This window comes from Papaver somniferum, chromosome 1 (genome assembly GCF_003573695.1).
Source record: "Papaver somniferum cultivar HN1 chromosome 1, ASM357369v1, whole genome shotgun sequence".
NCBI lineage: Eukaryota > Viridiplantae > Streptophyta > Magnoliopsida > Ranunculales > Papaveraceae > Papaver > Papaver somniferum.
The window spans coordinates 242,177,447-242,249,535 of record NC_039358.1 but is presented as its reverse complement, the minus strand read 5'-3'; the positions used below and the strand labels follow the sequence as shown (position 1 = coordinate 242,249,535).

The following is a 72,089-nucleotide window of genomic DNA, read 5'->3' as shown; positions in this document are numbered from 1 at the left end:
GTTGGCTGACGACCTTGGACAATTAGGATTTGCTCCCAAGATTGAAAGATGGTCGTTGATTGTTGCAGGCCTTTGATTGGCGCAAGGTAGTTTGCGCGGCATGCCTTGACGTGGTTTGGGCGTGACCAAACTAGGGTTTGGGCCAAAGGTTGCCATGCGTTGGTTGGGGACCTTGGACGACTAGGATTTGCTCCCAAGATTGAAAGATGGTCGTTGATTGTTGCAGGCCTTTGTTTTAGCAGCCGTGAAGGGAAGGCCAGCATGGCATGGGTCCAAGTGTTTGGTCATGCCATTGGCACATGTGCGGCTAGCGTGGTTGGTATGCCTTGGCGCGGATTCCTATGGCTGGCATGGTATGCCATTGGCACAGTGGTGCGGCTGGCATGGTTGGCATGCCTTGGCGCGGTAGATGTGGCTGGCATGGTTTTCCATTGGCACAGTGGAGCGGGTGGCATGGTTGGCATGCCTTAGCGCGGTAGATGTGGCTGACATGGTTTTCCATTGGCATAGTGGTGCGGCTGGCATGCCTTGGCGCGGTAGATGTGGATGGCATGGTTGGCATGCCTTGGCGCGGTAGATGTGGCTGTCATGGTTTGCCATTGGCATAGTTGTGCGGCTGGCATGGTGGGTATGCCTTGGCGCAGTAGCATGAGAATTAGGGTTTAGGTGATGTTAGTCAATGTTAAGGGTTCTGCCGTGGAACATGACCTGTGTAGAAAAAAGGTACCCCGGTAATTCTTACATAAGCGTGCTGATTGATTCAATAAATGTACTAATGGTCATAATGACGTCATGTCGGATGTACAGTTTTATGATTTTAACCCTAAGCTAAAAACCACCATCAACAAGTTCGTAATTGAGTTAAAATCAACTGTAACTCACATAAACCCAGAAATTCCAATTTCAATTTTCATCTAAAACCCTAATTTTGATAGAAATTAAACTTAAATCGAAAAAAATAAACCAAATCGTAACTGATTTTTCAAAACATACCTCATATAAATTATTACACTACCCTTGATTAATTTTCGAATCGTCGATTAATCGAAGACGATGAAATTTTGAGTTTTAATGGAGGTTACGGTTGATGGGAGGAGGATAAGAGAAGAAGAAAGAACCAAATTTTCAATTTAGCTTTGATTTAGGTTAAAAAATTGGAAGGATAACTTAGTAAATTTACACCCCCTATAGGACATCACCTAACCAACTAGAGGGACATTACTACCACAGTGCCGTCCCTCTAATAAACCATGTCGTCCCTCTAACATGCTTGATATTAAAATAGCCTACATCAATAATGGCTTGAGATGCGTTAGTACGCTGTCCTTAAAGCGTTATTTACTCCCACTCTTCAGAGTAAAGTTGGCAATTCAATCTTGAAATCTTATTTATATATAGAAAGTAATTAACTGAGGGTAACAGAGAAAGATTTGAGAAGATTGAGAGAAAAGATGGAAGATTTCTTCTATCTTCAAGGCTTTTTGGTTGGCTTATATTGATAATGAACACGCATGTATAGTGTCTGTTTAGTATCGCAGGGAATGATGCTTGTTCAACCAGTCCTTGTATGCAAAGCCTTGTAGGATTTGAATTTCAAATCTTCAATCTATCTTTGTTTAACCGACTGTTTACGGTTTTTTCTCCAACAACCTTATATTTAATCCAACCCATAAATATTGAGTCCAAATTTGTGCACCCCTCAAAAACCGGGATGTACACTCCGGCCAATCCTACTGGAGGATATATCGGTGAAAACCCAGACAAGATTCTCTCCCCCACTCTCTCTCTTTTGGTTCTCGTAATCCATTAAAGACTTAAGATGAAGAACACAGTGTTCTTAGAATTTCTGAGATGAAGATTCTCTCCCCACCGTCTCATCCATATACCATCCCATTACTTGGTACATGCTTTACAATAATAGAGATTACATATGAAATCTGCAAATATATAATAGTAAAATTGAACTTCCACAAGAACATTACAAATTGGTTTAAGTCGAGACCAAGATGAAGAACGGTGTTTTTAGAATTTCTGTCCCTAAAATTAATGAAGAAGAAAAGAATTAATTTCTAATTTTTCTTAAGGGAGTTTTATCACGGTGGATATAGAAAGGGGTGATCAGTTTCTTCAGTCTCTAAATTTTGTGTTACTAAACAATCTCGTTACACTTTTATTTCTTCCCATTCCTTTTTATTGTGATTTTGAATCCGTAATCTTAAGAAAAAAATTGACCTGCCCAATTAGTTACAATGAAATCAGAAGAATACATTCTTCTTTGTTGTTTTTTTTTTTTTGAAAAAAGCAAAGTTCAAATAAATAAGAAAGGGTGCCAAGATAGCACCTCAAAGATACAAGAAGAGTTGAGCAAGGTGCTTCAAGAGCTTATAACAAACTACTCTCTAAACAACCTGTTGAGATTATTAGTCCACATGGTTGGGTTATTTAAGATCCTGCGGTTTATAATCCTTAGGGCCTCTCCACTGATTGCCAATTGGTTTTGAGTTGGATGTCCGCAGACTTTAATATGGTATCAGAGCAGGATATTTGTGTCGAGTCAGTTGACTGCATCTTTACTCTGCGTCACCCGATTTAATTGTCCACGTGTTTGTAAGACCCGCCGAGGCTACACGTGAGGGGGCGTGTTGAGATTATTAGTCCCACATGGTTGGGTTATTTAAGATCCTGCGGCTTATAATCTATTAGGGCCTCTCCACTGATTGCCAATTGGTTTTGAGTTGGATGCCCGTATTCTAACATGGTATCAGAGCTAGGCCCGTAGACGGGTGCAGACCCGATGTTGGTCGTGACCGAATTTGTCACATGTGCACCCGTGACCGAATGACTGGTCACTCGTATGACCTGCACGTGGGGTGGACCGTGACCTAATATCACCTGTACACCCATGACTCACACGTGCGCAGGTCCACTGTTAGGCCGAATGACTGGCCTTACACGTGAGGGAGGGTGTGAAAGGAAAATAGTCCCACATCACTAGTTTCCGCATAATGAACTTGAAATATAATATGGAAGGGCCGCTCCACTCATTACCAATTGGTTTTGAGTTGGATGCTCGCAGACTTTAATATGGTATCAGAGCAGGATATTTGTGTCGAGTCAGTTGACCGCACCTTTACTCCGCGTCACCCGATTTAATTGTCCACGTGTTTGTAAGACCCGCCGAGGCTACACGTGAGGGGGCGTGTGGAGATTATTAGTCCCACATGGTTGGATTATTTAAGATCCTGCGGTATATAATCTATTAGGACCTCTCCACTCATTGCCAATTGGTTTTGAGTTGGATGCTCGTATTCTAATATGGTATCAGAGCAGGATATTTGTGTCGAGTCAGTTGACCGCACCTTTACTCCGCGTCACCCAATTTAATTGTCCAAGTGTTTGTAAGACCCGCCGAGGCTACACGTGAGGGGGCGTGTTGAGATTATTAGTCCCACATGGTTGGGTTATTTAAGATCCTGCGGCTTATAATCTATTAGGGCCTCTCCACTGATTGCCAATTGGTTTTGAGTTGGATGCCCGTATTCTAACATGGTATCAGAGCTAGGCCCATAGACGAGTGCAGACCCGATGTTGGTCGTGACCGAATTTGTCACATGTGTACCCGTGACCGAATGACTGGTCACTCGTATGACCTGCACGTGGGGTGGACCGTGACCTAATATCACCTTCACACCCATGACTCACACGTGCGTAGGTCCACTGTTAAGCCGAATGACTGGCCTTACACGTGAGGGAGGGTGTGAAAGGACAATAGTCCCACATCACTAGTTTCCGCATAATGAACTTGAAATATAATATGGAAGGGCCGCTCCACTCATTACCAATTGGTTTTGGGTTGGATGCTCGCAGACTTTAATATGGTATCAGAGCAGGATATTTGTGTCGAGTCAGTTGACCGCACCTTTACTCCGCGTCACCCAATTTAATTGTCCACGTGTTTGTAAGACCCGCCGAGGCTACACGTGAGGGGGCGTGTTGAGATTATTAGTCCCACATGATTGGGTTATTTAAGATCCTGTGGTTTATAATCTATTAGGGCCTCTCCACTGATTTCCAATTGGTTTTGAGTTGGATGTCCGCAGACTTTAATACAAAATCATCTAGTGATGTGGGACTATTGTCCTTTCACACAACCTTTCCCAATCAAATACAAAATTATCCAACTTGATATTTTTAAAAGAATCGATATTAATCGACCAACTAAGAAGCAACACTTTGATTTCTACAATAAGAGAGTTTAAAGGTTTTCTAACTTGTTTCTTAGCAATCACAATATCATTCCTTTCCAACCACACAACCCACCATATAGCAAACGGCAAACAATATCTCAAAAAGACAAGAGGTTTGATAGATACCTTCAATTTCCACTTCCATAAGAACTTGAGAACGGACGTCGGATGAACCCAAGCGATGCCTAACTGATGAAGAAAGTGTTCCCAAATCTGCCATATGAAAGGACAATGGAGGAAAAGGTGTTCCACTGACTCCTCATTGTTATTGCAAAATTCACACTATTCACCACTGTCATTCCTCTTCTTGATAACATGGAAAGAGTTGGTACAACTCTATGAGCTGCTGCCCAAACCAGAAAACTAATTTTTGGAGGAATTGTTTTATTCCATATGTAGTCAGATGGAAACTTAGTTGGTGCGGTTCGTCCCTGATCATGCATAAGCCAAGTATAACAAGAACTAACCGTCCCTGATCATGCATAAGCCAAGTATAACAAGAACTAACCGAGAACGTACCTTGCGAGTTGGAAGTCCATTTGCATTTATCGCTTACAGCAAGAATCCCTTTGTTCTCCAGTAATATATGGTGAAAATTTAAATTATAGATCAACTCAACTAAATATGATGTAGATGATATCAGCAACATATTATTCTCCTGAGTCCTGACTCCTGAGAACCATAAAGAGAGAAAAGAAAGAATATTGTAACTTGTGTTTTAAATTCCGATAAAAAGTCAAATACTAAAACTGGTTTCATAAGAAAGTCTAAATTCCAATAGGAACGGCCGTAACGTGCACCCCGGTTTTGGAGGGGTGCACAAATTTGGACTCCATAAATATTCGATTTTGAGATCAAATATTTAACATAATAGTCCAGGATCTGTTGTTGTCGTTCTCTGTTTCCATTGCAAGACCGTAAGATCTTCATATCTGGCAGCAAACTGTTAAGGCTTTCAAATGGGAAGTTTGCATCATTCAAAATTTCTGTAAACGCATCAAAATTGCTTGCTACTTGAGATGCTGATGCCAAAGAATGGTTCATATTGAAAAAGATGGTAATTAAGCATACAACAAAAAGAAGCCGAAGCAAAAATACACATTCTTATATTTAAAGCAGAACTTTGGCTTTAGTAACGTCATTCAAAAATGCATGAACGCAAACTCGGTATCAATGCAAATTAATTGTCTATAGACTTGACTATACACATAGACTGTACAGCTTTAAAATTTTGACAGGAAAAAAAACTTCCAAAGTTTCAAGTTATTCTTCCAATTGTCAACACTCTGGTCTGTGACCAAAATATCAGAGGATTATTGGTTGGTGTATTGACATTTTACAAGTGGAATTATCTTTGTCGTTTCACTTCCATTTTTGTTTTACATACTCCCAACGAATCATGTAAGTCATATTCTTCCACCCGTGGGAAAATGTAAGGCTCATTGCCATGCCACACAGGACCCATATTTGATATCTGCAGTCCAAATGCAGAGCCTTAATTTGTCCATGGAAGGTGCAGGTGATCTGGTGATGGAGCAATGCCTTCTTGGGGGTAATAACATTTATAAGTGAGAATCAAGGACTCAAGGGCAGAGAGTGGAAAGTGAGAATCAAGGACAACTGTGGAATCCATACATTCCCCATTAACTAGTAATCAGAAGACACATCTAATTGGGATTTTCGAGTTCCGTTCACACCTAGTAACATGCTCTTTAAGGGAGCTGGTTTGTCTTTGTGTTTGGGGACTTAGCTAGCGCGTCTGTCGAAGATGACGCGCCACCACTTGAAAATGGTGTTTGAAAACTTAAAACAAACCGCAGCAACCAAAGAGAATTGAGTTCAAACAACTCTAACATATTCTGAATCTTAAATTACAAGGAAAATAATAAAAGAAAAGAATAATATAAATAACTGTTATTTTATTCTGAAAGGAAAAACCATAATGCCATTTATGAATGCAGAAAGGATTTCACATTTTTCGTTCTTCCTGCACCGCGGGACAATCTCTTCCAAGAGATGCAACATTACTCTGGACCTAGTAACTCAGTGGTGACAACTCAATCCTGCACTTCCTTTATGGAGGATTCATGCCACAATGTAAATGATGATTCTGGGTTTGTTTTATGACCAGAAATATTGTGGGATCTGGATTCGGTCCCCAAAACTATATAATCACGACACTGAAAATGAATACTCCAATGGTGAAAAATCTCCCGAATCCACTCCTTTTACTTCAGATGCAATTACAACCATGGTGTCGAATAACTCCGACGGATCCATTTTCTCGTCTACGTGGCCATGTCAACTATTCTGGATCCTTATGTTACAGTGGACGGATATATACTACTTCTTTCCGTTGCTAGATCATCCACCCCTTACTTTAACCATGTTGTGTTTCAAACTATCTGTAAGTTTTGCCATTAAAATTCATTACTAAACCAAGATTGTGAAAACAACAATTAATGCTGGTAATGGGAACTGGAATCCAAATAAACATCAATAACGGAAGAAAAAAATAATCATGGATCTCAAATTAAACAGATAAAATCAGATGATCATAAAATAAATAAATACAATAAAGATTGCTTTCCTTACTTTTGAGAGGAAATACAATCATGCTTCTTAGTATCACCGAGTTTCCCTCCAGGCTATATGCAGAGGTTCCATCACACGATCAGAACAAAACACTCCAAAAGTTGAATCAAATAGTTGTGTGTCTTTGAAACTGGAAAAAGATAAAACCTAATATGATCTTAAGAAGCAAACTTTTCAAGACTATTTATGAAGGCAGTAGAAGACGGCCAAATAAAAAAAAGGTTTCAGGACAATAAATATAAGGTCTTAGGGTTAAAGAGTAAGTAAACCCTAACGGTAATGGGCATCCATGGCAAGAGCACAAGAGGACAACAAGTCCAACTTATCCAGCCCAAAGGGAGACTCTCGGTAGGTTCTAAAACACCAAGGCTTACTAAAAGATTCCATTTTAATCGGATGTTCGGCATTTTTCGATTTAGGAAACATCATAAAATCTTCAATTAAAAAAATAACGAATTATAAATAAGTAAATTTGGATAGAAAATAACAAACTGAATTAATGTAGCATATCAAAATGGTACAACAATTTTTTTTTTGAAGGAAAATGGTATAACAATTTTATGCGGATTGGGCAGCCCGAAAGTTCAATGGAAAATTTGTTGATGCTTCATAAGACGAGCAAAAAGGGACAGCAAGAGTGAGCCAAAGACAGCAACATTTGAAAGTCCAAGTCCAAAAGCAGAACCATTGTCCATTTGAAGGTGCAGGTGACGGAGCAAATACGAATTTCCTTCAACTTCATGAATTTTTGGTCCAAATTTATGAATTTTCTTCTACTTCGTGTCCTTGGCGTATGCAAGAAATACGAAATAACTTATATGCTTCACGGTCTTTCCAAATCAAAAGAAACTTTGTAATGAGGTGATTTTAATGGATAAAAAGCTAAGAAAACAGATATAGTACATGGATTAAAAGAGTATTGATTGCTTGGTGCACATGGATTGTGATACAACTTTCAGTTAAGGCATTACTAAGATAGGTACTTGCAATACATGACAGGTAAGCGGCGGAGAAAACAACAGAAAGAAACCAACAGGAACTACTCAATTCAGTAACAAATAAAACACAGATGAGCAACTGAAATTGATCCTAGTAGAAAATGATTCCAAGTTTCCAACAGAATTCAATACTTTATATACCTACTACTATACTTGAGATATCGGATCAGTAAGAAGGATTGCTGCTTCTTTCGTCTTCCCTGTTTTCCAAACCCTGAAATCTGTTTCAAACCAACCTTTCCTCTTCCACATTTTAAAAACACTCATTGAGAACGGTTCTTGATATTTACCAGAAGGATCTAAATAATGCCATATCGAACTGTCAGCAGGGTTCTCAAGAACATAGCCATCCTCGTCGTTGGCTAAATAATGTTGTATCGACAGTGTAAACGGAAAAATGTCCTTCAAAGATGAGTAGGAGAAGTGACATGGTTAATTGGATTGTTATAGTGACTATTGTTGGCGGATTAAATTGGGATTTTCTGGGAAAATCACAATTAAGATACAGTTGAAACAATAATTAGTTCTACAAGCTTGATTCCATTTTGGTAAGAATATTGAATCGAAAAAAGGTTTCTGATTTTGTCTGTCTACCAAAAAAAAAATCTTCCGATCAAAAAAAAAAAAAAAGTTTTGAAAAATAACGAATCAATGATGAATTCACAAAGGAAATGAAATCTTTATCTATTTGATAATAGTTCCATTTTATGATACTTAGCAAAGATACGTTCATGTAGTGTGAGCTTCATCTTATAACAACATAAAATAAAATTTTGAATGATACATTTTGAATGCTACATAGAAGATTAGGATGACATGGGGAAAAGGTCTGAAAAAGAAATTGATTTCTTCTTTGTGTGTTAGTTCTGTAATCTATCATTATCAATGTGCTACGTCTGAGTTCTGGTATTGCCCTCCCAACTTTTTATGGCTTGCAATGTAAAAGATATCTGGGTTTTAATATGAGTTTCAAAGGTATGGTTTTCTATTTCTTTACCCTGCATATGCATCCTCAAAACCTTTGATTGATACGGCTGACAAAACTTTTAAAAAATAAAATAAATATATACGTAGGGTTTGCAAACCTTCTTTATTATGTGAAGATGATAAAAAAGATCCACCAGTCCTTTTAGCTAACCAAATTTAAAACAGATGCACAGATATTAAACAGCATCACCGAGAAAATAGAAAAACATATTTTAGATCTTAATTAACTTACTCTGAATATTTATGATGTTTGACTAACCTTCAAAGATGCATGCATAGGTTCATAGGTTTCATCAGAAAATCAAAGTTCCTTCCAAATCTTGAATCATAAATCTTAATGATTTCGTCCTTCAAAAACAGGCAAAAGTTTAAATACAACCAATCAAAAAAAATGAAAAGACAGCAAAAAAAGAAAGAGAAAAAGTTTCGAGATTATATAAGGTCTTGTGTCTGTCTAAAGAGTAAGTAATTCCTAAAGGGCGTACAATCCAATTGGGCTACCCATTACCAAAATGAACGGTGCTAGAACTACCAAAAAACCAACTTGGGCAACATAGACGTATGCCGTATGTAATACAGTAAGCCAGAGGCGATATACGTGCTGTTACGAACATGTGTAATCAGTAAAGCCGGTTTCAAGGAAAAATAACAAGATAATTGGATTTCTCTGAGTAGGATAAACCATTTTTGTATTAAATTTAACAAGTACATACACTTCTATCATCAAGCTAGAATATTGAAAGTATATACAAGGTCATGACCGCTATTACTTAAAAACATTTGTTTAGAACTGATGATTGTCGAGGGCTTCTTCTAAGCACCTACCAAACCAAGATTTCCGTATGGGTTCATGGTTCACCAGCAGCAGACCAATCTAATATCTTGTGACTTAACCAACTTCTTTTCAAACAAATAAGAAAAATAAATCCATAACTGGATATTTAAGACTGGAGGACTTGGTTATGATTACGGTTGAGAGACTGCCACATGATCAATTGATAAAGATGATTAATTCTTACATACCATACCCAAATTGATACTATTACTAGTTCAACCTCTCGCACACCAACATTGAGTTTTCCGATCAGGTGGTTTCGCATTGGTTAACGGTGAATGCCTCGTATACTACAGTTTCCATTTGAATGGTGATATCAAGGTGGTAAAGACTCCTCTCCTCCAGCTCCTCCAGTGTGGATATTAAATTCTGGAAATCTGAGGAGAGAGAGTTTTTATACCACCTTGAGATCATAATTCGTATAGAAACTATAGGGTATTAGGCACTCGTCAAACAATTACAAAACCACCTGATTAACGAAACTTAGCATACATATAGGAGGAATAGTACTACTTATAGTTTCAAACTATCAAAGAAATTAATGACAAAAAAGAGTTGGTGGATAAATAAGAACAATGTCCCTATAATTACGTACATATAAGCATCAAAACTCTAGCGACGAAAACCGTGGTCGCGATGATGACCTCTCTTGACTGTCATTCTCTACTCAAATCAAGGATATCCTTTAAACCCCCGAAGATGGTGATCTACTACTAAAACTAGTTGAATCTTCTAGCTGTGGATGTCAAAGGAAAGCAACATTTACTCCTATTTATTACTATCAATGATTATTATCTCGTTTTCCTCGTCCTAATAAAATAAATAGCTATCCGCCAACGAAGATCACTCCTCCATCTGCTCTCTCCAGTTATCATGGTGGTAATATCTCCGAAGTTCTACTTAGTTACTCACGATGTATAAACCATAGGAAAACAAACTCCTCTTGTTCTTGTTCTTCTATCGTTGTTGTATAGATGGTTGCAACCTTTGATTGATGTTATTAATAATTATTCGAAACCAAAATTGTAATTAATCACGAACATTGGTCCGATTCAGTTGCGTAAGTAAGTGCTGCTACAAGTTCGTTTATTTGCACTGGTACACACAGCTGAATCGGAATAGCCTCCGTGATGGAAATCTTAGAAAAAATATTCCTGGTAGTGACAACGTAAATATTAAATCTAACTGTAATTTAATCCGGGGCGGAATGAATCACTTGCCATCTTTTATTTGAAACCTATTACGACTCTTGGTAGTGCCGCTGCTGTCACTCATTGCTCCAACACAAACTAAACCACTACAATACCCCACTAGTTCATTTGGGGTCTGGAAACACGGTACACGGTATAATAAGCCATTGATAATCGGCAAATATATTTTTATTATCATGTTGTTTCTGTTGTAAATTGAATATGTAAGACAGTTCCCCGATCAATTTTGTTGGAATACATTAGGGAGACTGAAAATGAAATTGTTTGTACTAGTATGACGGTTTTGATAGGATACGTGCATGATTGAAAATTAACTTGCATCCCTCTGTGTTTGTGGTGATTATGAAGTGAAGAAGTAGAAGGGGACTGCTAGCATAATCGATGATTCATGTAAAGTTCTTCGAGAGGGATAAAAATATTCTTTCTAAGATTACCATCATGGACACTCGTCCGATTAACCTGTGTAAGTAAGTATCGGTAAAAATAAGCGAAATTCTACCGGCACTTATTTACGCAACTGAATCGGACCAATGTCCGTGATCATCTTGTCAAAACATTTTTAATAAGTAATTCCTCGGGAATAACTTCTTTACATAAATCTTAGTTAGGCTTGCAACTTCTTGTTCAACTCTGCATAATCACCAACACAAATATATGTGTTCAAGCCAAGCCAAATTGAATCGAAATGAGGAATAAGCTCGGAATGAAATCAAGAAAAAAACTTAGCCCTAGCTAATTCCCTAAGAAACATACATCTGTCGGTTTATAGAACAAATAAATGAAGTACTTGTGAGATTCAGGCTCTAGTTAAGGCGGACATCTGTCGGTGTAGAGATAAGAAACAATATAGTAGCTAGCATGCACGAGGATAATACGCAGAAATCGGGAACAGATCTGAAAAAGAAATTGATTTCCTTTCTCTGTATTAGTTTTCTAATCTATTAATGTGCTACGCGCCTAAGTTCTGGTATGGCCAATTGGGAACTTCTCTCCCAACTAGTTATGGCTTAAAATATATTTTAGGCATGTATAGTGTTTCAAAGGTATGGTTTCTAGTTCTTTACCATGTATACGCGTCCAAAAAAAGCTTTGATACAGAAGATCCATTTTAGACACAGATCTGTCAGTTTTCTATTATTTCTTTACCCTCTATATGCATCTTCAAAAGCTTTGATACAGAACAAAATATCGCCGAAAAAACTTTAAAAAAAAATAAACGTAGGGTTTACAAACCTTTTTATTATGTGAAGATGACGAAGAAGATCCTCGAGTCCTCTTAACAAACATCATCACCCAGAAAAAAGAAAAAACATATTTTAGATCTTAATTAACTCAAAGAGGTAATAAAATAAGAAAAGTATATTAGCCATAACTTACTTTGAGAGGAATCAAAGTTCTTTGCAATTCCTAGATGTATGCATATGTTCCATCACAAAATCAGTGTTCATTCCAATTCTTGAATCATAAACCAGAGTTTTGTTCCTTTCAAACCAATAAAAAGATAAAGTACGAAACATTAAAAGAAACTGGATGATTGCTAATGAATACGGCAAAATCAATGAGAAAAGGTTGTGAGATTATATATAAGGTCTTGCTTACGTAAACCCTAAAGGGAATAAAATCCAATTGCGATACCCATTACCAAAATGAACGGTGCCAGCCTAGAACTACCGTTTTCTCCGCAGACTTGTATGCCGTATGTGGTTTAGTAGCCAGATCAGTAGTGATAAAAATGAACAACAAGGGTCCATAGCTCAGTGGTAGAGCATTTGACTGCAGATCAAGAGGTCACCGGTTCGAACCCGGTTGGGCCCTTCTTTTTTTTTCCAGCTGGATCAGTGAAATACGTCCTCAATCCATCCATAGAGAGTCTTTGGCAGCAGAGAAGATTCAGAAGAATATTGGTTTCATGGATGCATAACGAAGAGTGAAGGGTGATAGAAGGTGGGGTGGTCTTCTTAGTCAAGGACTCATGGGTAGAGTGTGGAATCCAGAAAAATCTATGACGGATATATATTCGTGTCTCCGTGGCCAAGTCAACTATTTACTTTAGTCCACTGGTTGGGCAGTCGAGAAGAAGCAGATTCGGTGAGAGTCTGCTTATACCATGGTGCGTTTCAAGCTATCTGTGGGATTTGCCATTAAAATTTGTTACCAAACCAAGTTTGTGAAAAACTACAATAGGTGCTAGAGATGGGAACTGGAATACAAATAAATAGCGAACAACAAGAAAAAAAAAGTACTCATGGATCTCAACTTAAAGAGATATAATTATACAATAGGTGCTACACACAGGGCATCTTTTTATTTTAACCATATTTTTTATTTTTATTAGGTTTCGCTTGGATTCACCTCGCTCCGTCGTTTTGATTTGTTGTGCCTCGGCTTCCCCTCGTCCTGTGAAGATACATTTTCGATTAGGTGTCACACGGCTTTTCCATCTCCTGTCGCGATGCATTTTTTATTTGGTGTGGGTGTGGTTCGGTTTAGCCTCGTCGCGGTGCATTTTTGATTTGATGTGGCTCGGCTTCGCCTCGCCCAGTCATTTTGGATTTTTGATTTGGCATGGCGCGGCTTCGCCTCGCCTGTTGGTGTCGCGATGCTTCATCCTGCCCCATCCATTAGGGGTTTTAATTTTTCATTTGGTGTCGCGAGGTTTCACCCTGCCCCATCCCTTAGAGTTTTTAATTCGGTGTTGCCTGGCACCTCACCGTATATCCTAATGTGTATGTCATAACTTATAACCTTATTTTAGCAGACCCGTAACATCTACATGAAATAAAGATATATATATATATATTTTTGGAATAAAGGTAACAAAAATGTTATATGAATCACATGCAGTTATATAAATACATACAAACACCCGTGCTACGCATCAGGCACTTTTTTTCTATTTTAATTTGGCGTGGGCGGGTTTGCATGGCAATGTATTTCTAACTTGGTGTGCACTGGGCTTCACCACGTCCCGTGGCAATGCATTTTTAATTTGGTGTGCGCGTGGCTTTGCTCCGTCCCATGGAGATGCATTTACTTGGTGTAGCACGGGCATTTTTTTTCTATTTTAACTTGGTGTGCATGGGCTTCGCCACGTCCCGTGGCAATGCATTTTTAACTTGTGTGAGTCAGTCCAGAGTTCCAACTGATTTACACAGTAAGCAAGTTAGGGTTTCCATGTGGCGATGCATTTACTTGGTGTGCGCGGGGCTTTACCCCGCCCCGTGGCGATGCATTTACTTAATTGGTGTGGTATGGGCTTCGCCTCGTCCCGTGACGATGCATCTTTTATTTAGTTTGGCGGGGACAACACATTAAATAGGTGGAGAAAAAATATAGAAAATATGTACAAATTTTATTTATTTTTATCTTTTATTTTCGTAGAAAATATGGATGAAAAATGTGGAATTTTTTATTGATTATTTATTAGCATCTTAATTTTGTTATTGATTATTTATTAGCATCTTGATTTTTTATTGATTATTTATTAGCATCTTAATTTTAAAATCATCTAAATTTTATGTGTACAGTTTAAATTTATTTATTTTGGTATTGTACCTCTATATTAGTTTTCCAGATTATTTTATTATTAATTTTTGAATCTCTCTCAAAATTTATTCTCCGTTTGTTAATATGGATCACCGTATTTATTTTTCACTGTTCTTTATTTTATTGGACGTGCGATCTGCTTACTCCCATTAATTATAATCCATCGAATTATTAAAAGTCAGATATGAGTGGATGTCAATATATCAACTGTAGCTAAATAAATAAAGACTAAAATTTTAAATTAACTAATTAACTAAAATTTGTCTACCCCATTTATAGATTGCTGTAGCTTCGTTGGTCGTTTTACTCTCAAGCTTTTAACACGAAACCAAATGCCATGGGGACCTTAACACATGGGTGCGTGTGGTACATATATAATATACTTCCAAACCGAATAAATTATGGTGGAATCTTTTCACTACATGTTTGTTGGACCTTATACCCCATATCTTGTTTAGAAGGTCACTTAGTTTGGCCGTATGTTTTATTGTGCTGCTTACTCTGAAATATTGAACTTGCGAATCCGCTTCTGTTCTTTATTTCGTTCCCAACTTCCCGTCCAAAATCATTTAAATCATGTGGAAAAAGAAAATAAACAAATAATCAGTTGATTTTTATAAGAAGTTGATCTACCCAATCCGAACACATAAGGCCTTCCGCTGTTATTCCGCAGGATGTAGTTAAGCATTATTCACATATTCGCCAAGTGCGATTGCACAATCCATCCTAATTTAGAAATCGGTCCCTGCCATCATCATGAGTTGTTACGTCAAACAAACTTGGACGCGTTGAAGGCATGTGGTCTGGTGCCGGCTAAGTGAGTTATACACGATAATGCAGAATCTCTGTTACGATCCATAGGAGCACAAATATATATACCCGAATGAGACAATAGCTACCTTACTCGTTTTTGACGCAGCCTAGGCAATAGAAGGAAAAGGAAAGTTGATAATCATCATGCTGCGGATGGCTACTTTCTTGCGTGAAACATAATCTCAGAACTATTCTTTAAAGGTTAAATTTATTTTATTAATAAATAAAATAATACATAGTAAATCGTTTTTCATAGTAACACAGTTTCCTTTTCTGCCAAAAAAAAAACACGGTTTCTTTAGTTAAGCCGGAAACAAATAATTTCACGACATGAATGATACGTGATTTTTTTTTAAGGTTTAATGGAAGTATTGTCTACCTGTAACGGTGTTACTAACGTACAGTTAAGTATTTGGTGTAAAGACGGTGTAAAGAAAGTATTTAGGCTAAAAACTATGATGTAAACAAAGTGTTGTCCACCAACTCTTTGGTTGACGCCGTTACTAACTAACCGTTAAGTATTTGATGTAAACAAAGTGTAACCCAATTTTAAATATTTCAACCAATAGAGTTATGCCAAGTGTATTAGAAAAGGTCTTTCTCGGCCAATAGGAAAAAAGGGTTTCATCATCGTTCAATGTGAGAGCTTATTTTGTCAAGGCCTTTAAGGATAATAAAGATGATTACTTACTTTTATGAAAACAGACGATCATGCTTTTTAGTATCATTGAGTTTCCTTCCACGCTATATGTAAAGGTTCCATCGCACACTCCGAAAGTTGAATCAAATGGTTATGTTTATTTGAAACAGCAAAAAGATAAAACCTAATATGATCTTGGAAAACAAACTTTTCAGAAGGTAGAGGACGGAAAAATAAAGAAAGTTTTCGAGAATATAAATATCAGGCTATGGTTAAAGAGTAAGTAAACCCTAACGGTAACGGGCATCCATGGAAAGAGCACAAGAGGACGACAAGCCCAAATTATTCATCCCAAGGGGAGACTCTCGGTTGGTTCTAAAAAACTAAGGTTTACTCAAGGTAGTTAATATCGTGTATCGATATCGTATCGGTCGGGTCCTATACTCCTATACAAATGATAATATCTGTTTTTATAGGCGATACATCATTAAAAAAAATTAATACTTATTCTTTATCAAACAAAAAAATATATTGATATAATCATAATGGAGTATAATAATTGTAGTAAACATACTTCAACCTTACAAAATAAGAGGTGGTTGACTAGAGCCTTATACTATCAACAACGAAACCAAGCATTGAACGTTTATTAGCCCATCGACATCACATTTACGGTAATTACATCCATCATAATCATATATAAAGCTAGCAAAATTAGTGGAGTTACTTTCTTGAACTAAAAGTTCAAGAAATCATAAGCAAAAGACAAAATACATTAGTGATATATCAGTGTACAAGTGAAACCTGTATTATCAGTGTACAAGTGAAATCGATATATCGGTCCGTACAGGACGATACACGCGTTTTTATCGTTTTTCCTTCGTATCGCCGATATTTTCAGTATCGTAAAGGTTTTTTCCGATATCCTATAAAAACCTTTAATATCGGTATGTACAACCGATATTGACTACCTTAAATATTTGCTTGTACAACATTTTAATCTGATATTCGACATTTTTTGATTTCGGAAACAACATAGAAAAGTAAATATATTCAATTAGAAAATCGGCTTGTAGCTCAGCTGGTTTCTTGCGCTTCACAGGAGTTTCATGCATTCCAGGAGGTTCCAGGTTCGAGTCCCGGATGGCGCAATATTATTACAGAGTTTGACATGGACGGTAGAGTTAGCTTGCCTCCCTTGCGACGACATTAGTCACACTATCCGCTTCGGATCCCTCGACTTTGTTCCTCATGAGACTCGCTGGTATGCTGGCACGGCAACCTGTTCAACTTATGCAGTAGTATGCTCCTTGGAGCTTAGCTTGTTAGGATTCCAATTAGATAATTATGTAATAATATTAATAAAAGAAATTAGAAAAAAATAACGAACATCGGTTCTCATTCGAGATTTTGACACCGAATTTTTCTCAAGGTATTTATGGATTTTATCAAAAAGTAATTGAGAAAACAATAATAATAATGCATAATGCATGATTGTATCTCATAAATTGGGTCTAGTCAATTTATGAAAAAACATTCCATTGGCAGGTCACTTGCAGGATCTACATTTGGTAGATGCAAAAGGAACCAAAACATAGATACAATGGACACGACTAATATGGATACATAATAGATTTTTTATTGAATAAACTCTGTTACTAAACAGAGAAAATTTACAAAACAAACATAGACCGTCAAAATGAACAAATCGATGTATGCAAAAAGAAAAGAATCTCACTCTACATATAAAACATTGTTTGTGATCAATTTATAATATATCTTAGTCCTTCAAAAAATAGCAATAAGAGATAGTAGCAGAGAGCCAAACACAGAAACATTTGAAAGTTGAAGTCTAAATGCCCAACCTTTATCCATTGACGGTGCAGGTAGGGATGCACAAAATTGAACCATAACCATGAAACCGAACCGAAACCGAAGAATTTAAACCGAACCGAAACCATATCCCAATATTTCATTGATGATTGTCAGTAGGGATGCACATGGTTCGGTTTTCATCGTTTTTTGGCAAAACCAAAACCGAAAACGAAGTACTCGGTTTTCCATTATTGAAAACCAATGAAGCCGTATTGCCTATTCTGTTTCACTCGTTTCGGTTTCTACTCAGTTTGGTTAAAAAACATACGGTTTTTGGTTAAATGAATAATTTATAAACAATCTTTTACAGCATGCGGCGTGCAACGCGCTCATTACGAGAAAGTGTCAGGAAAGGACGGATGATTAACAATAATGAGAATAGTGGGTGAAAGTGTGACTAGTCTTCCCTCATAACGGAAACACGATGATCACCACCACTTCTCCACTACTTAACTTCCTATGAGATCAGGGTGCGCTCAATGACTTGTATAAATAGGTTTTCAACTTATTTCAAAAGAACAAGTGTTATCAACACAACTATCCAGAAAACACCAAGAACTGATAGCTTACATTCTGCAAGCAAGTTCCACATTCTGATACAAGTCATAAAACAACCACACCTTCATAATTCAACATTCTGATCTAAAACACCTTCTTCGCTTCCTTCCCTAAGATCAACCCTTCTCCTTCACTTTGTGACCGAATTGAATCTGGAACGACCATTTCTTGGTTTATGCCAGAGTCTTACAGATTGATCTCTCGAATCTAAGAGTACTCCTGTGCAGTACATTTGTTTAGGGTTTGAACTCGTTTCTCATCAACACACCCAAATTTACCAAAAACAGCAGAATCCGTTTTTACCCCAAAACAACTATAAAAGTAAAATCAATAGAAATCAAGTTGCATCGAATAGATTTGATACAATAGTTAGCAAAATAAGGAACACAGAAAATGGAACAAACACCAGTTGTTTATTTTTTTCCTTGTTGCAAAAGAGGAAAAACGTACGGATAACAGAAACAATTAATATTTCCCTTCCGAAGAGAAAAACCACATAATAATAATTAAGAACTTTAACATCCAACAAAAACAACATGCTGATATGTTTTCGAAGAAAAGAACATCATCGATCGAGTACACTATCTTAAAAATAGGTCTAAAGAGGTTTTGGTAACAGATTTTCTAAGCAAGGAAGCAACAACACGAGATGAACGAATGAAGCCTCGAAAATCATCATTACAGAAGAATACATAAATCATTCAATATGTGGGTATACTCAAGTCATGTATGTAGTTTTGGAAATATATCTTCTAAGAAGGGAAGCAACAACAAAAGATGAATCATCATATGATTCTCAACACTTCATAGAGCTAACAGATCAAACAGTTGATCTACATGAATAAACTGATTTTTCCTACAGATTTATGACATTATCTAACACAAATTCAATAGGTAACAAGACCAACATCAAAAGTTAAACAACAACACTGAAATACTTGCAAACCAGAACCCATGTCATGGATACTCACTATCAGCAGACAAACCATGAACCGTAGAAGGATAAGAGCTAAACCTGATTTAAAATACCCCCACATAACCAAAACATCGAATCAAACCCTAGAACCTCTAAAACATTGAAAAGAAACAAGATTCAGAAAGACGGTTTTTGTATTTTTACCATCAATTTAACCTATACAAAAACCCCTAAAAAATATCTAAACCCTGAAAATAATTCCACAACAATCGATGAAACTGGAAATAGAAAATTAAAAAGAAAAAGAGAGGAGTATACCTTAAGCACAAACTTGAAACGACCAGCCTTCGATCTTCGGATCTACGGATTTTTCAAACTTTTGTTTGTCAGGGATACTCGTCTGCTTTCGCCTTTCAGGGAAGAACCGAAGGAGAGAAGCAGTTTTAAGAAACTTCGATCTGTTCTGGACTCGACTGAAGTAAGTTACTACTAAGGTTAAAATATCTACTAACTTCTAGGGCCAATATTATTTCAATCCTACGGTCAGTAATGATCGGTTAACCAATAGGTTTTCGGTTCGGTTTTTAGATGGAACCTAAACCGAAACCGATAGCATCGGTTATTTGGAACTGACACTAATATTACACATGTGTTAATGAAAAATGCTATCCCAGGAGCAGATGCGGTAGTCTGAAGTCAAAATTTCTTTTGAAAGACAAACTCCACGCAAGAATAGACGCTTTGACATCGACACTTACTTGAAAATATGACTGGAAGAAAAGGCGAGGGTACCCAAATATACCTCAATCTAAAACTTTTCATACCTATAAGTCCTTTCTCCGAAAGTGATTGTCTATGGACTGAGTCGAGACAATGCAACTAATTGGTTCACACTTCCTGTGATCGCCTATGCATACGAGATCGAGACAATACAACAACGAAGTATGTTTACTTGATAAAAAGGTTCGTACTTAACCAAACACAATAGAATTGCTTATCAAGTAAATAGGGATTAACGTTTGTGTAATTTACTTTAATTATAATAAAACAATTATAATGCGGAAATATAAAGTAAATGACACATCAAGATTTTGTTAACGAGGAAACCGCAAATGCAAAAAAACCCCGGGACCTTGTCCAGAATTGAATACTCTCAGGACTAAACCGCTACACAAAATTAAACCAACTTCGTATAGTTGAGACCAAACAACTAAACCTATAGTTCAACTAGTTCCGTCTGTATTCCCATGACTCCGACCTATGAATAAGTCACGTGCTTGGAACAATTCCTTTGGTTCGTATTCCAAACAGTAAAGGAACAACAAATTTGTTTGGTATCAACTCTCTTCAACCAAGTGATGTGAGTTCGATAAAGGCTCTTCTGTTTATCTAAAATAAACTCCTTCGTCAGGTTCTTAGATCTATCTTATGTTCAACTACCAAAGGTAATTGTTAAGGTTTTGCAATCAATACTTTTAATCACAAAGAATTGTATTGATGCCGATTTACACAACTAATCAATCCAATCTATCACAAGGATAAAACGATTATAGTTGGATCCTCTTATACCGAAACAAGTATTGTGCACACCAAAGATTATGAACTCCAAATCAGAAATCTTCAATATCTTCTCTGTCTTCAAATATTCTTAGATCTTCAATAAACACCTGCACACAACAACTTGAATCTCTTGTGATCAATCACGCACAAAACAGAGTCTGTTAACAATAGATTATCACAAGATCGTCTTTTGTACTAACAACAGTCTAAAGATCCCTGTCGAAACTTCGATCTAGTTTGAGTGAATCTAATATCAGAAGAGAAGATTCTCAAGCATAAACAAACTAGGTGCAATCAAAGTTCAACCACCGTTAGTCAATAAAATCAATCCAAAACACAAGATAAACCGCAATTATCTAGTTTCCCACCAACGGTACGTACTAATAGAGCTTCTCAATCCCAAAGAAGACTTTAAACTGAGCGGCTGTAAGATATTTCGCGTAATTAGGTTACTCTCCTCTCTGAATAGGCGGCTTCACCAGTAACAACACAACCGAGGAAGTTTGTTGTCACGAAGGATTAGTTTGATAGAAATACAAACTTCAAGTATTTATAGACAAGGAAGTTTGGACACCAAGGAATTTCCAAAACCGAAAATGTTCTCAAGATATTCATTAAAGCACAAATTCGGTTTCCATAATTCCTGGAAATGCTCTGTCTAAAATAATGACCGAAAATCATCTTTGGAAAATATTTAACTAGTAAATGCACATTACTAATTCTTATTTTCTTAAAATAAAATTAAGACCTTAATTAAAAGATTCTTAACTTATTTATGTTTCGATCCTGGGATTTTCTTCCTTTAGTTATTAAGGAATAACTTTGAACAATTAAAGATAAACATTACTGCATGTGTTCAAAAAGTGTCGACATCCTTACTTTGTAAGTCCTCTTTCATACTTGCAACCTTGAAACCGATTTTCCACACTTCCAAACAAGTTTAGAATTGATACATCTGACTTTCAAGAACTATGTGATTGATCAAGAACACTCAATCACAAATCATGGGTTTAACGGTTCTACCAACACAAGAACTGCATGTGTTCTACCAACAAAAGTTTCGGTTCCACCAACACAAGTTTCGGTTCCACCTCCATATGAATACTGTGCATAGTGACACTAGCTTTCCAAAATTCGGTTGACTAGGTACTAGGATTGGTTCCTAACATATATATGGTATGTAACTTATATGTTGCACATTTCCATAGGATCGGTTCCCCTTTGCCTAAAAACGTGTTGCACATGTCCATAGGATTGGTTCCCCTTTCTGGTACAAACTTGATGCACCTCATACAAGGATCGATTCCCCTTTGTGATGTGTTGCACCTCTTACTAGGATCGGTTCCCCTTTATCCATATTTAGTCATACACAAATCACAAACTCGATCATACCATCTCAGGTGATTACTTAAGATCGGTTTCACTAATAAAAGTCATACCAATACATAAGTCAGGCCTTTGTGAATAGTTTTACCAAGAACACAAACAAGTCATGAGCGGTTATACTAAATCACACATATTGGTTGTTCACAAGATATGCAATGAATAACAATACTAATAACGCCTAGCGATTTCCGTTTCGATTCATAAACAAGTTTATGAACTTACTTCCTTAAAACACATGTAAAACATTTTTTCCTAGGATGAAATACTCACCTCATACCCATACATAATCACAGTAGCATTTAAACGATTATGTCGATGTTTTATCTACAAAGTTTAATGGTTAAGCAATAAACCTCAAATTGTGTTCCTTAATATTATGTCTATCTAGAGTGTTCATGCTTCGCAGTTTTGTTTTCAATATGCACGACTTGAAAGATACGTTAGGGAATGAAAAAGTTTAAGTCAAATATCACTAACCTCATGTGGACGGATGATGTTGTCGTTGTAGCTTCTTACTTCTTCACTTCTTCAACTTTTCGCAATACTTGTAATGTCTCATATCCTAATACTTTCAAGCTAAACTATACTTGTAATGACTCTAGTACATAATCAAGTGGCTCATAAAATGAGTTTAGGTTCACTAAAATATGACAACCAAACTTGACATACCAACGCTTGGTGGGTTCAATCGAGCTATTCTCTAACACTGGGTTTTTTATTGAAATATTCTTGCATTACGCTCATTACAAATTGCCCAGAGAGCAGCTGCGGGAACCAAGTCCCAAATCAGTTTAGCAGGCCCTATGATGCCATTACCTGACCAAGTTTGCGCCAACTTCAAAACTGATACTAGAGAAGTCCAATGCAAATGTCTAGGAAGAATAAGGGACCACACCTTGCGAGCAAATTGGCAGGTCAAGAGCAAGTGTTCAGTGGATTCACAATGAGAGAGACAAAGTGGGCATCGACTGGCTAGTTTGAAGTTCCTTCGCCGAAGAGAGTCTTGAGTGGCAATTTTATTAAGGGAAGTCGTCCAAAAGAATAAGTTAATTTTTGGAGGGACATGAGGGTTCCAAATTGTCTTGTAAGGGAAATTAGGAATGAATGGGGATTGAATAGGTTCCATTAGGGTGTTGTAGGTGGATTTGACGAAAAAAATACTTGTAGGTGTAAGCTTCCAGGTTCTAGTGTCGGGTAGATCCGAGAGCAGAGGTGGAGAATGACCAATGTCTACCAACATGGATGCTAGTTGATTTACTTCAACATATTTAAGGAGTCTCTTAAAGTTAAAAGACCAGCTGGAACCATCTAATGATACATTGAGGTATGCCATACTTGTCTCGAACCATAGATGCGACTTTTCACCAAATCTCCATACCCATTTTGCTAGTAGAGATTTGTTCATCATTCCCAAAATTTTTATTCCTAGTCCTCCTAGCTTAATGGTCTTGCACAATTCTTCCCAGTTAACCAAGTGTATCCTCTTAGCTCCACCACTGCCCCATATAAAGTTCCGCACGATCTTCTCCAATGGGTCTAGTCAATTACATAAGGGATGAACTTCCCATTGGCAAGTCAGTTAAGGGACGCAATTCTCCTCCTCTTCTTGGTCAGCTCTCCATAATCACCAAAACAAATGTTTTCCCTTTTCCACGCTATATGTATTTCAGCCAAGCCAAACTGAATCGATTCCCTAAAAAGCATACATCTGTCGGTTTATAGTTAAGGCGGACATCTGTGAGTGTAGAGATAAGGAACAATACAAAGAAGAATAGGTAGCATGCACAAGAGAGAATACGCACAACTCCGGAACAGATCTGAAAAACAAATTGCTTTCAAAGCTATGGTTTCTATGTCTTTACCCTGTATATGCATCCTCAAAAGCTTTAATACAGAAGAAAATATCGCCTAATAAACTTTTAAAAATAAACGTAGGGTTTACAAACATTTTTTTTTTGATCGGTAAAGGTTTACAAACCTTTTTATTATGTGAAGATGACGAAAAAGATCCTCGAGTCCTTTTAACAAACAACATCGCGTAGAAAAAATAACATATTTAGATCTTAATTAACTCAAAAAGGTACAAGAAAATCAAAGTTCATTCCAACTCTTGAATCATAAACCATAATTTTGTTCCTTTCAAACCAATAAAAAGATAAAGTACGAAACATCAAAAGAAACTGGATGACTGCGGCAAAGAATGAGAAAAGGTTTCGAGATTATATGTAAGGTCTTGTTTACGTAAACCCTAAAGGGATTAAAATCCAATTGGGCTACCCATTACCAAAATGAACAGTGGTAGAACACTAGAACTACGGTTTTGTCTAAACGTATGTCGTATGTTGGGTAGTCAAATGAATAGTGATACAGAACAACAAGGGTCCATAGCTCAGTGGTAAAGCATTTGACTGCAGATCAAGAGGTCACTGGTTCGAACCTGGTTGGGCCCTTTTTTCGGCCACCGTATTATTCAGCTGGATCAGAAAAATACCTCCTCAAAATCGTGAAACAATTCCATTAAGAATAACATTTTGATCAATTTCTTATTAATAATAACATTTTTTGATCCATTGGAAGACATTAACATGTATTTAGACATTATGTTACACGAATGTATGTGAGTAAATCAATGTCAAGTTCTGTTCACACATAGTAACATGCTCTTTTGGGGAGCTGGTTTGTATTTGTGTTTGGGGACTTGGCTAGCCCCGTCTTTCAAAGATGATGCGCCACCACTTACAAATAGTCTAGAGATGTTTCAGAACTTAAAACAAACCCAGCAACCAGAGAGAATTGAGTTCAAACAACTGTTACATATTCTGAAATTCTTTATATAAAAACAGAATTTTTTCGAGCGACGTGGTTAATCAGAAATTCTGGTTGATTCTGACTTCACCATTGTAAATTTCTGCCAATAAAATTTCAAGAGAGTTTTTCAGGCCCACGAAATATCATTTGACCGATCACATTTTTCAAAAATAATTACCTAAAATTACTAAATCTTATTAATTTAGAAAACATCTATCTTACAAAAGCAAATGGTTTTGCGATCGTGCGAGGCGCATCGCTACTTACCCGCTACTTTCACGCACGCTGAGCTGGTGCAGTGATGTGGCCTGGTGATTTGGTTTATACTCATTACATGTATCACTTCTCAGTAAGGGAAATAAACCAGAACTTCCGACTGTTTGGTTCATTCCCATCTTCATATCCGTGTGTCTTCTTTTCATAATTTTGTTGTAATGAATTAGCAGCAGAAACACATCAATTCAAATCTTGTTATTATCTCCTCTAACCAAAAACATTCACACACTTTCAAAATCTTGTTATTATCTCCTCTAACCAAAAACATTCACACACTTTCAAGAGCTAGGGTTTGAATAATTTGAAGATTCTGAACATTAATTAATCGAAAATTGGGCGAGGATAATTATAATACAGAGATGAAAGATCTAGTAAACGTTGAGTCTTTTCATCTTAATAATGTTTGCTCTGAAGATGAGCATTTCATCTCCACTCCTGCTAATCATCATCATAGTTTGATAATCTCCCTCTCCTATTGTAGATTGTAAATTTATAGAGAGATATTACTTTGTAGAAATTGGGATCTCTAGATTTATTAATAATGAAAACACTGTATATTGCAGCAGCTATTTGATTGGAAGAACAAGAATCAAATGGTTTTTTTCAGAGACTTGAGAAATGTTTTTGAAATGAAATCTTTTTTTTTTTTATTTGGATGTGAAATTGTGGGTTTTCTTGGTATCCCGTGAGGAGTAATTCGATAATAGTTTGTTGATGATCCAAGGATTTTAAGGTTCTTTTCTAGAGAAATTGAGATAATGTTCTTACCTTTTTTGAAATTTGGTTTATGGGTTTAAGGGTTTTTCGGATTCAATAACGATCTTTCGGCATGATTATCTCCAAATTCCAAATAATATCATGAAGATGCTGGTGTTGGTTATTTCTCTGTTACGGAGTAGAAGAGAAGATCTAGAAAAATACCCTCTCTCTATTATAAACTTACGTGTAATCTTGGAATCACACAAACAAGCCACGTGACTTGCCACTTCGGAAGGCGAGCAAGTACCGAGGAAAAAAAAGCGATTTTTCTAGCATTTCCCATGGTTTTGTCCCAATATGACTGTTCTACATGACTCTTCTTAAGAGATCTGCGGTTCCTATTCCTCTCAAAATGCAAGAAAGTGAAGGAGATAAATCGCGGTTCAAAATGCATCCTTTTCTTACGGTCTCATCCAATGGTCCGGATTTAACTTCTTCATGCGTTACCAAATCATCTTCGACGGAGTTATTCGCTTCATTAAATCTCATTCATGCGGTGAAAGTCTCAGACGTTTCGTTCGTCAGCCTTGAGTTCACTCACTGGCCGTTTTTCTTTTTGGTAATCAATGGGGTTAAACCCACACAATATATCTTTCCAGACGATTCATTATAATCCCAGTTCAGTGGAATCATAAACCGCATGAAGAATATGTTCAATTGATCCATTATAATATCAGGTATCTTAAATTAGAGTTCCATTTTCTTCGATTAGTTTTTCTCCTTTGAAATTCAATCATTTATCTTATGATTCTGAATTATTTTATTTTACTTTAAATATTTGGATTAATTTTCTCTTTTTTTTTTTTGGTGATTAGGGATTCTCCGTTTTGGCAAAACGCAATCATGTAATTTCAGGTACCCTTCTTTAGGTACCATGATTATCAATTTCTCCAGCTTCTCTCAGAACTGGGTTTTTTTTATCGTAAATTCAGGATCATGATTACATTCATTTTATACGTGGGTTCTTTAAAGATCGTTAGTTTAATTCATGGAAGTCTAACCAAATTCTTAGTAACCGTGTATGTAGAGTTACTATCAAATTCTTAGTAACTAGGTGAGTTTCACTGCTTTTCTATTTGTTTTTAATGCTAAAAGAAGGAAAGTTGTTCTGGGAATATAATATGTTTCCGTATTCGAACGACAGGATTCTGCTACTTTGGTTGTGAAGGGAGTGCACCATACTGTCATCCGTCATATAAACGTTTGAATTTCGTAAATGTAAAATTTATATTCATTTTTGTTGAATTGTTTCCAACTCTTATCAAATGTGATGTGTAACTCATGATATAATATTGATTGTTGTTTCTATTCTTTGAATCTTAATATTCATGTGAAACACTTCTATAGGAAATCGATGTGATGGATTAGCTTCGCATTCTTGATGAGTACTGATGGGAACTTTGGGAATTCATTCAGTCATGGATCATATGACGGTACTTGGAAATCATCAATTCTCTTGCCTTTCCCCCTATTTTTGTTACTTGGCTACCTGCTGCTTAATTAAGTGATCGTAGATGGAGCTTCTAATGGATGCAAGAACGCCATTATTTAGTTTTTCATTCTACAAAGATACTCATCCCATTGTGGCGAGTGAGACGAGATATTTGCCTCTCTCCAATGTTAAACATGGTTGAACATCCCTCATAACAAGAATTCCTAATGTTTTCTTCAGGTCTTATATATTTGATGATATGCACAATATTTGTTAAAGCCTTTTAATCTGTATCCGACCTTATGGACCTCTGACTGTTCTAGGTAATGGTCGGTCCACACTTTACAGTCATCCACAAGAATCGTGGTTGCATTTGAAGATCAAAAATAGTATTTGAAGTTCTTTTAGGCCTTACTATGTTTTGCCTTTTTAAATCTCTTTAAACTAAGCTTGATTCTTGATTCTATAGTAACACTTATAAACTTCACCATTTTTAATTTAGACGACCTGGGGAGAAAATAGGACTTCAAATGAAGGACTCTGCAAGTGCTGAGTTTTTCAGAATTCAGATTCCATTCTGCTTTGTCAATATGGTTTTCTTGGTTTGTTTTTTTGTGGTGATTCTCGACGTGAACACTAATTTTATTGTAGTTTGCACCCAGCCATACAAGTTTGAGGAATGTTCTTTCATGGCTCTAATTTGGCTTCAATTGAGCAGTTTAATTTATTGGTTTAATGAAATTGAACAGTCAACCATTTACTTAGGTTGACGAAGTTCCAAATCTTCATTGTTTGCTTTAGCGTCTGTTATTTGACTAAGCTCATTGTCCAATCCGGTTCATGAAAACTATGGGATTTCATAGAGCAGATAACCATCAACATGTATATATTACAATTGGGTTGCAAGTTTCAACACGGTGTGTTTCTTCTTTCCTTGAGGTTTATGATGTTTATAAGGATGAGTTTTTTGTCGCTGAATTTTTTTGTTTTTATGAAATTTATCTAACACAATAACTTCTTTCAGACACTTTCTTAAATTAGTTAATACTTTTCTTTTCTACAAATTCTTACCTCATAGTCTCTCTTCTTCATATTTAGTTGGTAAGCTACCAAGGCACTTGGAGTGATCAGTTCAACTATTTAACTATGACTAGCTATCTTCATGTGCAGGTTGTCATGTACTATGAGTTTTTGCCACTTGGTGCACTTCTATTATACCCAGATTTCAACTTGGTTTACTGTTTGATTGCTATTAACTTGGGGGTTAGCAGCTAATAATGCATTAACTGGAGTACTGGACAATTGGTATCCATGTCTGTGCTAAAGCATCACTATTAAAATGATACTTCTTTAAATGTTAAACATGAACTGAAACTACCGACAGAAATTTGTTCTACTGAGACCATGGATACCGAGGCTTAACTATGCGCCTACTTCCTTATTTTCTGTTTTGTATTAAAGAAATCTACCATATGCTCCATAAATCTTCCCAAGTCAGTTGTAAGGGTCATTTTTGAAGTATTAAAGTAGATGGGCTACCAGTAATATAATCATAGTAGTTTAGTTTTTTTTGAAGGGTTCCTTTTGTAAGATTCTCAGTCTCTTATTTTGCATAAAAACAGTGGCGAATATAACTACGTTCTGCTGATGTTTGAAAGAACTTTTTGATACAGGACCAATTGCACATGCTCGCTTTTAAGTTGGTGAACAAATGACTTTTGCTTCAAAGGTACGAAGTTCTGAACTCATACTTGCTTTTAAGTTCTTTGTCGTGCATTTCTTAACTTATGCTTCATGGGTTTCAGATATTAGACATAAGATGTAAACATATCAATTGTGATTCATAAGATTTGGCCAGATCAGTTGTTTCTTGACCAAGTTTGAAAGTTGCAGTCGTCATGGAAAACTTTGAGACTCAAACTATATCTTGCTTTAGGAAAATGTTCAACTGCCTAATGATCAATAATCAGATTTCTTGCCAGGACTCTTTTGAAAAGTTGAGGTGATTAATAGGGGTATAATTGCAATTGGAGGAGAACAATATTTGTAACTGTTTTGCATAACAAATCTTTCTTTTTGCGTTTCTTTTTTTGATGCCTTGCTGCGGTGGACTTATGTATTTTAACTTTTCTAAAAGCTATTCACACCTCTATAAAAACGGAATTCTATAGAAGGAGAGCTTCCATTATCTATAAAGATCACCGCAGTAGCATCAAAGTTTGTTATTTGTTTGTTTAGGTGTACGTAAAAACTTCACAGCTATTGATAAAAAAAACAACAACTTCTCAGCTGATACGTCGATACTTTGGGTCGGTCTTCAGTATATATATATATATAGAGAAGTTCAATTGCCATCACACTTCGTAGAGCAATCAATTACCATGCATGGCCCTGCAAGAAATGGACTTGGATAACTGAACGAGTATTTTCTTAAAAACTTATTATGTGAGTGTAAAAGTTCTTTTCAAGCCTGATTGTAGCTTTTATACAAAATGGTTTTGGAAACAAAATTTGGATGGCAGTGTAATATAGTTTATCTAAATTTTTTTTTTTCGAAATTCATCTTTTACCATATTCAGTTAAGTTTTGGATACCAAAGTTACGCGAAATTCATTAATGCGGTTCATTCCATCATGCGAAGACATTTGTTATAACTGAACTGTAACTCATTTGTTCCAGCTAAATTGTAACCCAAATTTTGATTCCCTAAACCAATTTATTGATCAAAATTTAGATACCTTATGGAATTTTTCAATTGATATTCCTAGATGTGGCGATGGAAGGAGGGGAACCTTAGATTGTTCACAACAATCACCAATAGTGCCTATTACTTATGGTACCTTTGATCTCCATTACTCTAAATCTTATTTTTGTAATCGTTGAGTAACCCAAAAATCGAAAATTTGGAAGGAAAAAAAGAGCCTTTGTCCTTTGAAATGAACGCAAATGGAAAATTTGAAAAGAAAATACAAAGATCTTTCGGTCTTGCACTTATCAATAAGGTATCTAAATTTAGTGGGTACCACCGGTGTGTAATATTTTTTTACTTTTTTTTGTTTTCAATTTCAAACAGAAAACCAAAATCCGGGCAGTTACGACACGGGTCATATCCTAGTAACAAAACAAATATAAACAATTTCAACATTACCAAAAAAAGGATACGATTTCATCATTACCAAAAAAAGGATACGATTTCATCATGATAAAACTAAATAAAACGTGCATCATGATATCATCATAAATATAAATAAATCATATAAATTAAAAAAAAAACAATGTCCAATGTCCATTTACAGTTTTTGTGATAAAATCTGCCTAATTACAACTCCAAACTATATGTAAAAGAAAATACTTGCAATTACACTTTCAGTTGGTATAAAAAGAAAATACAAAAAATACTTGATTTGCGATTACACTTTCAGTTGATATTAAAAGAAAATTCAAATTTTTATTGACGATTAAAAGAAAATACCTGATTTGTGGATGTCACACACGAATCGAGAAATCCTTTTTCGAGGGTTTACAGAAAGGTTTGTTAATCCTGTACACATAAAAATAATACAACATCATTAGGAGTAATCTGGAGTACCCATATACAAATCGTTAGTAGAAAGTAATGATGAACAATTGAAATTAAGCAAAATTTGGAGAAGAAAGATGAAATTTACAAAAAAAAGTGCAATAAACTAGGATTAGTTTCGTTTTTTTTTTATTTGTGTTTTAATTTTTTTGTTCAAACCAGAACGGGTTAATTTTTTTTTTCTTTTTCTTTGTAGCATTAATTCGGTATTACTTTTACTAGGTAGGCCGGGGCTCAACCTCATATAAGTTTTTGTTGTTTAGTCGGCCGATCCATATCCTCTCACAATGTTTTACTCAACCCCCGCCCTTGTGTTTAGTTAATCAGGTCATAGTATCGTTAGTCTACTTATAATATGTCCGTCAAGGATAGAACTGTTTCTCTAAGGGAAAGTCAGCCTTGTTCACTGAACAATACTACACTCTACATCCATTCCGGGGTTGAGTTTCTAGGTTAGTTGGATCAGCATAGGCAATAAGTCTCCCATTTTCATTCGAAAACTGGTTTCCAATACTTGCCAAAGAAACCAAAAAAAAATAAAATAAAATGTCACGCCCAAGTCTGATCATGAGAGAAATACGCCCAAGTCTGATATGAGAGAAATAGTTTCCAAAGACAATTTGGTGTTGTTGTACTACTTCTTGTTTATTTTTTTGGTAATCATTTAATTCACCCGTCACAGCTCAACCTCGAGCATTTTTCTCTACTTTGTCCGTTTATGCTTAGATCAGCGGCTTCTTCCAGCTTCCTGATAGCCATGCAAGAATCCTCCATCGCCATCATCACTATAAATATGACCACCAAAAATACTTCATTCTTTGCAGATGTTCATAGAAGGTCAGGATCGCGATTATGGATTAATAATGACTATTCACACTCCGCGCACGGCGCACTTACTCTGCTACTCATTACCATAATGAGATTAGAACCTCAACCTCCTGAAATAAAAAAGCGAAGTTGTAACCATTCATAGAAGATGTATATGCTAGTAGTTGCTTAAAATCCGATAGTAAGCAGTGTTTCCTCCACCATTAATGGGTGATGAAACTTGAAAATGGAAGTGGGAAACAATAATTGCTGTAAAAGAAGCACTCATTCAAAATGACAAATAGTGGTATATATAGTTAAAATAAGCCACCACATTCAAGAATCAAGATTATCAAATCCTTACAATATCCTGCAAAGGAGAATCTACTGGGTACATTCCCTAAATTTTTTGGATCAATTGATCTTTGAATGTAACCAAAGTAGCTAGACGGTGGTCGTACTCCTTAATAAGCAATGGAACTGGCTAGTTTAAATAACGCAGCCCCCCCATTAGTCCGAATGGTAGTTTGTCTTTAGAGGTTTATTCATGGGCACTTGGGCATCAACTTACGAAGACTTAAAGCAGGTTTACTCATGGCTGATGGGAACCTGGGCATCAACTTGCAAAGATTATACGTATGATTCCTATAAGCTCCGCAATACAGGAATTTGTACTTCACTTCAGATGGTCCACCCAAAGTAGTCGAGTCATGTGTTCATCATAAACTGAGAATTCTTGAATTAAATATGTATGTTTTTTCAAGCTACAAAGTCTAAGAAACATATGATGCTCAGATACTTACAATGAGGTTATTTAATTTATAAGGGAAACTGGAATTCTGATTCAATTTTCGTTTACAAATTTAACGGCATAAGCACAATCGCCTAATTTTTATCTGCGGAATCTCCACTCTCTGATTTTCAAGCTCCCAAAAAGACATGCTCAATGAATTAAGAATGGCTATGGAAGACCGAATAATATCCAAAGCTTATTTAAGAATAAAATTCAGCAACACTAACAAACAATTCTGCATGTGAAACTTTTAAATGACCATTTTCCTTTTCAATAGGAAAAAGTTGATCACTTGATCAGTGTATAGTTTTATCGTAGTTGCATCTGTATGATGCTACTCAGTCTGGAGACGACAACTTACAATGAAATTCACCGCCAATAGCTACATGTAAACTAACAATTTAAATGTTCCACAATCGATTATTTTATGGATGTTTTGAAGTTAGTGGTATTATGGATTTGTCAATATATGAAGTTTACATTCAGCTTCGAATAGCTATTATATATGTTGCACACCTCCGAATTAAGGAGTACCGCCTAATTCCCAGTTTCCCCACTCTCATAGAATTCAGAATTAGTACCGGCCAACTAAAAAAATGAATTGAGCTAGCTATTAGCTTTTATCCCATCCAATAGTCACCGGCCAACTAAAAAAGTTCGCCTCTTTTTAATTCTCGAACATCAAATTTTAATACTCGAATATCAAAAACAGAACTATATTTGGTTCCTACAACACTCTGTACCAACTTGACCAACTTGACACGTGGAGTAACAAAGTAAAAGGGATACTTGAACCCTTAGTTTTCTCCTAACTCCATAGTTTTCCTAACCGTGTGTTAATTAGATTAAGAAACCTAGTTATATTAGGCAATATAGATCCCAGCCTCACGCAGTTTGGTTTGGTTGGGCCGCAGCATAATCATTTATGTATGGACGTTCAGATTCGGATTTGTAGATCCCAACCTCACGCAGTTTGGTTCCTTTATGTATGGACGTTCGGATTTGTCCCATCTATTTTGGACGGCCGATCTATCCCGAGACAGAGGCAACATTTTCTTTATTCTATAGATTATTTCGGATTCGGAGTATATTTTTCTATTTCTACTTGCTCACTTTATTTTATTTTGGACAAAAATATCAAAATTAAAAACTTTATATCGTGATCCTTTAATAATGTATTCAATTAAAGTAAGTATAGGTGTTTGGTATAATTAAAAATCTTATAAATTTGGAAAACAAATCTTTAAATGGGAGATTTCTCTAAAATTGGGAGATATTAATGAATTAGTAAAAAAGAAAACTTATGCTAGCCAAAAATAAAAAATTCCTGATATTCTTAGATCCATGAGTAATATTATTTTCATTTTTTGAATGATCGATGTCTCCCTATAAAAGGTGTATTGTTCTGCGTTTGCACTGTTTTTTGGATTTTTATTTTTGCTTTATTTTTTATATTTTTTCGTTTCATGATGTATTCGATTTCTTTTTTCATTTATTCCCCTCTCTTTCTCTCTGTTCTAATTATTATTTTTGCAGGTGCGATTTTGGCAGAAGAAACAAACAAGTATCGATTGGTAAAACCCTAACCATTTTTCTTCTGCTCTGTTTCGTTCTCGGTTCTCCCTACAGGTTTCTTACTTTTTGTTTTTATTTTCATTATTATAACTTTTGATTTATATCGTTCAATTAATTAATCATCGTGTTTTAATTTTGCTGCCGAGAATCTCCACGGACTCGCTTTTTTATTTGAAGTCCACCTTTTTCTTTAGTTGTTGTTTCATGGTTGTTGAGAGTCCTTACAGAAGTTGACCATGGCGAAGGAAGAAGGAGCATGGATCTTTTACTTATGGAATGGTATGGTGTAATCTCGATTCCATCCTTTTCTTTGTATAACTGATCTGCGATGTATCCAGATTATAGTGCTTCTTGACCACTTTTGGCTTATGGGTATGGTGTGTTTCAATTTTGCAAAAGTTTGTCAATAAGCTCTTTTATGTATTACGGATCAATGTCCCTACACCCTACTATTATGAGAGCTCATTCTTTTTCGCTTTTGGTTTTGAACAGTTATTACACATAAAAGCCAAAAATTTAATACTCATTTATATTGATTCAACATCAAGTAATTAATAAGATAGAAATTGAAACATTTTTTTCCCTAAACCAATAACAATCCACTCATGAAGGACATGCTTTGAATCTATTCTATCTAAGCAACAACCTGGTTTTTTTTATGCGTGCCACCAAAATCATTTTGCATGGTTTATTTTCAGAGCGTGGTCATTAATTAAGTACTGTGAGTGTGGTGAATGTTTGTTGTTTTCTTAGACGTTAGTGACATTAGTTTTATTGTTGAATCACCGGTTTATTGTTGTCTCTTTATCCGTATACAGATATTCGTGTTAGTTGACTCAATTGAATGCAATTTGATTTTTGTAATAGGATACGAGCAATTGATGAATGTAAAGACTTTGTACTATTGAATTTTGCATCCTTACATTTGATCAATTTTCTCCAGGTAATGAAAGACGGCACTATCCTTGAGCTCAAGAGTACAGATAAGTAAGAATCTGATCCCTTAATGCTGGATTTAATGGAAAACTGAAGCAAGTTTTATTCAAATCAGTGTTGCTTTATATAAATTTGCAAAGTGAGGCAAGGGTTCAAGAGCATATATAGATAGCCTTAAATGATAGATAGCCTTACATGAACTAACAGAAACCAAATTCTGGCATTGAAAGGTTCAGGCTTTTGAGATCGAGATCCGCCGTTTTGACATCCGTATTTGTACTTCTACCAGCATGGATCCTTTGGTCATCCATCTTTGGATGAGACATTAATGCCTTTAGGAGAAGTATCTTTTATATTTGAACTTCTTTAGCAGTTCCCTTGGCTGTTCCATCTGATAATACCCATATAATTACATTTTCACTAGCATGGGCAACCCCGGAAGTAAAACGGATTGTAGTATTCATTGATGGTGTAGCTTAACTGATGTGCATGGTGTATTTTTTTTGTATTTATAACTCTCTTTATTTGTGCTTACTTGGTGTATTCTTTTGTTTCAGATCTGGGATCATTGAATTGTTGATGGCTATAGTTGCTTTTGATATCCAAATATTGTAACATAGAGCTTCACAAACAATACGAGGTGGTGTTTATTTATCTTTTTGTGTTGCTGCTTTAGCAGCTTGGTGTGCTTTTTTGTTGTTTTTGTTTTGTATTCAAAACCGCTTACTGTTGATGGATATTGCTTATTATCTCCCACTGTAACATGGAGCTTCGGGAGAACCAGTACCAAGTGGTGATTTTTTTTAAATATAGGGTGGTAGATTACATTGCCGTGACATGAAATTACGGTGTAACATGGCTTATGATGGATCCACCATGTAAATGTACACTATAGCCAGTTATATATTTATTTTCATTACGGTGTAGCTAGGTGACGTGCATGGTACACATTATTCTTTGGAGCCAAATACACTATAATGTGTAATGATTGTGATATTTGATATTGAAATTCGAAATTGATTCTTATGGCTAATTTATCCAGTAGTGATGTAAAATAAGTACATAAAATCTCATGGTTGGGCTATTTTCATGTTCATTAGAATGCAGAGGAGGTGCAAGTTAGTAATTAATCTGGTGATGATTTCATGCCTCTGGCTTGACATTTGGGGCTATTTTCGTGTTTCGTCAGAATGTTATGATTAACGTCGGTTTAAGTGGTACATATAGTATAATGGAGTTGGCCGATGCCTTCTTTATTATCTGTGCATTCTATGTATGTAGACTAAATAGATATAAGTAATGGCGTGGATATGAGAAACTTTGTAAACTTCAGTAATAATTATTGTAAAATAAAAAAGCATGGGATGATAAACAGTATGTTGATCAGTGATTCATGGAATCATCTATATCCTTTTTATACGGGGAAAGTTTATAAATTTTTTAACAAATCCTTTTTAAAAAATCTTAAGAGAGGGGAAATACTTTTTTAAAGAGTTACTTGTTATATAGATAGATAATAGATTTATTAACAACATTGATACTGTTTGGAGGGGGGAAATTGAGCGTGGAGTTCTTCTTCCCAGAAATGCAGTATAAGTGTGCACTTTTTATTATTTCATGCGCATCAATCGAATTTTATGTAATATATATATCCCTTGGTATGAAAATGACATGGAAAATCTTAAGGAGTAAAGTATACTATATCATGACAAACGACCAAGATATAGCTTTGCATCCTTACTGATTATAAACACATGACTATGGTTGCCAAATGTGATGAAGATATTCTTAAGGGGCCATGACTTCTGTTGAGGATAATAGCCATGGCTCCTTTTTTTCTTTTCTTCCTTTTTGATTTTCCAAACCCATTAGTTTATGAAGTGCGATAATAACAGTTCCCCTTGAAATCTTTCATGTTTGGATTTATTTGTGCTGATTCTTAGGGGTTTCTTCTGCTATATATGCTTGGATTTTTTAGTGGATCTACCTAGGAGAAAAAAATTAGGCATTCTTCAATGAACCCTAGATCTTCTCCTAAAATGTCTGGTTTAGTTCAAGTTAGTTTGCTGCCAAGCTATTTCATTGGGGTTGTTACAATTTTATTTTATTCCATAAACTTAATTTTAACGAATTAGAAAATATTTAATCTTTATTATTCACTAATTCCGATTTACGTAATTTTCACGAGCTCTTGCTAGATTTTTATTCGTATTCGGAACCGAATTTAGGAAGAACCAACCTTATCGACAATCTTAACATTTGAACCTGTTTGTGTAGTTGCATGGAAGGAAATCTACGTGATGATAATCTTTTATAATTATTTGTGTATTATTCTCACTCTGTATTTTTTTTTGTGTGTTGTTTAAATCATCTAATAAAATATTTTTAAGGATGTGCAAAATGAATATCAAAAGAAAATAATTAAGGTACCGAAGAAACTCACTTATATATATCCATTTCACCTTCATAAAATACCAACAAAATCAAGTTGGAGGAGTTTTTAGAGGATCATATAGTTGAATCTTTTTTCTTTCTTTTCTTTAAATTAATCACGGTTTTGGTGATATTACCTGCTACGAAGAGAAGCTCCTGCTGCAGAAAAAAAAAAAGTGAAGGCTCCTAATAATTTGGTGGACCTAATATAAGAAAACGAAGCATAAGCTTCAGAATTTTAAAGGATATCAAAGTTTGGATAGAAAAAATCAACATAACTTCTAATCAATTATAGAGTTGGATGAAGTAGTAGATTCCTTAAAGAAATTGGACTGAAAGCCCATGCTACATTAAATTATTGTTTTACTTATTATATTGATTTTTTACTAAATATAACCTTCGTTTTTTGAAAGGAGATGTTTTCACTTTTTCAATTAGTCTATTTTTAGGCTAATTGAAAAAGTGAAATTATCGCAATATTTGATACCCATGGAGAAAAATCTAAAAGAAAAAATCTCCCAACATGGATCTCATACTTTATAATGTGAGAAATAGACCCGTGCATCGCACGGATGAAAACCTAGTATCTTAAATTCCAAGCAAATTAATAAAAGAAAAGAATAATATAAATAACTGTTATTTAATTCTGAGAAGAAAGATTATTGTGCCATCTATGAATTTCAAATTTGCTGGTTACCACATCATTATCCAGTTTCTTACAAAGGATTTTGCATCTTCGTTTTTCCTGCACCGTTGGACAATCTATGCAATTATCTTAGGTATTTTAAACGAATGAAGCGGTCATACGACAGCGAGCTTTCTGCTCCGGGAAATGAATACTCCAATGGTGAAAAACCTCATGAATCGGACGTTGATGTAATTACAACCACTGTGTCGAATAACTCTTTGACGGATATATATTCGCGCCTTCGTGGCCATGTCAACTATTCACTTAAGTCAGCAGGTTGGGCAGTCGAGAGAAAGCAGATTTGGTGAGAGCCTTCTTGCTGGTAACTACAAGATGTTACGGCAAGAATATGGGAAACAATGCATGGATATTAAAAGAGTTTGGCTCCGACTTATCAGAAATATTGGTTCATCAATGGAGTCTTCTGGATCCCTTTGTTACAGTATACTACTTCTTTCCCTTGCTTATAGCATGGTGTGTTTCCGACTATCTGTGAGTTTTGCCATTAAAATTTGTTACTAAACCAAGTTTGTGAAAACCTACTATAGGAACTGGAATCCAAATAAACAAGAAACAACAGGAAAAAGAAAAGTATCCATGGATCTTAACTTAAAGAGATATAATCATACGAATAAATAAAGGGACATTTACAGAAAGGTCATACTTTTTGTAATTGGGTCACAAAATTGTTACAATTTTGTATTTCGTTCACAAAACAGTCATACTTCCATCCGATTTAACACTTTTGAATAAATAGGTGTTATCTTTTCCTAAAATACCCTCCTTCAAAATACCCTTTCCATTTAACTAATTAGTTGAAGTGGTGGTGGTGGTGGAAGCTTAAGAATCTTCACTGAACCTCAGAGGGGAAGCGGTGAACCCTTTGGATGAATGCGGTGTAGCAAACCTGAATGCGGTGTAACGATCTCGAATACGGTGTAACATTGTGTAAGTGTCGGCACCACCACCGTCAAAACAATTACAATGAAGGCAAAATTTAAAATTGTGTATGGAGGGATAAGTATGGAGGACACTTAGGTAATTTGGTTAACATATTTAACTGTGAGTCATCACTTAACTCTCTTTTTAACGGAAGTGTGACTATTTTGTTAATAGTTTGTAACAGTAGAATGGTTTTGTGAATCGGGTACTAATACTATGACCATTTTGCAATATTTCCATAAATAAATATACTAAAGATGATTTACTTTACATACTTTTGAGAGGAAAGACGATCATGCTTTTTAATATCAATAAGTTTCCGTCCACGCTATATGTAAAGGTTTCATTGCAAAATCAAAACATACTCTAAATATTGAATCAAATGGCTATGCTTCTTTGAAACTGGAAAAAGATAAAACCTAACAATATGATCTTAAAAACCAAACTTTTCAAGATTGTTTATGAAGATAGAAGCCGGCAAAATAAAAAAAAAATTCCAGAGTGTTATAAACTTGTAATTATGTTAAGAATATCTAGGACAAATCCCGTTTATTATTGGGATGGCCTTGTGTCTAGCCCTATAAATGGAGGCTCTACTATTAGTCTATTGTACACATGAATAAGAAATCTCTCTCTTTTCTTCTCCCTAACTGTCTCCTTCTCCTTTTATAAGACGTTATCATGCACGTTGTTCTACCAACTGAACGAAGAAGATTTTCTATACCTATATCTCACTTTCTCTTCGATTAATTTGATTTTTTCCCTTTAATTTATCAAAGATTCGAATAAAGTTTCTATAATTTTTGTTATAGGGTTGCCTCTAAGGTATGATCACAAACTTTACTCACCTTTAGTACTATAACTACATATTGGCACTTCGTTGAAGAAATTACATCAACTACTTCTACAAATCATCTTCGAGAAGCTAGTAAGCTAAGAAGCAAGTCCTCAATGTATTTAAAGAAGCGTGGAGACTCGAGAACACTACCATTAGAAGACTAACACAAAAGAAGACTTCATGAACTGGGAAATTTCTCACGAAAGCATTGCTATCTCTAGCATTCAAGAAATTCGTTTATGGAAATTGGTTCAACTTGAAGATTTGCGAGCCAAGATTTAACTGAAGTACTTATCAGGGGGAGTATCAAATTAGAAGGTATTTTACTGGACTATCACGTTGTACTCTGTTTCCTTCATCAAGGTTTTTCCACTGAGTTTTCCTTGTCAAGGTTTTAATGAGGCAACATATACATGTCCATTTTTTGTACCAAGTTTACTCACAATTGTGCTCTTTTCCCTTCGATCAGGTTTTGTCCTTTTGGAATTTCCTGACAAGGTTTTAACGAGGCAATTATCTTAGACACAATGTCATCAAGGGGAGTGTCATAAACATACAATTATGTTAAGAATATGTAGTTGCAAATCCCGTTTATTACTGGTATGCCCTTGTGTCTAGCCCTATAAATGGAGGCTCTACTGTTAGTCTATTGTACACATGAATAAGAAATCTCTCTCTTTTCTTCTCCGTATTTCTGTCTCCTTCTCCTTTTTTAAGACAGAGTATATATATATATATATAAATATAAGTTATTCTGGTCAAAGAGCAAGTAAACCCTAATTGTAACGGGCACCAAGAGGAAAAACCCAAATTATTCAGCCGAAGGGGAGACCCTCCGTGGGTTCTAAAACACCGAGGTTTACTAAAACATTCCAATTTAATCTGATATATTCGGCATTTTTCGATTTAGGAAGGAACAACATAAAAAAGTAAATAAATATCTTTAATTAAAAAAATAAATTAAAAATCTAAAGACTTGATGGCCTAGACAAATAAAGCTCCCATGAGGAAATCCTCACTTCCTATTGGCCGAAATAGACCTCTTTTGAATTTTGTGAAACAACGTTTTGGTGAGGACACTTGGCAACGTATGATTGGTTTAAAAAGAATAAAAAACGATTAAAAAATGGAAACCAAATTAAATTTGGAATTCACGAAGTGACAATGTTTAGGTGAGGACACTTGGCAACCGTATGATTGGTTAAAAAGTTACAAACCTAAAATGAAAACATAACTTACCGTGTTTGGAATTTCATGAAAGTCCACGTTCAATTTGGAAATCAAATAATTACTATACTGGGACTTTTTTTTTTGAAATTAATATATAAATTTAAGGGGGAAAAACCCATATATTTTCTGCGAAAATAATAAATAAAATTTACACATAACCTCCACCTATTTTATGTATTTGCCCCGCCACACCAAATCAAAAATACATCTCCACGGGGCGGGGCGAACCCCGCGCACACCAAATCGAAAATGCATCGCTATGGGGCAGGCGAAACCCCACGCACACCAAATCATACATCGCCACGGGGCGGGGCGAAGCCCTGCACAAACCCAAATAAAAAATACGTCGCGACGTGCGAGGGAAGCCCCGTGCACACCATGCTGAAAAAAATCGCACGGGCACCAATCTAGTTTTTATAAATAAGTAAAGTATCAAAATGTACGCAGAAGATATAAACATCAAAATTGGGCTGCCCGAAAAATCTAGATAATATCATCGTTGAATGGAAAATTTGTTAATGCTTGAGAAGAAGAGCAAAAAATGATAGCAAGAGTGAGCCAAACACAGCAACATTTGAAATTCGAAGTCCAAAAGCAGAACCATTGTCCATTTAAGGCGCAGGCGACGGAGCCATGCTTTCTTAGTGAAGCTACAGTAGCAACGAATGCAAAGATCATTGCGACAAAGAAGAAAGCCATTCTTGTAGAGCTAGATTGAGCCATTAGAATGATGATGAATGCACAGAAGACGAATGAAGAGTGAAATTTGTTTTTGATGTTTTGAAAGAGTGATAGACTGAAGATTGCTGCTGTTTGTGGCATTTTATAGGTTGAGTTTGTGTTGCTTTAACGTGTGGACCCCACAGAAACGTGCGTGGGACGACTATTGGTTGATCTTTTTCAGTAGGTGGTGGTGAGCACTGAGCAGGGTTGATCTTTAGGTGGTGGTGAGCTGGTTGTATGTATATACCAAGAAAAACCAGCGCGTATGAATGGATCAATGTATGGGATTCTGGTGTCTTCTAGTAACATAACGAATGTCGGTAGTCTGCCTGTCTCAGAGCCGCCTGTCAATGATGGTGAATCATCACCACCGCCTGTCTATCAGGTTGCGTTTCATGTCGATTATTTACTGTTTAAAATGACAAATAGAAAACACAAGTAATCAGCAAAACCAGAAATAAAGCCAGGGGTATTCAAATGTCTTTATCTCCCAAAATTGTTTTTTCAGAAATCTTTTTAATGTCGTCCATGTTTGACATTTGCCACAACATTTCCCACTTGGTATTTCTCGGGTTATTAACAGGTAATCAATCTGGTTTTGTACCAGTCCTCTTGACTGCAATATCATCTTTGATCTTCCGTCAAACTGTGCCAATCCGCAGACTACAATATCAACTTTGATCCAATTGCGTCTATTTCGAATCAATGACTTAACCCTTCGAATCAACCTCTCACCCAAAGCTTCTTCACCTTCTAAAATCGACCAATGCTCTGCCACAGCAACCCTTGCTTACTCTCAACAAACATCAAATCTGCTTTCTGCAACGCCTCTGTCAGAAAACTGTCACACTTTTCTACTGTTATAACACTTTGTCACCCCTTCTGTCACCAACTGTGACACTTTCTTCTGTTACGCTTCTGTAACAATTTTTCAGTAACACTTAACTGTGACATCCTTCTGTAACAACTCTTCTGTAACAATTCTGTAACTGTAATTGTTTTGTTTGTAACACCTAAACGGTTAAAAACTTTCAATTTTCACATACCTTTTTTTTATCGCGACACCTCTGTTTCTACATCAATGGAAGCAGCACCGAAACCCTAGAATTCATATCTGCATTCCTCTCACAAAAACAGATTAGAACCCCATTAACAACCACACCATCAAATCACCGAGAACTAATGACTATCATTATAGACATCACACCGGCAGTCCACTCCTCTTTGTTCTCTTCTCAAGACGACTTTGTTTGCCTGTATTCACGACTTTGTTCTCTTCATCACGACTGCCATCTCTCTAACCCGTCGCAACTTCATCTTCTGCATCTCTAAAATCAGCTGAACTCATCAAAACGCTATTCTTCTACCTAACCTTCTATAAATCACCATTACAATCACCGATAACCAGAATCATTAACACACGGCAATAGGATCATCTTTTATTCTTTATTATTCTCCTTGATTTGCATCTTGTGCATGACGATCTTCTCTTGAACTTTCTCCCTTTTTAATCTGTTCCATCTTGGAACCAAACTCGAGCTCAAACCAAACAGCTTCAAACTCTTCTGACCAAACCCTCAAGAACTCAATTACCATATCTTGGTTTAACTTCCAACATCCTTGATTAGAGATTTTCTGTGGGGTTGTAGTAATGAAGGTTCGAACTCTAAGACTTGTGAAGGTGAAGGATTTTTAGATTTATAAAAATTATATATACAAAAATATTAACAATGGTGCAAGAGGTACTGGGGTTTAGGATTCCACCGAATTCATTTCTTAAGGTTCAAATAATGATTCTTTTAACAATTATAGCTCAGTAAATATATAAAATATATTGACTCTTATTTTTGCCAAGATAAATTCTCCAAATATTAGATGTAAATGTTAAGCATGAGGCATCAAATCATCTAAGCTAAGCATGCCGCATCAAATCAAATGACAACTAATTTTTTCAAATCATAATTTCAATTAAAACTAGTGCAAAAGTCATGAGAAGAATTAAATATAATTACCCAAGTGTGAAATAAGGCTTCCTCCATCACCCCAGTGTTGGGGTTTAGCTCCTCATATTAATCATAATCTCAAAATACATGTATTAAGCTCAAAAAGTTGATTAAAGGGAGTAAAACAAGTGAACAGAAAAATTGCAGCAGAAATAACTGTTGCAAAGGCGCTGTTCACCGTTACAAAAGGAAGAACGATAAAAAGATAAACTGTCGTTGTAGCTTTTAAGACCCACACTACGACCCACGAGCCGCTGTCGCTGTCACTGTTGAAGAACGACTGCTCTGGCTGGTCCGTTCTTCGTGTTCTTCAGGCGTGTTAATGGCAGCAGCAGCAGCAGCAGGTAACTTCTCTGCAACTCCTCCTGCGCCTCTCTGCTCGCCTCCAAACCTCCCCAAACTCTCGACAGCCTCTCTAGTACTCCCAGGGAACATATTTATACACCTACAGCTCGTTGAATCTCCCTCAATTACTCCATATAATTCTCTTTAACTCGGCAGTAAAGAAAAATATTCTTGGGAATATTTTCTTTCCATTCCTGCTCTGGTACGCATATATTTCCATCCTGGTCACACTAGAAGTGTTTAAACACGACCCACAACGTTGCTAGAGCCCTCATGCATGAGAAGAACACGCTCAAATCTTCTCCAATCCCGTGTCCAACCCGTGTTTCCCTGTTTTGCTTCCGTGAATTGTCCAGCTAATTATGGCCAAATTTGATCGAACCAAAAGCCCAAAACGTGTTCCTTAACCTATATCACATCTTCCTACCAAGTTTGAGCCATTGAATCGCACCACAACACCTTCATTTTGTCGATTGAAATTCTGCCAGTTGATGAACCAATTTTCCCTCCAAAAAGTTTATTTGAATTTGAGAAGAAGGTGCCCCTTATCCAGAGTGCTGGGGTGCGAATAGTAATTTGGGTGGAAATAACAATTTTGGGGTGGAAATGATAATTTTTCTGGGATCCTCCGGTACATTTCTGGGACGTTTCCGGTGCATTTCTGGGGTTCCATTCAGTGCATTTCTCCGGGGTGTAAAACATTACTTATTGAGCAACTCTTTCTACACAAGGGGTATTTCTCCAAAAACACCTAAAAAACATAAAAACACCACAATAAGCAAAAATGGGTACTAACAAAATACACAAAAGAGATGAAAATAGACACATAAATGCGTCTATCAATCCTCCCTTAAACCAAGATATCATCCAACATCCTCCTCTCTAGAACTCAATTACCATATCTTGGTTTAACTTCCAACAGCACAGAAGCGTCGACGGACCCATGAAGGGGCTAAAGGGGGCTATAACCCGGGTCAAATGTTTAGAAAAATAAATTTATGTATGAGTAATCCCATAAGTTTTTGGTTTATCCCACACGTAGTTCGACAACTGTCCAGAATTAGTTGGAAAATCATAACAACTTGCTATAATTTTGGTCGTAGTCTATGCTTTTGTTGTTTTATTTGCTTCACATGCAGTAGAAAGTCTTCGTTTGTTCCCTTATTCCCTCATATGCAATATTTTCTCCATTAGTTTGTACGCTTAAAATTATTTCTAACCTTCTAAAAATTTGTCGCGGCCTTTGGCCGCTTAGTGATTGCCTAACCTTATGAACTAGCCCTACCCAAAAAATAATCCTGGGTCCGTCCCTGCACAGAAGACGAATGAAGAGTGAAATTTGTTTTTGATGTTTTGAAAGAGTGATAGACTGAAGATTGCTGATGTTTATGCTTAAACATTTGATCTCATGGTGTGGCATTTTATAGGTTGAGTTTGTGTCGCTTTAACGTGTGGACCCCACAGAAACGTGCGTGGGACGACTATTGGTTGATCTTTTTCAGTAGGTGGTGGTGAGCACTGAGCAGGGTTGATCTTTAGGTGGTGGTGAGAGGGTTGTATGTATATACCAAGAAAAACCAGCGCGTATGAATGAATCAATGTATGGGATTATGGTGTCTTCTAGTAACATAACGGATGTCGGTGGTCTGCCTGTCTATCAGGTTGCATTTCATGTCGATTATTTACTGTTTAAAATGACAAATAGAAAACACAAGTAATCAACAAAACCAGAAACAAAGCTAGGGGTATTCAAATGTGTTTAACTCCCAAAATTGTTTTTTCAGAAATCTTTTTAATGTCGTCCATGTTTGACATTTGCCACAATATTTCCCACTTGGTATTTCTCGGTTTATTAACAGCTAATCAATCTGGTTTTGTACCAGTCCTCTTGACTGCAATACCAGCTTTGATCCTCTGTCAAACTGTACCAATCCTCAGAGTATAATATCAACTTTGATCCAATTGCGTCTATTTCGAATCCATGAGTTAACCCTTCGAATCAACCTCTCACCCAAAGCTTCTTCACCTTATAAAATCGACCAATGCTCTGCCACAACAACCCTTGCTTACTAACTCAACAAACATCAAATCTGCATTCTGCAACTCCTTTGTCAGAAAACTGTCAGACTTTTTTCTTGTCATAACACTTTGTCACGCCTTATGTCACCAATTGTGACACTTTCTTCTGTTACGCTTCTGTAACAATTTTTCAGTAACACTTAACTGTGACATCCATCTGTAACAACTCTTCTATAACAATTCTGAACTGTAATTGTTTTGTTTGTAACACCTAAACGGTAACAAACTTTCAATTTTCACATACCTTTTTTTTTATCGCGACACCTCTGTTTCTACATCAATGGAAGCAACAGCGAAACCCTAGAATTCATATCTGTATTCCTCTCACAAAAACAGATTAGAACTAATGACTATCATTACAGACATCACACCATCAAATCACCGAGAACTAATGACTATCATTACAGACATCACACCGGCAGTTCATTCCTCTTTGTTCTCTTCTCAAGACGACTTTGTTTGCCTGTATTCACGACTTTGTTCTCTTCATCACGACTGCCATCTCTCTAAACCATCGCAGCTTCATCTTTTGCATCTCTAAAATCAGCTGAACTCATCAAAACGTTATTCTTGTACCTAACCTTCTATAAATCACCATCACAATCACCGATAACCAGAATCACTAACACTCGGCAATAGGATCATCTTTTTTTCTTTATTCTTCTCCCTGATTTGCATCTTGTACATGACGATCTTCTCTTGAACTTTCTCCCTTTTTAATCTGTTCCATCTTGGAACCAAACTCGAGCTCAAACCAAACAGCTTCAAACTCTTCTGACCAAACCCTCAATAACTCAATTACCATATCTTGGTCTAACTTCCAACATCCTCCCTTAAACCAAGATATCATCCAACATCCTCCTCTCTAGAACTCAATTATCATATCTTGGTTTAACTTCCAACAACACAGAAGTACTGACGGACCCATGAAGGGGATAAAGGGGGCTATAACCCGGGTCAAATGTGTATAAAAATAAATTTATGTATGAGTAATCTCATACGTTTTTGGTTTAGCCCACACGTATTTCGACAACTGTCCAGAATTAGTTGTAAAATCATAACAACTTGCTATAATTTTGGTCGTAGTCGATGCTTTTGCTGTTTTATTTGCTTCACATGCAGTAGAAAGTCTTCGTTTGTTCCCTTATTCCCTCATATGCAATATTTTCTCCATTAGTTTGTACGCTTAAAATTATTTCTAACCCTCTAAAAATTTGTCGCGGCCTTTGGCTGCTTAGTGATTGCCTTACCTTATGAACTATCCCTACCCAACAAATAATCCTGGGTCCGTCCCTGCACAGAAGACGAATGAAGAGTGAAATTTGTTTTTGATGTTTTGAAAGAGTGATAGACTGAAGATTGCTGATGTTTATGATTAAACATTTGATCTCATGGTGTGGAATTTTATAGGTTGAGTTTGTGTCGCTTTAACGTGTGGACCCCACAGAAACGTGAGTAGGACGACTATTGGTTGATATTTTTCAGTAGGTGGTGGTGAGCACTGAGCAGGGTTGATCTTTAGGTGGTGGTGAGCTGGTTGTATGTATATACCAAGAAAAACCAGCGCGTATGAATGAATCAATGTATGGGATTCTGGTGTGTTCTAGTAACATAACGAATGTCGGTGGTCTGCCTGTCTCAGAGCCGCCTGTCTATGATGGTGAATCATCACCACCGCCTGTCTATCATGTTGCATTTCATGTCGTTTATTTACTGTTTAAAATGAAAAATAGAAAACACAAGTAATCAGCAAAACCAGAAACAAAGCTAGGCGTATTCAAATGTCTTTAACTCCCAAAATTGTTTTTTCAGAAATCTTTTTAATGTCGTCCATGTTTGACATTTTCCACAACATTTCCCACTTGGTTTTTCTTGGTTATTAACAGGTAATCAATCTGGTTTTGTACCAGTCCTCTTGACTGCAATACCAGCTTTGATCCTGTGTCAAATTGTACCAATCCTCAGACTACAATATCAACTTTGATCCAATTGCGTCTATTTCGAATCCATGACTTAACTCTTCGAATCAACCTCTCACCCAAAGCTTCTTCACCTTCTAAAATCGACCAATGCTCTACCACAGAACCCTTGCTTACTACCTCAACAAACATCAAATCTGCTTTCTGCAACGCCTCTGTCAGAAAACTGTCACACTTTTCTACTGTTATAAAACTTTGTCACGCCTTCTGTCACCAACTGTGACACTTTCTTCTGTTACGCTTCTGTAACAATGTTTCAGAAACACCTAACTGTGACATCCTTCTGTAACAACTCTTCTGTAACAATTCTGTAACTGTAGTTGTTTTGTTTGTAACACCTAAACTGTTACAAACTTTCAATAACACTTTTTCACATACCTGTTTTTTATCGCGACACCTCTGTTTCTACATCAATGGAAGCAGCAGAGAAACCCTAGAATTCACATCTGCATTCATCTCACAAAAACAGATTAGAACCCCATTAACAACCACACCATCAAATCACCGAGAACTAATGACTATCATTACAGACATCACACCGGCAGTTCACTCCTCTTTGTTCTCTTCTCAAGACGACTTTGTTTGCCTGTATTCACGACTTTGTTCTCTCCATCACGACTGCCATCTCTCTAACCCATCGCAGCTTCATCTTCTGCATCTCTAAAATCAGCTGAACAAATCAAAACGCTATTCTTCTACCTAACCTTCTATAAATCACCATCATAATCACCGATAACCAGAATCACTAACACACGGCAATAGGATCATCTTCTATTCTTTATTCTTCTCCCTGATTTGCATCTTGTACATGACGATATTCTCTTGAACTTTCTCCATTTTTAATCTGTTCCATCTTGGAACCAAACTCGAGCTCAAACCAAACAGCTTCAAACTCTTCTCCATTAGTTTGTACGCTTAAAATTATTTCTAACCCTCTAAAAATTTCTCGCGGCCTTTGGCCGCTTAGTGATTGCCTTACCTTATGAACTAGCCCTACCCAACAAATAATCCTGGGTCCGTCCCTGCACAGAAGACGAATGAAGAGTGAAATTTGTTTTTGATGTTTTGAAAGAGTGATAGACTGAAGATTGCTGCTGTTTATGCTTAAACATTTGATCTCATGGTGTGGCATTTTATAGGTTGAGTTTGTGTCGCTTTAACGTGTGGACCCCACAGAAACGTGCGTGGGACGACTGTTGGTTGATCTTTTTCAGTAGGTGGTGGTAAGCACTGAGCAGGGTTGATCTTTAGGTGGTGGTGAGCTGGTTGTATGTATATACCAAGAAAACCCAGCGCGTATGAGTGAATCAATGTATGGCCGTATGGGATTCTGGTGTCTTCTAGTAACATAACGAATGTCAGTGGTCTGTCTGTCCGGTGGCTTTGGGACTCAGAGCCGCCTGTCTATGAGGTTGCATTTCATGTCGATTATTTACTGTTTGAAATGACAACTAGAAAACACAAGTGATCAACAAAACCAGAAACAAAGGCTGGGGTTTTCAAATAACTCCCAAAATTGTTTTTAGAAATCTTTTTAATGTCGTCCATGTTTGAGATCTGCCACAACATTTCGCACTTGGTATTTCTCGGTTTATTAACAGGTAATCTGGTTGCTTGATTGTATCTCATAAAGTGCTGCCATGTTCTTTCCACTTATGTGGTGTTCGTACAAAGTAAAATCGGCTGTAGTTGATCAATCACATATATAATGGATGAACTACAAGAATGATAACGGACAACTAATATTGAAAATGAATCAATTTGTTACAAATCAATGATACTGTCATGTATATAAATGATTTAGGTACAAAATAAATGTATGAAAGGGGGAAAAAACGAAACACTCTTCATACAAAACATTGTTGAGGATCAATTTAGTGCTTTAGAAGAAGAGTAACAAAAGACAATAGAAGAGCACCCAAGACACCAACATTTGATAGTTGAAGTCCATAAGCTGAACCTGTGTCCATTGAAGGTGCAGGTGAAGGAGCCATGCCGTCTTGTGCAGCAACCATACCCACAAACGCGAAGATCATTGAGACGAAGACGAAAGCACTTCTCGTAGAACTAGATTTAGCCATTAGGATGATTAATGCAGAGATAAAAAATTAAGAATGAAATTGGTTTCTTTTTTTTTTGAAAGAGTGACAGGAGAAGATTGCTGTTTGTGCTTAACATTTGGTTTGATGGGACGTGATATTTATAGGTTTTTGGTCTTAACCGTGTGGACCCTACAGGAAAGTGGGTGGGAGGTTGTATGTATCAATTCAACAGCTAATGGTACTGGTAGGGGAAGAATGTGTACGAATGTACAAATATGGATAAGTAATGAATCCTTATTTGGTTACAAATCAATGATAATGTACAAATAATTTAGGTACAAAACCAATACAGTCTACAGACCATCAAAAGGAACAAATCAATGTTTGAAAGGAAAAAACAGGATCAATCTTGGTATAAAACATTGTCTGTAATCAATTTTTATGTTATCTCAGTGCTTCAAACAAAGAGTAATAAGAGACAGTAGTAGAGAGCCAAACACAGAAACATTTGTAAGTTGAAGTCCAAATGCAGAACCTTTATCCATTGAAGGTGCAGGTGATGGAGCGTCTTGCCCAGAGACCATACCAACAAACACGAAGATCATTGCAACAAAGAAGAAGGCCATCTTTGTAGAGCTAGATTGAGCCACTGCTAAATTTTAATGAATGTAGACAAGAAGATTGGTTTTATGGATGCAGAATGCAGAGTACTAATAAAAGATATGTTGTCGTTGTTCTCTTTGGTATGATGGGGTTAGTAGTATTTATAGGTTTGGTTGGTCAGGCAAAAGGTAGCTATGTGAAGTCCACAATAACATGGGACAACAGTGATCAGAAAAAACAGCTAATGGATGAATAAATCAATGTCTTTCTTTCTATCTAGTTGCCACTTCACACCTAGTAACATGCTGTTTTAGCGAGCTAGTTTGTCTTTCTGTTTGGGGACCTAGCTAGCACCGGATGTGTGCACCACCACCTGCCAATGGTTAAGAAGTTTCAAAATTTATAACAAACCACAACAAACAAATAAAACTTGAATTCATACAAACATCAACAAGAAAAGCATTCTGGATTAGCTAAAAAGGACTCTTACTTCTGAGAGGAAAATTCATTATGCAATTTAGGATATATATATATATATATATGTGCTTTCCCAACCATTTGCATTTGAGCATCTCAGGCCATGGGTTGCAGTTCACCGCCGAATTATTATCTCCATAGCATCCACCGAAAGTTCTGTAATTCATACAAAATGATAAAATCAAATGCAAAAGTCAGAAACCAAGAGATGGAGTTTCAGTCCTACACAAAGACATAAGAAATCATGTAATTATCACAGATCTAAGATAAACGCAATCCCAATCCATCTTGTGAACACTACGAATCTTATGATCTTACCTATTCTGTCATTTCTTTTGACATTGGTGGCACATTACGAGATTCTTCTTCTTTTTCCTGCAATGTGCATCAACAAAACGTTTAATTTAGAGTTAAATAAAAATAAAGAAAAAAACTTAAAATTAAAGTAAAAAATAAACCCTTGAATTTTCAATTAACTTACATTATCAATCCTGAATCTCTTGATCTTAACCTGCTGAGAAGAAATCGGCCGAATGTTGTTTGACCATCCAACCACCCCCAATGGCCTTGCAAGGCCTCCAACCCTTACACTATCTGTGAGATTTACCATCAAAATCTGTTACTAATCGGACTCATCAGAGCAAGTACCAAGAACCAAAAATGAAAAACATAATCTTCTAACTCAAGAGCTGGAAAAAACAAACGGATTTCAGACAAGTTTTTCACTTACATCTGAGAGCAAATATCATCATGCTATTTCAAATCACTGACTATCGTTCCAAGCTATATGCAATGGATCCCAATCAAAATAAAAAACCATACTTTTGGACGATCTTGTAATAAGGAGAGTGAAAGCCGGATCAGGATCAGGATGTGAGATTTGGATTGAAGACGGCGAGAGAGAGAGAAAGAGGTTTTGAGATGTGTGTGCTTGTTAAAGTTAAAATAGAGATAAGTAAACCCTAAAGGCCGATCAATATCAAGAGTATATGAAATGAAGCCCAGGCTCAGCCCTAGGAGAAAGTCTTAATAGGTTAGGCTTGGGCTACTTCAAAAATAAACAACAAAAAAAAAAAGGAAAAACAGAGAGCGGTCATTTGTCTCAAACTTGTTTTCGAGGCATTCCTTTGTTTTTAGGAATACTAAATAATTCTCCTCTGTTCTGAGGAATACTAAATAATGATACCATCTGGAATATGCTTGTAAGGGTGTCCTAGCAATAAGTATATTACTTAAATTCTCTTTTTCTAAATTTAGATCAAAATCATTTTCATTCCTAACCTAAACTAACCGTTATCAAAACATTTTGATTTTATTTTTCATCGATTAATTGCTTGATTCATAAATCTTTGATGATTGATAAAAATCGTAAGTATAAAATGAATCGTGCAGAGCCTTAAGAGATTTAACTCCAAATCCGCATATTGGAATCCAGATCTTTATTTTTCGTTTTTTTATGTTTTTCAAGAATTGTTCGACTGATATTGAATATCGCGTTTTAGCCGAACACTGTTTATAATGTAGAAGACCTTTAGATTCTGCCGATTACCTGATATATTAATTTCAGCCTAGCCTTGTTTATTTCGGATAAAATACTTGTTCGGCTAGTTCGAAAAGTTAGATTATTAGAAGAGCCTATCAAAATGTTCAACCTAGGCATGGTTCGGCTCATATTGAAAATATAATGGTATAGCCGAACATTTAACTTACAACACCAGGTTTGGTTGTATGAGGTAGCTAGCCGAAATTGTTCCTCGGTCCTACGCTGTTACGGAGCTTGGAGTGAGAAGCAATTAGTTCGGACTTGGATATCGCCAAAAATGGGTCTAATACTAGGAACCTATTTATTTGAGATTTATATATTGTTGCTCATAAGTCATGATTAACATTATCATGTAATTAAGTGTGTAATATTGATATATTGAACGTATAATCATGTATTCCGAGGTTGTTCTATCTGATAACTCCCATTTGAGGGGTTACAAAAATTTTCTTTTCTGATTTTAGTGCATGCAATGTCAACTCGTAAAAATCGTTAACGTTACCTCGTTTTGCTAAAAAATGGGCCCAAATCGTCAAAATGCGCCGCCTAATCGCTAAAAATCGAAAATGGCTTGGAATCGGAAATCGTCTCGGTCACATAGCATGTAGCGAGTATTCTTCGAGTAGTAATCATCTTGGATAGCCATATTGACTACAATGTATCATAGTAAGACGAACATGACTCTGTAAGTCGCAGCTTATAAAACCAAACTACGAAGTACATGTCCAACCAACAATGATTGAAGTTCGGATAAGCCGAACCTCAAATATTTTCTTCATACACTTAGGTTCTCCTTTAGAAATATTAGATGAATGGTACTTCCAAATAATGTTCGGCTAGTAATTGTATTGCAGAACCCAGCACAGAACATCCGATTTTTTACTTTTTGTTGTAAAAGTTTTTTTTTTAAGAATTCAACCTAAACAGTGGTGATTACCAACAATAACACACACAAAATATTTTCACGGGTTGAGCTTGCCAACAATAACACACACAAAAAAATGATATTTTTGGATGTTGGCAAATATTATTTCCAAAATAATAACATTTTTTATTTATGGGTTTAGCTCCTCTCCATATAAAACGAAACGTCGAACTGGCCTTTGTTTCAACGCCGCTTCTTTCTCTAATGGCAGCATTGCTTTGTTTTGCTTCAATTATTATGATTTACTGTCTTATTTTATTTTATTTTTGGTAAAGAGAATGATTTGTTGTTAATTTTGCAGGTATCCTCAAAATCGATCGGCGCTATACATGTTCTTTCGATGGGGTTTCTATTAGTTGTCCCATAGAAAGAAGGTGAAAGGCATGAAGAAATTGGTAAATCTCTTCGTCGCAGATGTACATGCTTATTGATCTAAATGTTTTCTAATTTAACTTTTTTTTTATAATCAGGGCTCGTCTGCTACTTGTTCATGAAGACCTATCAACTGAAGGTCTACCAATAAAGTTACACATGGAAGTTATGGATTACTGGTCAAATTGATGTTCCAGTTTTGTAAGAGATTTATTCGTATTTTTCGTGAAGTGGGTGAGTTACTTCTTGGTGCTCGCTTAACAGTTTTCTCAAATCAGGCAGGAAGAATATGTGAACCAGTTTAGCATCCTACTATTATGTATCTCATAAACTCAATGTAAGAAAATCGTTTGTTTGAGAAATTTGATCTAGTTCAGCAAAATACCTAAACAAATACTGAAACTTGATGTTTTAAGTTCAAATCAAGTTTTTGGTTTCTTTATCGGAACTCCCTAGTGAAAATTTTGTTCTTTTGACATCCTGTAAAAAGTATGAATAACTATAATGTTTTTTCGGTGTTTTTATTAAACTTCACACGTACATAATTCAAGTTGTTGTATTTTTACTAGGTCTCCCTACTATTCTGCTGTAACTCTTCTGCCTGATGGTTCTCATATCTCAATCACACATACTGGAATAGTGGATTTATCTCCAACTATTCAGTTGCTCAATGTGTTTCATATTCCAAGTTTTAAATTTAACTTGATTTCAGTAAGTCAACTTACCAGGACATCTAATTGTTGCGTAAAGTTCTCACATCAGTCTTGTATATTCCAAGACCTTCATACGAAAATGGAGATAGGATGGAGTAGGCAAATTGTTGGCCTATATCATTTTTCGTTCCAACCATCTGTTTCTTCTTTAGTTGATAATAATCCATTCTACAGATGGCATTGTCGTTTAGGCCATCAGCATAAGGATTGTTTTAATTTCTTAGCTCGCAAATTTGTTTACATTCGTCCTTTGTTTAAGCACTTGTGTTATGTATGCCCCAGGGGAAAGCAAACTCGTATTAAGTTCAATCAAAGTGTTTCTTTATCTATGCATCCTTTTCAATTAATTCATGCGGATATCTGGGGACCGTTTTCTACTACATCTCTAACTGGTGCCAAGTATTTCCTTACCATAGTTGATGACTATTCTAGGTGTACTTGGGTGTTCTTGATGAAAGTAAAATATGAAACTTTAAAGTTTCTCAAATATTTCTTCTCGTTTGTTGTCAATCAATTTGGCTGCAAAATCACCAGCATCTCCTCAGGTATTAATTCCTTAACCATTCCTTCGCTACAGAATTTTCGGTCTGATAATGGCTTAGAGTTCAAATTTAAGGAACTTCAATCTTGGTTTCATCTAAATGGGATTGTCCATAAAACAAGTTGTGTCTACATGCCACAGCAAAATGGTGTTGTTGAAAGAAAACATCGACATTTGCTTAATGTAGCAAGGTCGTTAAGGTTTCAAGCACACTTACCGATCCAATTTTGGGGTGAATGTGTATTGGCTGCTACTTATCTTATCAATAAGCTTCCAACACCAGTTTTGTCTCATAAATATCCGCATGAAGTCTTACTACATGCACCCCCTGATTATTCTTCACTTCGTGTCTTTGGTTGTCTATGCTTTGCTAGAAACAGACGAATTTCTCATAAATTTGATGAAAGAGCAAAATCTGGAACATTTATTGGTTACCCTTTTGGGCAAAAGGGTTATACAGTTTATGATTTGAAATCCAAAACTACATACGTCTCTCGTGATGTAGTTTTTCATGAGAATGTTTTTCCATTCAAGGATTTTATTGATTCTATGTCCCTGCCTCACACTTTGTCAGATAACTCGGCTGACTATTGATAGACGCATTTATGTGTCTAATATAGCTCATTTGTATATATTGTTAGTGCTCAATTTTGTACTTATTTGGTTATTTTATTTATTTGTAGGTGTTTTTAGAAGAATAAGGATTTGCGGCGAAATTGGCTGAAAATGCGGCGTTTGGACCTCCGTTGATAGAGTACCGGAAGCGCCCCAGAAGTGTACCGGAAGTACCCCAGAAATACCCCGGAGGAACCCCGAAAAAAGTGCGGAAAATGCCCCAGAGGACACTTGCTATACGGACCCTTGATTTTGGATAAGGGGTAACCTAATTACTAAGGGGTGACCCATTTCCAGGCATCTGCTAAAGGGAGACCAGCCACAGATAAGGGGAGGTCAACTTCTCAAATTTAAAAGCAAATTTTGGCGGGAAAATGCATGCATCGTCTGGCAGATTTTGGTTCGATTATTGGAGGAGTTTTAATGCGATTAAACACCGGAAATCAGTTTGGATAATCCTGTTAGACCTAAACAGACCCTATGCAAGTGATTGGGCTGATCGAATTGGGCTGGAATGGCCGGGAGAAGTAATCAAAGTCTCAACAGAGAGACGTGCTCTGTTTCGAGTTCAGGAGATTTTTGAGAGATTTCTGGAGGACTTTGACGCTGGATTAACATGTACATGGTCTTATTCAAGTCTAGGGAAGAGTTTGGTAGCTATTTTATAGCTAACAGCACGTGAAAAAGCTCAACAGAAGCGACTATTCTCTCAACAGCGCAGAGAAGAAAAAGAAAGAAAAAGTCGGAATTTATACGAGATATTTGGGGTCTGTGGGATATATAAGAGTTGTTTCAAGTCATAAGAGGGGTGAGAGACCCTTAGGAGAGAGTTTAGAGTCCAGGAGAGCCGAGGAGAAGCAATTATAGAGGAGACAACGCTGCTGCTGCTGCTGCCATTAAAGCTTCTGAAGAACACGAAGAACAGACTCACAGAGACAGTCGTTCTTCAGCAGACTTATTTCAACACCCAAGTGTCGTAGTTCAACAGCGTTATATATGTATCGTTTATAAACGGCAGTGGTCATCTTTGTAACAGTCACGCTGTAACGTTTATACAGCGTTGCAAACTTCTCTTTATCACCATATTCATCAATAAAAACACCTATTAAGCAATTTTGAGCAAGTTTTTGATATGAGGAGCTAAACCCCTTAGCCAAGGCGACGGAGGAAGCCATTGGTCCTTATTTATGGTATAACTCTAACTTTATTATTTATTTGCAATATTATTATTTGATTATTTGCATGGGATTGAATTGAAATATTAGTTCTTATTGAATAGTTGTGAATTAATTTGATGAAGCATGCTGGGTTTTAAATACTTTTGATGTTTTATACTCGTTGATTACAACTATTACTTCAAGAATATATTTGAGGCAAATATTAGAATTATTTTTAAAGATAGAATTGCATGATTTTTATTTAGAGTTTATCAATTAATGGATCAATGGTGGAATCCTAGTCTTGGTATTTTTCTCCAAAAGTTTGAACTATTTTATTTATTTGCATGTTTAATTTAAATCTATAAAAATTGTTTTCTTCACAAGTCTGAAAAGACCCAGTTTTTACCACTACTACAATCACTATTTGAAAAACCATCAACTATATTTATCACGAATCTCTACTTGATTCTCGGACACAAACACCCTGTGTACCACTTCCCAATATTTCTTTACCTGTTCCTTGTTCAATGTATCATTGATGAGCGCCAAATATTGTATATATTTATCCCTTTTTGTTGGCAATTTAACTCATCTTTTATGCGTTAATTCTACATTTTATCCCATATTCTGTATTTTCATTGTTTTCAAGAATAAATATTTTTATTAATTAATTTTGCATTTTTAGGTAATAAATAAAGTTCGGATGAGTCGCGGAGCGAAAAGAGCAGAAAAGTAGTGAAAAGCCGGGAGAAATTACGCAAGGAAGCCGCGAAGAATGGTGCGCACAACCTCATTTTCTACACACAAAAGCACCTCCGTTCTCAGCCGTCAGATCAGTTCCCAGAAGCATCCGATGGTCGCTCCTTCATAGAGCATCAAAATCTGAAGTCTCTGCCAAGCACCACAGCGCTGAAATTCCAAGCTTTCAGATTAGATGGTTGTTGAATCCAACGGTCGCTCCCTTGCTGTTCATCAACGTTTGATATCTCCGCCTTACACTACAACACCTAACCCCATCTAGAGCCGTTAACTTCGTTGTATCAAAAAATCTGACGGTCGCTACAAGCTTCACTTCACATCACCGTCCGATCTACCTACCAGCTTCGCATCCAGTGACTCAGCATCGCAGAACATCAAACTCGATACACCCGCCTAACACCCTAGCAACCGAACCTATACCACCCACCCAAACGCACCCTTCTCCCATTCTATCGAGCCACTCTTCCATCACCCTCACCCCGTCTGCAACCACCATACCCTGCCGCACCACCATCACCACCACCTTCTTCCCTGTCGTCACCACCCCTCCTGCAACATCCACCAAACCACCAACTCTCCACAACAACCACAACCCATCACTACTGTCATCACCCCTATCACCTATTAATCTATTTCAACAACTCCACCATCCTCTTCACTGTTAGGATTGGATTTGGTGAACTAGGTTGATAGATGAAGCAATTGGAGGCGTGGATAGCATGAGGAGAGTCAGAGGAAGAATGGGTCGTCGCACATGGGAGGAATTGTGCCATAAAATTAGGTAATTTGCAAAACCTAATTTCACTGATTTTGGGGGAAAATTGGGGGAAAACCTAATTATGTGTAATGGGTATAAATTGATGTTGTGTGAAGTATTAGAAAGACACTATTTACCTCTCTGGACTAGCAAGTAGAGAATTGGAGACAAATTTTTATGAACTTAAAATTTCAGTGCTTGTATGTTAACAGTTGAGAATTGCTTTTGTTGTAGTTATATGACATGTTGCAATTTGTGTTTAAATTATCTCATATGATGTATGTATGTTGCCAATACATGGTTAGCATGAGCTAATCAGCCTCAGGCCAAGGCTCAGTGAAGCCTTGTGCACTGTCAAGTGTGAATGAGCTAGGATAGTTACTTCCTGTTGCTATGTTTTGATTGTGTAAATGAGAGAGGCCAATGCTCATAGAGCCTGTGATTGGCTGTACTGTCAAAAGACAGCCAATGCTAGGGGTAGACTAGTGAGCAAGTTGGTGTTCTTTCATTTCTAGTTGTATGCTTAGGAATGAACATAACCTAGAAACATGTCACTTGATTAGGACACAAGGTGGATCATAAGCCTTGGCTTACCCACCAATTCCCTCTCTGTAACTTTTATTTTTTAGTCCTGTGTGCTTGTATTTCAGTTACTTTTCTTGCTTTTTATTTTCTTGCACCTTGTAGCTTTTGTGCACTGAAGTCAGTGCATAATCCTCACCCTGCCCTTGGCTGCCAAGCCTTGGTTATTTGCTGCCTCTCTTAGCTGTTTCTTTGTTGCTTTACTTTCCAAGCTTTGGTTCATACCATTTACATGTTTTGCTCACTGCCTTAGTGCTTTGCCACTCTTATTAGCCTAGGAAAACTTCTTATATGCTCCCTCCCTGTGGACAAACCCTTACTCACCCTTTTATTACAAATCTTGACCTTGTATACTTGCAAGTGTATTGTGTGCATTTTATAACCACAACAAGTTTTTGGCGCCGCTGCCGGGGAGCTGGCTGCCATCTTTTTGAAGTTTTCAATGTGCTGCTGCAAGTGTTGCTGAAGCTGCTGCAAGTGTATTGTGTGTGCATCAAAGTCTGCTGTTGTTGTTGGCCCTGCCAAGCTGTTGCTGCTGCCAACTTGCTGCTGCTGCTGCTGCTGCTGCTGCCAAACTGAAGCTGCCTAGCTGCTGCTGCAACTGCAAGTGCTGCTGCTGGTGCTGTTGCTGTGCTGCTGCTGCCAAAGCCAAAGCCAAAGCCTGCTGCCAATCCAACTGGGCTGCCAACTGAAGCTGCTGCTGGGCTTGTGCACCCTCTGAACTGGGCTTGAACCAACTGAGCTGGGCTCAGTAACCTCAACTTCTTCTGGGCTTGCAACTTCTTCTGCTGGGCTTGCAACTCACTGCTCTTGGGCTTCGCTGCTGCTGCTGGGCTCTGCTTCACCTGTTGCTGCTGGGCTTGGACGTGAGCTGCTAGGACGATCCTAAAGCCCAACTGGGCCTTGCAACTAAAAGGGGACTAAAAGCCTATTTTTGGGCTTCCCTCCAAAAACAAGTAAGCCTAACCCATGAGTTAACCCACTTGGGCCTCATTTAAATTCAAATTTGGGCTTGTAATAATTTATTTAATAATTTATTTTGGGATTGTAATAATTTTTATTTTCTTTTTCTTTTTTTTATTTGGGATTGTAATAATTTTTTTTGTTTTTCTTTATTTTTCTTTTATTTTTCTTTTTTTCTTTTATGGGTTTGTTTTAATTATTATTATTGTTTTTTATTTTCTTTTATGAGTTGTGATAATTTATGCTAGGTTTAGTTCAAAAATTTCTTTTTTCCAAAACCCAAAATTATTAAACCAAAAACAAAATCCCTTCTTTAAACCAAAACCCATTCAAAACCAAATCTTCATAACCCTTGGGCCAAATTGTTTCCGATTGCTCTGTCTGACCAACATGTTAGTTAAGGTACCTACTAGGACATGATTGTGACCTACAGAGACCAGACAAACAGACTTGTTAGAATTAACCCAGACGAACCTATCGAAATTCTAAGTTCTGAGGGAGACAGTCCAGATCAACCAGAAACAATGGGAGAACCACGTACCCTCAAGGATTATATGTACCCAACTAGAGCCAGTCAACCGTCCTGTATTTTGCTGCCCGAGGCTAATGGCCATTATGAGCTGAAATCTAGCACAATACAGATGCTTCCTGTTTTTAGAGGTGTTGAGAATGAAAACCCTTACCACCACGTGAGAGAATTCGAGGAAATTTGTGGAACTCTGCGTTTCACTCAAATGACCGACGAAACCCTGAAGTTAAGGCTTTTTCCTTTTTCCCTGAAAGATAAGGCAAAGGCCTGGCTCTATGCTTTACAGCCTCAATCCATCATGACATGGGATGACCTCACAAAGGAGTTTTTCAAAAAGTTTTTCCCGAACCACAAGACTGCGACAATTCGTCAAAGTCTGAATAGCTTTGTGCAATTAGAAGGTGAGACCTTAGCTAGATACCTGGAGAGATTCAATGAACTATTGCTCCAATGTCCCCATCATGGTTTTGAAAAATGGAGACTTGTGCAAATTTTGTATGAAGGTCTAGATGTGTCCACCCGAACAACGGTTGAGTCGATGTGTAATGGTCTATTCGTAGATAAAACTGCTGACGCGTCTTGGGACTTCTTGATTGAAGTAGCTGAAAAGACGCAACAGTGGGAATCCATCCGTGAAACCAGAAAAACTACATCCGAAGCAAAGGCTTTTAGGATTGAAGCGGATTTTGAGGGTAGAGCAAACATGGCATCAATAGTTAGGAGATTAGAAGAGTTAGAACTACATAAAAATTCAAAACCTTCCACCACTACTCTCCGAGAACATGTCGCTTCATCTATTTGTGCTGCTTGTAACGACCCCAACCATCAATTCCAAAATTTTCCAGATTTGCTTGCAGTCCAGGAGTCTAGGCTTGAACAGGCACATGCCATGTTTCAAAAACCAGAGCATAACCCTTATTCACAGACCTACAATCCAGGATGGAGAATTCATGGTCAAAAGGGCCCACTCAATGAGGACCATCTCAACCCAATCAGAGCTATCAGAACAATCAGGGATATCAGAACAATCAAGGTTATCAACACCCGAGAAACCCTCAGCAACAATCGAACTCTCAACAATCATATCCTCAGCACAATACAGACAAGAGATTATCCACCTTAGAGGAAATGTTCCAGAGTTTGATGCAAAGTCAGAAAAATCTAGATCAAAAGATGGATCAAATATGTGAGAGAGAAAAGGGTAAACTTCCGAGCCAACCCCAACAAAATCCAAAGAGGATATTTCAAACAGGCACAACATCCTGCACTGAAACCTCACCTGATCAAATCCATGCCATTACCACCCTCCGAAGTGGTAAAGTCATCGAGAACAACGTAGGCGAACCTAATGAGTCTGATACAAATTCCACGTTGTCTCCACAACCCCAGAAAACCAAAGAATCTGAGCAAGTTGGAAAATCTGAAAATTCTACTGCTGTGAATGTCCCTTTGCCAACTCATCTTCCTGTTGCTCCATATCCTCAGAGGTTAGTTCGCCAACAGATAAGCACCCACTACAATGAGATGTTAGAACTGTTCAAAAGAGTCAACATCAACATTCCTTTTCTTGAGGCAATTAAGCAAATCCCTGCATATGCCAAATTCCTCAAAGACTTGTGCACTCAAAAGCGCAAAATTAATGTGCACAAACGAGCTTTCTTAGCTGAACAGGTGAGTTCCATCATTCTGAACAAAACTCCACCCAAGTTTAGGGATCCAGGATGTCCAACAATTTCTTGCACTATAGGAGAACACACGGTCAATAAAGCATTATTAGACCTAGGTGCAAGTGTGAACCTACTTCCATATTCTGTTTATGAGCAGTTAGGTCTTGGGGAGTTGAAACCAACATCTATCACTCTACAGCTGGCAGACCGATCTGTCAAGATTCCTCGTGGAGTGGTCGAAGATGTTTTGATCAAGGTTGACAAATTCTATTTTCCCGTAGACTTCATTGTCTTAGACACTCAACCCGTACAAAACCCAGACTGTCACATTCCTGTCATCTTAGGACGTCCTTTCTTGGCTACGTCCAACGCGATCATCAACTGTCGGAATGGAGTGTTAAACTGTCTTTTGGTAACATGACGGTAGAATTGAATGTGTTCGATATTAGTCAACAACCTGTGAATCTTGATGATGATGTATGAAGTTAATATGATTGAAGGATTAATGCAAGATTCGTTGACTAACATTATCCGTCACCCCTTTCAAGCATGTATGGAGAACTTTAACCCTGATTTCTATGATGATGCATACTGTAGTGACGTCCTATCTCTGCTCGAATCTGTACCTCAAATGGACGTCACTGAAGGAAATATGAAGTGGAACAACCCCTATTCTCTGATTCCAAGCTTATTCCATCCATTGTTGAGCCACCCAAGCTTGAATTGAAAACATTGCCTAGTACGTTGAAGTACGCATTCCTAGGTTCTTCTGATACTTTACCTGTCATTATTTCATCATGTTTAGACACGGAACAGGAAAGTAAGCTTTTAGAAGTACTTAAGGAACACAAAGAGGCCTTAGGATGGACCATCTCAGATCTCAAAGGAATTAGTCCCACCATTTGCATGCACCACATTAACCTTGAAGAGAATGCCAAACCATCGAGGGAAATGCAAAGGAGACTTAACCTAACATGAGAGATGTAGTCAAAGGAGAGATCCTGAAACTACTTGATGCGGGTATCATATACCCAATTCCCGATAGCAAATGGGTTAGTCCCATTCAAGTTGTGCCTAAGAAGTCAGGCATTACTGTTGTTCAGAACGACAAGAATGAATTAGTCCCTACTCGTACAATCACAGGATGGCGAGTATGCATCGACTACAGGAAGTTGAACACAGTAACAAGGAAGGATCACTTCCCGCTCCCTTTCATTGACCAAATGCTAGAACGTGTGTCTGGACACAGTCACTACTGTTTTCTAGATGGCTTTTCCGGTTATAACCAAATTCACATTGCTCCGGAAGATCAGGAAAAAACTACATTCACGTGTCCATTTGGGACGTTTGCTTATAGACGTATGCCCTTCGGGTTGTGTAATGCACCTGCTACTTTTCAGCGTTGCATGATGAGCATTTTTTCTGACATGATAGATAGTTTTCTCGAGATCTTTATGGATGATTTCTCTGTTTTTGGTTCCTCGTTTGACGAATGTTTGAAGCATCTTGCCCTCGTGATATCCAGATGTAAAGAAAAGAACCTTGTTCTAAATTGGGAAAAATGCCATTTTATGGTGAATTCAGGAATAGTTCTAGGACACATCATCTCAGAAAGGAATTGAAGTGGATAAAGCTAAAGTTGACCTCATTCAACATCTACCACAACCTTGCTCTGTGAAGGAGATCAGATCATTTCTAGGTCATGCTGGTTTTTACCGGCGATTCATCAAAGATTTCAGCAAAATCTCCAGACCTCTGTGCAGTCTTCTCTCCAAAGATGTTGCCTTCAATTTCGATGCCTGTGTGAAGGCATGGGAGGAATTAAAAACCCTTCTCACCACCGCTCCTATAGTCCGACCACCCGATTGGAAGCTTCCGTTCGAACTTATGTGTGATGCCTCTGATTATGCTGTTGGTGCTGTTTTAGGACAGCGAGTTGATAGACTACCATATGTGATATACTATGCTAGCAAAACCCTTAATGATGCCCAACTCAATTATTCAACTACCGAGAAGGAATTGCTTGCCGTCGTTTTCGCATTAGACAAGTTTAGATCTTATCTGATAGGGTCTAAGATCATCATATACACAGACCATGCGGCTTTGAAGTATCTTCTTTCCAAGAAGGATGCTAAAGCTCGCCTTATTCGATGGATACTCTTATTACAGGAATTCGATCTCGAAATCCGTGATAAGAAAGGTTGTGAGAATGTGGTTGCTGATCATTTGTCTAGATTAACTTTAGAGTCTATTGATGTGTGAGCTGATTAGAGAATCATTCCCAGATGAACAGCTGATGTCTATCTCAGACCTTCCTTGGTTTGCTGATATTGTTAACTACCTCGCTACAGGTAGGATGCCCTCACGTTGGTCGAGACAAGACCGCTCTAAATTCCTGGCTGAAGTCAAACATTTCCTTTGGGATGACCCATATTTGTTAAGTACTGTCCAGACCAAATCATTAGGAGATGTGTCCCCAACACTGAACAGAAAGATGTGATATCTTTCTGTCATGACCAAGCATGTGGAGGCCATTTCAGTGCCAAGAAAACGCTGCAAAGATCTTGCAGTGTGGATTCTATTGGCCATCATTGTTCAAGGATTGCCATGATTATTGTGTTGCTTGTGAACGCTGTCAAAAGCTAGGAAGCATTTCGAGGAGAAACATGATGCCATTGAACCCCATTTTGATTGTGGAGATTTTTGATGTTTGGGGGATAGACTTCATGGGTCCATTTCCCATGTCTGACAGCAAGTTGTACATCCTAGTCGCAGTTGATTACGTTTCTAAGTGGGTAGAAGCCATAGCAACCAGAACAAATGACCACAAGGTGGTACTTTCATTTCTAAAGGAGAACATATTTCACGTTTTGGTACCCCTAGAGCTATCATCAGTGACGGCGGTTCACATTTTCGTAACAAGTACTTTGAGTCTTTAGTACGCAAGTATGGCATAACTCACAAGGTTGCTACTCCGTACCACCCTCAGACTAGTGGACAAGTGGAAGTGTCTAATAGGGAAATTAAGCACATTCTGGAGAAGACGGTCAACCCGTCCAGGAAAGATTGGTCATTGAGATTGAATGATGCTTTGTGGGCCTATAGAACAGCTTATAAGACACCAATTGGCATGTCCCCCTATCGTCTAGTGTATGGAAAGCCGTGCCATCTACCTGTGGAATTAGAACATCGTGCCTACTGGGCAATCAAAGAGCTGAACTTTTCTCTGGACGAAGCTGGAATTCAAGGAAACTTCAACTCAACGAGTTGGAAGAATTGAGAAATGAGGCTTATGACAGTGCCAAGCTGTACAAGCAGAAGATGAAGATGTTTCATGACAAGCGTATTCTGCGCAAATCCTTCACTCCTGGTCAGAAAGTCTTGCTGTATGACTCCCGATTACATCTTTTTCCAGGAAAACTGCGTTCCAGATGGAAGGGTCCGTACCTAGTACGCACAGTTTTTCCTCATGGAGCTGTAGAGTTGGAGGATGTCTCCAACAAGAACGTTTTCAAAGTCAACGGGCAGAGATTAAAGCCATTCCTTGAGCCATTTCCACCCGACATTGAAACAACCACCTGGAGGACCCAGTCTATGTGGACTAAACTGGTCCACTCTTTCCCTAAATAACCAAAAGTTTTCCAAATTTCCCTAAAAACCAAAATTTTTCGTTTTCCCATCAAAACCAAATGTTCCCAAAAACCAAATTTTCCAAAAAGTCCAATCCCATTAAAAACCAAAATTTTCTTGTAGATAATGTGTTAGTTAAATTTCCTTTTGTATATATTTTGTGCTCATCCATTGTGACTGCTAATATGATGGATTTTTGCCTTGAAATAACGGAGTTTTAATCGAGCTACCACCGTACAATCGGGTATTCTCTCTCCTTTTACTCTACTCAGCATGTTCCTCTTCATATATTGTTTATAATTCTTTCCATATTTTGAAACATTGAGGACAATGTTTAGTTTAGGTTTGGGGGTATAGAGTAGATACCATGATAATTGCATAATTAAAAACGAACTCCTTCTTCTTTTTGAAAAAATTGAAAATTCCAAAAAAAAAATTAAAAATCAAAATTCAAAAAAATTAAAAAATGAAAAAAATCATAAAAATGGAGCTCATTTACCTTGAAATGTTGACTCTTGTGCAAATATGTATTTTTATTAGGAGTCTTAGTCTAGATATTTAGGCACCCTGATTCTAGCACAATTCACATAGTGATAAGAAATTTGCACGCGCCACGATCAATACATGTATGGCCTCGATCTTCAAGGTGTGTGGTAGGAAGTTACGATTGCCAATCACTTTAGAATACTGAACGAAACTGGACTAGCTTGTTCTTTGGTTGGTTGGGATAGAAGGTGGAGGTTACATTAAGAAAGACAACCATCGAATTTAACTGGGTGCATCAAAAAGGGCTACCTCTTGCAAAGTGTCATGTAATTTTTGTTTCCTTTTGTATTGTATCAAAAGTTGTTTCTTAAAAAAAAAAAAAAAAAAAAAAAAAAAAAAAAAAAAAAAAAAAAAAAAAATGTATATATTCAAAAAAATATCAAAAAATACAAAAAAATCAAGTATTTATCAATTCCATCATCTCTTGTTCCAAAAATAAAAAGAGATGTCAATGTAAATAAGAGTCATGTAAATAGTCATCTTTTGTTGTTTGTTGTAATAAGCAAGGAGGGTGTATGCCATTGATGTACAACGCGAGAAATTGTGAAATACCTCCAACTCATTCACAATTCTCGTAAAGTCCGGACAGCTAGCTAGATTTCGACCTCAGTTCTTAGCCTGAGAAACTATCTCTTGGTGATTAGTAGTCATGACTTCAGATCTTTCTTTACACATGTGTAGATACACTTTACACTCTTATCACATGTCCTTATTTGTTATCAGTGCTAGGATTGTGCCTTCGATAGCTAGATTGACATCTCCATTTTGCTGTGAGCTTAACTGTTTTGCACATGTCACGTTTGATGGAATCTGAGCTTATATTTTGACCTAGAACTTTGTAGGTACGTTCTAAGCAAACCTTCACGAGACTTCAACTCGTCCACTAGGGACACTTAGTGGTTTAAAAGGCTTAGTGCATACGCTAAATGCATTCGAGAGACCAGCGACAGTGGTATAGTTAGGATTTCCTTAGTTTTGTTTTACTTGAGGACAAGTAAAATTCAGGTTTGGGGGTATTTGATGAGTGCCAAATATTGTATATATTTATCCCTTTTTGTTGGCATTTAACTCTCTTTTATGCATTAATTCTACATTTTATCCCATATTCTGTATTTTCATTGTTTTCAAGAATAAATATTTTTATTAATTAATTTTGCATTTTTAGGTAATAAATAAAGTTCGGATGAGTCGCGGAGCGAAAAGAGCAGAAAAGTAGTGAAAAGCCGGGAGAAATTACGCAAGGAAGCCGCGAAGAATGGTGCGCACAACCTCATTTTCTACACACAAAAGCGCCTCCGTTCTCAGCCGTCAGATCAGTTCCCAGAAGCATCCGATGGTCGCTCCTTCATAGAGCATCAAAATCTGAAGTCTCTGCCAAGCACCACAGCGCTGAAATTCCAAGCCTTCAGATTAGATGGTGTTGAATCCAACGGTCGCTCCCTTGCTGTTCATCAACGTTTGATATCTCCGCCTTACACTACAACACCTAACCCCATCTAGAGCCGTTAACTTCGTTGTATCAAAAAATCTGACGGTCGCTACAAGCTTCACTTCACATCACCGTCCGATCTACCTACCAGCTTCGCATCCAGTGACTCAGCATCGCAGAACATCAAACTCGATACGCCCGCCTAACACCCTAGCAACCGAACCTATACCACCCACCCAAACGCACCCTTCTCCATTCTATCGAGCCACTCTTCCATCACCCCCCCGTCTGCAAACCACCATACCCTGCCGCACCACCATCCACCACCTTCTTCCCTGTCGTCCCACCCCTCCGCAACAGCCACCAAACCACCAACTCTCCACAACAACCACAACCCATCACTACTATCATCACCCCTATCACCTATTAATCTATTTCAACAACTCCACCATCCTCTTCACTGTTAGGATTGGATTTGGTGAACTAGGTTGATAGATGAAGCAATTGGGAGGCGTGGATAGCGAGGAGAGTCAGAGGAAGAATGGGTCGTCGCACATGGGAGGAATTGTGCCATAAAATTAGGTAATTTGCAAAACCTAATTTCACTGATTTTGGGGAAAATTGGGGGAAAACCTAATTATGTGTAATGGGTATAAATTGATGTTGTGTGAAGTATTAGAAGACACTATACCTCTCTGGACTAGCCAGTAGAGAATTTGACAAATTTTTATGAACTTAAAATTTCAGTGCTTGTATGTACAGTTGAAATTGCTTTGTTGTAGTTATCTGATATGTTGCAATTTGTGTTTAAATTATCTCATATGATGTATGTATGTTGCCAATACATGGTTAGCATGAGCTAATCAGCTCAGGCCAAGGCTCAGTGAAGCCTTGTGCACTGTCAAGTGTGAATGAGCTAGGATAGTTCTTCCTGTATGTTTTGATTGTAAATGAGAGGCCAATGCTCATAGAGCCTGTGATTGGCTGTACTGTCAAAAGACAGCCAATGCTAGGGGTAGACTAGTGAGCAAGTTGGTGTTCTTTCCATTTCTAGTTGTATGCTTAGGAATGAACATAACCTAGAAACATGTCACTTGATTAGGACACAAGGTGGATCATAAGCCTTGGCTTACCCACCACTTCCCTCTCTGTAACTTTATTTTTTAGTGTGTGCTTGTATTTCTTTTACTTTTTGTTTTTTTCTTGCACCTTGTAGCTTTTGTGCACTGAAGTCAGTGCTAATCCTCACCCTGCCCTTGGCTGCCAAGCCTTGGTTATTTGCTGCCTCTCTTAGCTGTTTCTTTGTTGCTTTACTTTCCAAGCTTTGGTTCATACCATTTACATGTTTTGCTCACTGCCTTAGTGCTTTGCCACTCTTATTAGCCTAGGAAAACTTCTTATATGCTCCTCTCCCTGTGGACAAACCCTTACTCACCCTTTTATTACAAATCTTGACCTTGTATACTTGCAAGTGTATTGTGTGCATTTTATAACCACAACAATCATCCTGAACAATCGCATCCTGGCATTCCTACTACTATTTCCGCTGCACAACCTACTCCTATTTCGGCTGATCAAAGAAATACATCTCGTATTCGTTCTTCTCTGGCTTATGATAGTCTTTCTCCTAGCCAATCATCATCAACAATGCACAGTTCTCCATATCCGGTGCATAGTTATCCCTCTCCTTCCAAGACACAGAATTCTATGACATCTCCAGCGCAGAGCTCTCCTTATCCTGTCATGACACGGAATTCTCCGGCATCTCCAGGGAAGAGCTATCCAACTCCTGCCATGCAACAACATATCCCGGCAGCTTCTTCCATGGATTCTCCAACACCTGAACCTACTAGATCGACTATAGTTCTTAACCAACCTCCTTATTTACGAGATTATCACTGTTCAGCTGCTGTCAATGACTCTAATTCACTTTATCCAATGACAAAGTATTTGTCTTTCGATAAATTTTGTCCATCGCATAAAGCTTTTTTGTCTTCGGTTATTTTAACCGAGGAACCAAAATCTTTCTCTCAAGCCAATAAATGTCCAAAATGGAGGGCTTCAATGGCCAAAGAAATTATGGCCTTGGAGGCTAATAACACTTGGATGCTTGTTGATTTACCACCTGGTAAAACTGCTATCAGTTGTAAGTGGGTTTTCAAAATCAAGTTTAATTCCGATGGTACTATTGAGAGTTATAACGCTCGTCTTGTAGACAAGGGTTATACACAAAAAGAAAGCATTGATTACTATGATAATTTTGTTTATGTGGCTAAATTGGTTATTGTTCGTGGTTTGTTATCTATTGCATCTATCAAAGGATGGGATCTTCATCAATTAGATGTAAACAACGTATTTCTTCAAGGGGATCTCGATGAAGAAATTTATATGCTTTTACCTCCAGGTATGGCACGCAATGGTGAGACTACAGTTTTTAAACTCAATAAATATCTATATGGCCTTAAACAAGCCTCTCGTCAATGGTTCGCCAAACTATCTTCGTTTTATTGTCTGAAGGTTTTACCAAGTCCTTATGTGATAATTCTCTTTTCACATATCATCAAGGAACAACATAAATTTTCGTCCTTGTTTATGTTGATGATATCATTATTACTGGCACAAATAATGACTTCATTAATTACCTTAAGTTGCGTCTAGCATCTCATTTTTCAATTAAAGACCTTGGTCGCCTACAATACTTCTTAGGTATTGAAATTTCTAGGTCTTCCAAAGGTATTTTTCTATGTCAACAGAAATACATCCTTGACATTCTCAAAGATTCTGGCCTTACAGGGGCTCGTGTATCCACTTTTCCAATGGATACTCATCTCAAGTTACTCCCTACCGATGATGTAGAGTAAATTGATCCTAGTTCATTTAGACGTTTAATTGGTCGTTTGTTATATCTTACTGTCACTCGTCCTGATATCACATATTATGTCAATTATCTTAGTCAATTTCTTCAGCATCCAAGATCCGTTCACATGGATGCTTCTCAGCGTATATTATGCTATCTTAAAGGCACTATAGGTCGTGGCATATTTCTGTATTCCTCTAGTTCTCCATCTCTCCATGGTTATACAGACTCTGATTGGGCAGGTTCCCCATTCACTCGTCGCTCTATCACTAGATACTTTGTTACCTTAGGTGACAATCCTATTTCATGAAAATCTACGAAACAACCCACAGTGGCTCGTTCCTCAGTTAAGGTTGAATATCGTGCTTTGGAAAATCTAACAGCTGAACTTCAATGACTCGTTTATCTCTTAAAGGACTTGCATTTTTCTTGTCCTTTTCCTATCACCATCTCATGTGATAGTCAGGCAGCAATTCACATTGCTCAAAATCCAGTATTTCACGAAAGAACAAAGCACATTGAGATTGATAGTTACTTTGTTCGCGAAAAGTTTTTACGTGGCTTGATTCTTCCAAAGCACCTACCATCTTCTGATCAATTGGCTGACGTTTTCACTAAGCCTCTGGGAGCTCCACAATTTGGTCGACTAGTTGGAAAGTTGGGCATTCGTTCAGGCTCTACCGCTCCAACTTGAGGGAGGGTATTAAACTTCACACGTACATAATTCAAGTTGTTGTATTTTTACTAGGTCTCCGTACTATTATGATGTAACTATTCTAGTTCACCTATTCTCCTCCTTATTAGTTTTAGTCGTTCTATTCATCAGCAACTCCTATTCTTTTGTCGTTTCCGTTGTAACCCTATCAGATGTAATCATATATAAACATTTAATGAATTAATCCTTAGTACAGTTGTATGAGATACAAAACCCAAACCAGATTTCTTCAGTTCTCACTGTCCTTTTGCATTTGTAGCTCCGTTGTTGC

General features: G+C 37.1%; 2 long non-coding RNA genes and 2 other non-coding genes across 4 annotated transcripts; 3 read left to right on the top strand and 1 right to left on the bottom strand.

Annotated features, from left to right (window-relative positions):
* Positions 1-12,616: 12,616 nt before the first annotated feature.
* Positions 12,617-12,688, top strand: TRNAC-GCA. Its single transcript has one exon. It is a non-coding gene; the product is annotated as a tRNA-Cys (tRNA).
* Positions 12,689-24,545: 11,857 nt separating this feature from the next.
* Positions 24,546-24,617, top strand: TRNAC-GCA. Its single transcript has one exon. It is a non-coding gene; the product is annotated as a tRNA-Cys (tRNA).
* Positions 24,618-26,393: 1,776 nt separating this feature from the next.
* On the top strand, positions 26,394-29,779 carry LOC113339544. The gene is made up of 6 exons (XR_003355092.1): positions 26,394-26,687; positions 26,826-26,865; positions 27,155-27,228; positions 27,358-27,443; positions 29,116-29,171; positions 29,248-29,779. It is a non-coding gene; the product is annotated as an uncharacterized LOC113339544 (long non-coding RNA).
* Positions 29,780-50,181: 20,402 nt separating this feature from the next.
* LOC113339539 lies at positions 50,182-52,404 on the bottom strand. The gene is made up of 5 exons (XR_003355091.1): positions 52,246-52,404; positions 51,997-52,109; positions 51,834-51,890; positions 51,529-51,671; positions 50,182-51,411 (listed from the first exon to the last, which is right to left on the bottom strand). It is a non-coding gene; the product is annotated as an uncharacterized LOC113339539 (long non-coding RNA).
* Positions 52,405-72,089: the final 19,685 nt, after the last annotated feature.